This window comes from Etheostoma spectabile, unplaced genomic scaffold, assembly GCF_008692095.1.
Source record: "Etheostoma spectabile isolate EspeVRDwgs_2016 unplaced genomic scaffold, UIUC_Espe_1.0 scaffold00018635, whole genome shotgun sequence".
In the NCBI taxonomy this organism is placed as follows: Eukaryota; Metazoa; Chordata; class Actinopteri; order Perciformes; family Percidae; genus Etheostoma; species Etheostoma spectabile.
This window is the reverse complement of record NW_022604368.1, coordinates 29,106-94,439: the sequence shown is the minus strand read 5'-3', so window position 1 is coordinate 94,439 and position 65,334 is coordinate 29,106. Positions and strand designations below refer to the sequence as shown.

At 42.5% G+C, this 65,334-nt stretch overlaps 15 non-coding genes across 15 annotated transcripts; 11 read left to right on the top strand and 4 right to left on the bottom strand.

Annotated features, from left to right (window-relative positions):
* Positions 1–11,410: 11,410 nt before the first annotated feature.
* trnac-gca (transfer RNA cysteine (anticodon GCA)) lies at positions 11,411–11,482 on the bottom strand. The gene has a single exon. It is a non-coding gene; the product is annotated as a tRNA-Cys (tRNA).
* A 3,188-nt stretch (positions 11,483–14,670) lies between these two features.
* trnal-cag (transfer RNA leucine (anticodon CAG)) lies at positions 14,671–14,753 on the bottom strand. Its single transcript has one exon. It is a non-coding gene; the product is annotated as a tRNA-Leu (tRNA).
* Positions 14,754–21,045: 6,292 nt separating this feature from the next.
* trnak-uuu (transfer RNA lysine (anticodon UUU)) lies at positions 21,046–21,118 on the top strand. Its single transcript has one exon. It is a non-coding gene; the product is annotated as a tRNA-Lys (tRNA).
* A 753-nt stretch (positions 21,119–21,871) lies between these two features.
* Positions 21,872–21,944, top strand: trnav-uac (transfer RNA valine (anticodon UAC)). The gene has a single exon. It is a non-coding gene; the product is annotated as a tRNA-Val (tRNA).
* A 237-nt stretch (positions 21,945–22,181) lies between these two features.
* trnav-uac (transfer RNA valine (anticodon UAC)) lies at positions 22,182–22,254 on the top strand. Its single transcript has one exon. It is a non-coding gene; the product is annotated as a tRNA-Val (tRNA).
* A 180-nt stretch (positions 22,255–22,434) lies between these two features.
* trnav-uac (transfer RNA valine (anticodon UAC)) lies at positions 22,435–22,507 on the top strand. Its single transcript has one exon. It is a non-coding gene; the product is annotated as a tRNA-Val (tRNA).
* A 1,710-nt stretch (positions 22,508–24,217) lies between these two features.
* Positions 24,218–24,290, bottom strand: trnaa-ugc (transfer RNA alanine (anticodon UGC)). Its single transcript has one exon. It is a non-coding gene; the product is annotated as a tRNA-Ala (tRNA).
* Positions 24,291–25,818: 1,528 nt separating this feature from the next.
* On the top strand, positions 25,819–25,890 carry trnac-gca (transfer RNA cysteine (anticodon GCA)). Its single transcript has one exon. It is a non-coding gene; the product is annotated as a tRNA-Cys (tRNA).
* Positions 25,891–30,653: 4,763 nt separating this feature from the next.
* On the bottom strand, positions 30,654–30,869 carry LOC116681470 (small nucleolar RNA U3). Its single transcript, XR_004330025.1, has one exon. It is a non-coding gene; the product is annotated as a small nucleolar RNA U3 (small nucleolar RNA).
* A 1,759-nt stretch (positions 30,870–32,628) lies between these two features.
* On the top strand, positions 32,629–32,710 carry trnas-uga (transfer RNA serine (anticodon UGA)). Its single transcript has one exon. It is a non-coding gene; the product is annotated as a tRNA-Ser (tRNA).
* A 5,649-nt stretch (positions 32,711–38,359) lies between these two features.
* Positions 38,360–38,442, top strand: trnas-uga (transfer RNA serine (anticodon UGA)). The gene has a single exon. It is a non-coding gene; the product is annotated as a tRNA-Ser (tRNA).
* Positions 38,443–44,949: 6,507 nt separating this feature from the next.
* trnak-cuu (transfer RNA lysine (anticodon CUU)) lies at positions 44,950–45,022 on the top strand. Its single transcript has one exon. It is a non-coding gene; the product is annotated as a tRNA-Lys (tRNA).
* Positions 45,023–50,528: 5,506 nt separating this feature from the next.
* On the top strand, positions 50,529–50,600 carry trnaq-cug (transfer RNA glutamine (anticodon CUG)). Its single transcript has one exon. It is a non-coding gene; the product is annotated as a tRNA-Gln (tRNA).
* A 1,290-nt stretch (positions 50,601–51,890) lies between these two features.
* trnae-uuc (transfer RNA glutamic acid (anticodon UUC)) lies at positions 51,891–51,962 on the top strand. The gene has a single exon. It is a non-coding gene; the product is annotated as a tRNA-Glu (tRNA).
* Positions 51,963–53,890: 1,928 nt separating this feature from the next.
* LOC116681471 (U5 spliceosomal RNA) lies at positions 53,891–54,006 on the top strand. Its single transcript, XR_004330026.1, has one exon. It is a non-coding gene; the product is annotated as a U5 spliceosomal RNA (small nuclear RNA).
* Positions 54,007–65,334: the final 11,328 nt, after the last annotated feature.

Sequence of the window (65,334 nt, the reverse complement as noted above, 5' to 3'; positions counted from 1 at the left end):
ATTTTGTTGGAGAAATCCTTCTATAAACTGACAACTGACTCCATGAATGTAGTAACACAGCGTTTATATCTTGTGGTCAACAGATGAAATGCGTTTCCGCGGCATTACACTGCACGGACCTGATGGAGACTTGTCTAGTACAGAGGTCCCCCAAAAGGCACTTAAACAATATTGTGCTCAGGGTTATATTGGTTCCCCTTGTGGGGCCCTGATTGGTCAGCTATACTGTTGCTGGGTTACACTCTCTGCTCTGCCTCGTCCTCTTTCTTCCTTATTATTTCAGTTATCATTTACCTCACCAGACAGCTATGTTCCCTCCCTCCTTAGTTTGTATGTCCTGTTCTCTGAGTTATCAGACCGTCCTGAACTTCAGTGTCCTGTGGCCTCACCATCTCCTCCTCCCGTGCTCACTGTAGCATATCTGACTAAGAATAGCCCTGTCTGGTTCTCTCCCTCCTAGCTGTAAACCAGCTGCAAAGCATAATGTATAATATGTCCACATACACACACTCTTATTTAGTCTTTGGTTAATTCAGTATATACTTTAAGCCAGCTTTTACGTGGCCGTTCCTGAGTGCCCTGTCATCACCACCACTCAGTCATTGTATTATTTTCCCACAAATTCCCCCTTTTCGCACCTACTAGGTGCGAACACCTTTACACTAACTGCAGTGCCTCAACGTCCTCCCCGTCCTCGGGCATGGTGAGTAAGGGGGAGAAGATGGCAGCATCCCAGCGGAATAGGGAGGCGGCGCTTTTTTCTTTGGAACAAGGCAGTGGTGATGAGCCGGGATGTCATGGTCCGCAGGCAGGGCACACAGCAACACCCACAGTAACTAGAATAGCGAGAAAACAGCAATAGATGTCAAACAAGCAGTGATAAGATTCTTCCATTTGCCAAAAAAGGTTGTCATCCACCCCCTCCAATGGATTTGATACACCTGAGGCGTCATGCATCTCCTGGGAAAGGGCTCGAAGTTGGTTCAAAGCCCTGGTGACCTTCCCATCCGGGGCAGTGTTGTTAGGGATGACCGTACAGCACATCTCTCCGACCATGGAACAGACTCCTCCTTTTTCAGCCAACAGCATGTCCAGCGCCATCCTATTCTGGAGCGCCATGAGGACGTTGGGGCCGTCGGCCGGCCAGGCTTCGATGGCATCCCTAGTTGCATTGCTCAAGCGTAAAACATTATAATGCACAAAATTTATCCTATCTACATTTTTGCTGGGAGTGACGGGGAAGATGGCTGAAAGCAGTGGTATATTCTCAAATCCTGCGGCTATTTGATCTGCCAATTTGTATTCATTCGGGACACCCTAGAACTCCTATGCTGTTTATATAGGTTGGGGTTCCCCCCATGGATCAAAAGCCGGGCCTTGCATACTACGGGCCCTGCGCCTTCTCTTTACGGTCAGTTGCACAGCCTTATGGTGGGTATAGTGGACTCTACTCCCCACCAAAGATATGGCATAGCTAATCTAACCATAGCACAAACTCCTGACGTTTGATTTGGGAACTTTATCTGGGAGTACAACCTAAGACCACCACAATAGTAGAATAGTCCTATTCTAGCCACTGGGCCTAGGCTGTTTTGTTTTGTACAGTTGTGTTGCACCAGTCTGGGGTATATCACCTAGTTTGATTGTGGGCTTGCTTGATCCGGTGAGATTGAAACAGTGATATCTTGCACCCTCCCCCCTTTATGGCGGTAAAATACCCTGGTTTTTCAAAGCCTGGGGAAAGAGGGATGCTAGGTAGTACAATTGCGGGAAGCTGTCTTAGAGTGTGTGAAGTTCAACATGCATGCATATCCTGCTGGGTCCTCATTAGGAAACAACGGCCGGTTAGTGAAGATGCTGGGGAAGAGTTAGTAGGCGGTAGCTGCGCTGGATGGTCAGTGCAGGGGAGTCCATGTTCTCTGGGGAGTGGGAGAACTTCAGGCAATGTTTTCTCTGTTGTGTGAGGCCCTTTAAAGCACCACATGTCTTCAGCGTCAGTGTCAGCTTTTAGAAGGCCAGGTGTGGAGTGTGGAGCCATTTAAATGTTAGTGCACTTTTATCATAGGGCCCAGGGATCTGGCCTGCTGGCCAAATCCTACTGCGAGTGTGACATGCGGGGAAGAAAGTCCCAGAGTGTGTACCAGTCCTTCAGAGGAGTGCGTCAAGACCACAGAAGCAGCCACCCCTTCTTTACCACACATATATGCCTCTGCATAAGAGAAGTGGGTGCTGTCCTTGCATGTTTGTCTCCCAGTCATTATTTCGTGTGGGGTCAAATGTGTTTCTCGTCCTTCTGAGGACCTCATAGCCATAGAGGGCCAATGGGAGCGCTTCTACCCCATGTTAACTTGCTTCCCTGCACATGCCTTAGCTATCTTAGCCTTCAATGTCTGGTTTGCTCTTTCCACCATTCCTGTGACTGTGGATGATAAACTGATCCGAAGGCATGAGTGATTTCCCGGGCCTGTTCTACTTCTAGTAGTTTGTTGTTAAATGTGTGCCATTATCTGACCTTATTCGCCTGGTGACCCCATACCTCGGGATGATTTCAGTTTTGAGCCATTTCACCACTGTTTTTTGCGTCCTCTTTTTCCGGTGGGAATGGCTTCCTACTACCCACCTAGAGAACCTGTCTACCCTCACCAGAAGATACCTTTTTTCCCCCTACCACATTTTCCTGCGCCCATATCAGTATAATCTATACTGATATCTTGAAAACAGCTGTGGGGACTGGGTACGCTCCTTTTAGTGTGGTGTATGGTTTCTGAACATTATGCTCTCCACACACCCCTGCATTCCTGACAAAAATTTGTCACCATGTCCCTCAAATTGGGTGCCACCACAGCTCAGACAGATTCAGGAGAGTCTGTTTTCTTCCTTCATGGGTTGGTCTGTGTGCCTCAGGTAGCAACATTCTGCACATCTCGGCTGATGCTGCTATCTTTCCTTGATGAGACCTCCATATCCCATCTTTGTCTTTTGTGGCGCCGCTCCGCTGCCACTGATTCCATTCTAGGCTCCTGACTGTATCCCGCTTGATGAGTGGTACATCAGTACATGTCTGTCTCCCCCCTTTTTCTGAAATAAAATGGCATTGAGAAAGCCATTGTTTTCAGAAACATCCATATGAAATGGGAGTGAGTAGTCTGGGGAGGTGAGTGTCTCTGCCCTTGCTAGGGCACTTTTGAGGTCAGAGAAGCGGGGCCTCGGCTCTGTTGTCCATAGGAGGGGGCGGTGAGACAGCGATGAGTTCTGTTGGTATAGTCAGGATATGTGAGCGGCTGTATCCTGTGAGGCCCAGAAAAGACAGCATGTCTGCACCTGTGAGGGCTTCTGACTGTTTGGGGTTCTGTGAGACTGTCATTTGTTTAGCTTTGCTGGCTTGGGCTTGTTTAATTCTTCCAGTGTTTTCTTAAACAATTGAGTTTGTAGTCTTTTTAATTCATCTTCTTGTTGCTCTGCTCCTTTTTGGTGTTTTTGACAGGAAATGACGCACATTCTCGCCCCATGTTGCATCGGTCATTGTTTGCAGGCCTACTACTCCCTCCTAACTGTGTCTGAACTGCTGTGGGTAATCCCCCTAGTACCCCATGGCGGAACAGCGCCACGTGGCGGCGGACTGGTCCCACGGTTCCCTCATAGCACGCTGCCAAATCTTTTTTGCTCTATCTGCATAGGCATCAAATTTTCATCACTTAGTCTTTTTAAATCATGCCATGCTGCATGATCCCCAACTGTGGGATACATGCGGTGCAGCTCAGCCCAAATGCCAGGGTTACTGCTGATGCAGGCACTGATGCGGGAACAGTGGGTCCAGCTCCCCCTCTGGTGAGGGCAGCACTAGCTTCATCTGCTCCCATTACTCTACCCAATACTGCTCTGAGATCTCCCAAACCAGCTGCACTCCTGCTGTAAGACTATTGAAAGCTGTGAGGAAATGCTCAGCCCCTCCTGTCAGGGAGGGGAGTTTTGCACACAGAGAATCTAAGTCACCAAAACTGTAAGGGGTGTACATCAACAGTCCTCCTCCTCCTCCTACTGGGCGGAGTGGGCATTGTAGCCCCGCCTCTGGTGTGTGGCGCGTCTGCTCTCCCTCACTGAGCTCATTTACTATTAGACGCAGCTGCTCTTGCTGCTTTTTTATCTCTCTGAACTCTTTGTTAAGTTTTTCCCTTATTCTAGTTGATCTTCGCAGCATAACTTCGTCAGGTCCTCGTTGGTAAATTTACCTTTAAATGTGCCTGCTACAAAACGTCTTGAGGACTTTGTGATCTAGATCTGGGCCTGCGTTTATGTCGTTTTTAGTCCTTTCCCTAGAGCTGGAGCTTCTGTCTGTTTGCTCACTTTCCCTGCTGCTGTCTGACTGTTCGCTATCTTCCTTACTTCCTGAGTCTTGTGGGGTACTATGGTGAGGTGGACTGGGTCCTTTTACTGACATGTGAAAATGCTCTGGATTTTGTTGGCAAAAAGACGCTGAATATGGGGTACTAGCTTTGCTTGGGCCCTGGGACTGTAGCCGCTGGTTGTGGTGGAGCCGCTGCTTGCCCCCTGGCGCTGACTGTACCATTAATTTAGATAACATTCTAAATCCTGTACGCGGCCCTCTAATGCCGGTATCAATGGGTCCTGTGGTACGTCTATTTGTAATGCATTTGGCTGTAAATGGGCAGTTACCACTGGGGCTTGGACTGTGGGTTTTGATGCCGTTGGACCTGTATACGGCGGCGGTGGAGCGGAAATTCTTAGGTTTCTTATATCTGGATAAAAAGGGTTTGTTGGCGGGGGCGCCTCAGCGGGCAGCGGGGTTTTCTCTGCGCTAGCGTTTTATTCTGTTCAGCTTCTGTCTCAGTTTTTGGTGAACTTTTGTCATCTTGTTTTGTCAATCCCAATTGTTTCTGTATTGCATTTGTCATTTTCAACCCCACCCCACCCCATATTTCTCTTTCTGCGCTTCATACTCCTTCTGCTTTGGTTTAGTCAATTTAAACCATTTTCTTTTCTTTCCTCCTCTGCCTGCCTTTCCGCATACTCCAACTTACTTTTTTCATACTTCACTATTTCATTCACTTTCTCCGGGGACGGCGCCCCTTCTCCCTCAATCCATCCTCCTCCCTCTCCCATTCTTTCACAATCTCTTTTGCTACTTTCTCCTCTCCTTTACTGCCATACTTTTTCACTGCCCCTACTAACACTTTACCATAAGGGTCGTCATTTTACAACAAATAAGCAGTGAGAAAAAATCCAACAAGCCAAACCACAACAAAAATCACACATGCAACAACGAACAACTTTTTCATTAAGACTCCATCTAGAGCCTTTTTATGTACATCTCTATAATCTTTACAACTTAAAAAGTGACCTCTCACTCCTTCGCACAAATACACTCGCGGTGGACTCGTAATATTACAATGACAATCTGTTAACTGCAACTCTTTTTCAGGATGTTCACACAGAACCAAGGGTGGCAATCACAATCACTCATCTGAACTATCTGTCCTTAGCAGTCTCCTACCTCGTCAACCATCTGGACGTATTTTCCTCTGACTATTTGTCCCTTTTCCTCTCCTACCGCCACCCGTATTATTCAACAATTCTCTTACAACTCTCTAGTTGTTTTTCTCTGTTTAATCACATCACATGCCCCAACATTTCATCTGTTTATATCCCTTTAATTACAGCACATTCAATCAATACTTTCGCTTAAACACACTTACGACAGTTGAAATGTGATCACATCAATTTAGTTTTCAGCCAATAACAGAATTTTGATTTTAAACAGGCTTCTGCTTACCTTTTTTGTTGAGAGCTCTCAGTGATCACACCAACGAGTCGCAGTATCGCCGCTCAGCCCCTTCACGGGCTGCGGGATGTCAGTCCGGTGGCTGAGCTGAACCGGACCGTGGACACAATGCCAAGGTCCAGTTGGATTCCCCTGTCCAATTACGTTATCACGTCGGGGGTCACCAAATTTGTTGGAGAAATCCTTCTATAAACTGACAACTGACTCCATGATGTATTAACACACAGCGTTTATTCTTGTGGTCAACAGATGAAATGCGTTTCCGAGCAGTTACACGTGCACGGACCTGATGGAGACTTGTCTAGTACAGAGGTCCCCCAAAAGGCACTTAAACAATATTGTGCTCAGGTTATATTGTTCCCCTTGTGGGGCCTGATTGGTCAGCTATACTGTTGCTGGGTTACACTCTCTGCTCTGCCTCTTCCCTCTTTTTTCTTATTATTTTCAGTTATCATTTACCTCACCAGACAGCTATGTTCACTCCCTCCTTAGTTTGTATGTCCTGTTCTCTGAGTTATCAGACCGTCCTGAACTTCAGTGTCCTTGGCCTCACCATCTCCTCCTCCCGTGCTCACTGTAGCATATCTGACTAAGATAGCCCTGTCTGTTCTCTCCTCCTAGCTGTAACCCAGCTGCAAAGCATAATGTATAATATGTCACACATACACACACTCTTATTTCTTCTTGGTTAATTCAGTATATACTTTAGCCAGCTTTTACGTGGCCGTTCCTGAGTGCCCTGTTCATCACCACCTCAGTCATTGTATTATTTTCCCACACAGTCCAGTTGAACATTGTTTTGCATTGCTGCATGTTACTCAACAGTCCAACTTTACTGGTTGAAAGAAAAATAAAGATATGTTAGCCTAACGTTACAGTGATTCTGACTAATGACTAAACGCGTGGCAATGACTGAAAAAGTAGTCGGTTAAATATCACAATTTCAAGTGAATTTTCCAAGTATAACGTTAAAGATAATGGCCTTTAAGATACAAGGTAACGTAATCTACTTGTGCCAATTTTCCTGGCATTGGCCTGGCCTCCACCCCTCCTCTGCCCTAACACGCTAAATTAGCTAACGTCTATCTGGTACCGTGTTTGCTTGCGCTCTGGAGGGTGGCTCCATGTTAAGTAATGTTAGCCGAGCAGTTTCATGTCTCAGTTCACTGTAACATACAATGATGAGCCAACGGGAGATGGCATAAACTTTTTCAGTCTGTCTGGAGTAGGCAGTCAACTTAGTCAAGCTGCGTCTGAGGTCAGTAAATCAGAGCAAGGTGCCGGATTTGCGGTGCCATAGAGGTTTTGTCCGTCTGTTTGCAACAGCAGACTTAACACAATAGCATGTCATTCTCCGTATATTAAAATTGTGTCAACAACGTGTCTCCAAAAAAACAAGGAAATCACTAATTTAGGCAATGACCCTTCTTTGTGTTTGTTTTTATTATGATATGGATCCCCCTGGGTCTGAAAAAAAATGTAAAGACCGTAATTCACACGAAAAAAGGATATGTACATTTATCAATCATTTGTAAATTATTTGCCCGATAATTTTTCAACCACTTATGGGTGGAAGTGAAGTCAACCTTGTAGGCTTAAAAGACAAATAATAAAAACGTCACATCACTGGATATTAGTAATCTTTTTGTCAGGTTCTCTCTTCATTCTTATTTGCATACTACATGTTTCAGTGTTCCATCCATCTTCGATCCGCTTATCCGGTATCGGGTCGCGGGGCAGCAGCTCCAGTAGGGGACCCCAAACTTCCCCTTTCAGTGTTCCCAAACTTTAATAATTACTGCTGCAAACCACAGTTTTTATGATTTGCCATATTGTATGGTAGTAGGCTAAATGTCCTGTAAGTGTATCTGCCTAGTGTCACTGTTTGTCAGAGGCTACTGTGTTATTTAATGCAGTTTGGTAGGCCTACTTACTGGAAGTATAGTTCATTATATAGGTAGGTGTTATCATGGTGGTTGGTCATCTCACAGACTAACTACTTTTATTGGAATAGCGTCTGTTTATTCTGGTGGCACACACCAGGCTCTTAATTACATTTTATTGTTAAATCTAGTGTAATTTTAAGTTTTTGCTTGCTAGTGAACTTTTATCTTTTCATATTCTTGCAATCAGGCAGAGATGGAGGCAAAGCTCAGAGTAATACTTAGTGACCGAGTTGAGAAGTTGGTCCTTCCATCAGGAATCCCACCCACTGTGGAGGAGCTACAAACTGTTGGTAAGAAGACCTTTGGAATTTCTGAGGAGTTCAATCTTCAGTATTTGGACTCAGAATTTGAAGATTACTTTACTCTTCATACAAGTGATCAAATTAAACAAAAAGACACCATAAAGATTCTTCATACTGATCCAATTATCCTTAACTTGCTTCCACTTGATGAAAGTTTGGGCAGTTCCTTTGATCAACAGTCAACAGACTGTGACTCTGCATCTTCTGCAGAGTCTTCTGCTGGAACGTCTTCATCACAGGACACCATTATCCTGCCTAGGCGAAATACTACAGAACATGTCAAAAGCAGTTCCCCATTCCAGGGTTTGCGTACGAAAACTGAGATGTACCTTGAAGAGCCACTGAAGACAACAAAAAGAATAGAACACTCCGAGGCTTCTGAACATCTTCCACTCCAAAGGTGGAACCATGGGGTCCAGGTTGCAGGCCATCCTACTCAAGGTACCCTTAATAATTATTATGTTTGTAGATTATTTTTGTAATCAAACTGCTGGATATAATGAATTTATTCCCTTAATCTCCAGGAGGCAATGTTAGCTTGTGTTTCTCTCAGATAAAGAGAATGAAATAATAGCTAACATTTAAAAAAATTGTTAGTGTACACTCATTAGTCACTTTATTATATACATAATTATTCAGGTTTATATAATTTTTTGGACATGGTCAGAAAGGTGTACATTGTATGTTTATTGTTGAGGTCATAGCTAAAAGCATTGCTATACTGGATGGCGTTGTACTGAAGTGTGTTTGTACTTCTTTGTACTGCATATTTACATACATGTGGGGTTGGAATATTAGTAACACCTACGATTAGTCTTCTGATGATAATAATAAGCTCAACGCTAAAACTTGTGTATTATTAACACCTCTGACCATGTCAACAAACACTAAACATTATAGCCATCATAAGGAAACATTTTGGCAGAACAATTGTATTGAACTGCATTAAATTGTACAAATGCATGAATTTAAAGTGACCACTGAGTATACATTATCACTCTAACTAACTAATGGCACATATTTGAGACTTGCAAAATAGTGCTTGGACATATCTGATTCGTTCCACAAAGTGCACAGACAAGGTCTGGGAGAGTTTAATTTCTGTAGCAATTGAATGATTTGATTTACAAAATTCTGCCATTATCTCAAATTTTTCTACGTAACTGAAGTGCATCATGTGCAACAGCCATGATAGCCCCAGGTTTGAAAACAATCTGGGAGTTGTTCAATTAGAACTTTCTCCTTCAACGATACGGTCTGACATAGCCAATGTTCTTGCTTGTTCAGGACGCTGATGAAGACGGTGTGTCGACACATCTAAAATCTACAACATCAAGACTACTACGCCAGAGGGTCCTGATGACATTGGTTCTCACTGCTCCACTGAAGGCCTGCTCTTTTGTCATTGGCTTTGAATTGAATCTTGCCTATCCCAAGGAGCTCAGGTACATGCTTGAAGTCTTCCAGAAACTCCTCCTTGAGCTGGATTGTTTAAAGTTGTCACCAAAAGTGAACAGCCTCAAGAATAAGCTACTAGCTTAAGAAAAGGGACCCTGGCAGAATGAAAGGGAACAGTTAGGTCCCTGTCAAAACTGTCACGTGGTTCCCCACTCAATGTGGAGGAACTGCAAACGTTTACTTAAGGAGATCTTTGGAATTTGAAGATTACTTTACTCTTCATAAAAGTGACCAAATAAACATGAAGACACCATAAAAATTGTGTACTCTGCCCTGATTGTTCTATACTTGCTTCCACTTGATGAAAGTTTGGACATTTTCTTTTTCCACTGTTAAGTAACTGAAAAATATTGATTTTCAGTGCAAAATTTTAGAAATATCAACCAGCCATACTTATTTTACGGGACTGGCATTGTGTTTTTATTGTGTTATATTATTTTGCCATAGGCAGCTGTTACTGTACATTGTGATGCCTCTGTGTACACCAGGGATGCAAATTTGACTTGTGTTAATGAGGAATTTGAAGAAATTGTTGTGATTGTTTAAGTGAGTCATATTTTAGCAAAAAGTAAAGCAGTAAGGCTAATGGAATTACTTGACCTTATCCCAGACTCCATGTGATATTAATTATTACTTTTAGCTGTTAGAAAAAGTTAACGGCCCTGACAATTTCAATGGCACATCAAAGAAAATGTAAGATTAATTGAAATGCACTAACAAACTTAACCTTAAATCACATAAAAAAACACTGTGGATAATTGATGAAACCCCATTGAATGATTAAACCTTTATTAACAAGAATTCCAAATGCCATTACATTGTGTCCCTACTGTACACATACATGGTTTCTTCTGCCTTTTATAGCCTCTCTCCGTGTTTTATTGTTGTATTTTGGCATCTTGCACTAACAAAATGTTAGATAAACCTGTTTTGAAAGAAATTGACAATGTTTACCTGCTGTTCTTATTATGAATCATGATTTATAACCAAATTTAAGTTACCTGTGGCACCAAGAAGGCCTGATATTGAGTATATTATACATAGAAGAATTATGGCAACAAAGTGACATTCAATATAATTGAATAGATTTAAAGCAAATTTAAACCAATTAAAACTTAAATTAAACAATAATTTAGGTAAGGATAAATAAGAAACACAGTGTGAATGTGTTGAATTAGGCAACAATGTGGTAAAATATTAGTTAATGTAGTTTATTTTATATTAGTGAATACAGCTTATTTTTACCCAGATATTTAGTAAATCTAAAGCAATTTGCCACTGCAGGATAGTGCGCTAAAGCAATCTTCTTGCAGCAATATATCAAGTAAATCTAATGGTAGCAGCTTTCTGCTTGATTCTTGAGCTAACTGTATTAGCTGTAGCCTGGCTTGTAGCAGCTAATTGCTTGTTTCTTTGCTAACTATATCAGCTTTAGACCATGGTAGCAGCTATTGCATCAGCTATTTATTTGAGAATCCAACTTGCAAAATAGCAGGGTGTTCAAATACTTTTTCCTCACTGTACGAGGAAAAATGTCTTTTTAACAGGCAGAAACCTCAGACTAAAACTGGCTCATGGACAGTTCTTACACAAAAGTTGTGAGAGAGAGAGAGGAGAGAGAGAGAGAGAATGGATTGAAAAGATGACCGGTGGTAATTATGGCAGCAGTAAAGGTAGAAAGAACTATTACTAATAATAGTAGCAGTAATAGTACAGGGCGTCTAGCAGGACCATGGCAGCAGCTGCATCCACTACTCAGGTGCCACCACAATCCAAGGAAATCTGACAAGGGAGAAAGCACAAGGGTTTCTGGAAAGAAGCAACATTAGTTACATGCATGCTTTTTTCAAGTATCATCAACAACAAGAACTATCATATATATGATAGGGTACAAACATTCTTGCAGGGGGCACCCAGATTTGAACTGGGGACCTCTTGATCTGCAGTCAAATGCTCTACCACTGAGCTATACCCCCACACACTTTATGTGGAATAAGACTATGGTGCATCAAAACAATGGCTGGGCCTCCACCATGTGGTTACCTTTGTTGGTAGGTGGAGTCTGACGGGCCTGTTGGGTTTAGAAAAAATAGTAGTTTGTAGCAGTTCTTTGTAGTAGTTCATGGCATAGCAGGGCACTGTGCGGCATCACAAGGCACAGCAGGACGTAGCAGGGCACCACAGAGTGTAGCAGATGAACATGGCATCGCAAAACGTGTAGCGGGACCATGGCGACAGCTGCTACCATGATTTTGGAGCCTCCAGATCCAAGGGAACATGCTGGGGAAAAAAGAACATGAGGACTCCGGGGAGTGACTCCCAGAGCTAGGTTAGTAACAAGCATTTCTGGGAATATTCAATTCTATGCCCTTACTATAAACTTTATGATTCAACAAGGTGCTGAAAGCATTCTTTAGAAATGTTGGCCCATATTGATAGGATAGCATCTTGCAGTTAATGGAGATTTTTGGGATGCACATCCAGGGCACGAAGCTCCCGTTCCACCACATCCCAAAGATGCTCTATTGGGCTGAGATCTGGTGACTGTGGGGGCCATTTTAGTACAGTTAAGTCAGGGGTTGGCAACCTGCGGTTCCGGAGCCGCATGCGGCTCTTTGATCCCTCTGATGCGGCTCAGCTTTTAAAAAATACTTAATGAATATTTAATTAAAATGTATTTTATTTTAGTTTGTACAGCAAATTAAAGACATCATTTCAGCTGTGGCCTGTGGCCTCCTCAACTGCCTGTGATGAATCTGAAGACTAAGGTGATATTGAACAAATTGCGCTGTTCTGCCAGTATGTAAACTCAACTGGGCCACAAGTAAAAATGATCCAGTTGATACCACTTAAAGGCCAAACATGGGGGGGGGGGGGGTCTGTGAGGCTGTCTTGAATTGTTTAAGAGCAAGAGGAATAACCCCCCCCCCCGGTGTCAGTGGTACAGACGGAGCACCGGGTATGACAGGTGCGAATAACGGCTTTGTGGCTTTGCTGCAGAAGTTGCTGGACAGGAAGTTGCTGACTTTTCACTGCATCCTGCACCAAGAAGACCTGTGTGCTCAAACATTTCCTCCGGAATGCACAGAAGTCATGAATGTTGTCATTCAGATTCTGAGCAAATTAATGGCGAAAGGTTTAATTCCCCGTCAGTTCCGTTCGTTACTGGACGAGCCGGGAACAACCAGAGTGGCTGGGTCTCGTAGACATGACAGCGCACCTGAACACCTGAACACAGCTCTTCAGGGTAAAGGATGCGCTGCCCTGTGTGTCCTTTACCCTGAGGACCTGTGGAGGTTTTGCCATTTTAGCCAAGTTGACAGTGCTAGCCCTATTTTACCAAACCGTTAACCCAACGTTTTTTGTTTTTTTTCGGAGTTAAAAATGATTTGTTGCATGCAGAAATGTTATTTCATTTTCTCTGCAGTCGTTCATTGATTTCATAAATGTAACACAGTTTAGTTTGTTTATACATAGCACAAATGTGTTATATACAGTGTTATTTCATTTTAAATTTTAAAAGGGTTTTGTGGCTCCCAGTGTTTTCTTTACTGTGTGAAACTGGTCCAAATGGCTCTTTGAGTGGTAAAGGTTGCCGACCCCTGCACTAGAACCATATGGGACTGACTAGATATTAATAACAGGGATTTCAGGAATCAATTCATAGTCTGGCTGGAAACAGGCCTTCTCCTGAACATGAAAAAAGAAGCTTCTTGTCGACAGGTTGATTTCTGTTAATAACAAACACAACTATAGTCAAAAGAAAAAGAAAATATATATATGAAAAGCCGTCTTGGTTCATCTTTCCACTGTTCCTACAATCACCGATCTGGTCTGGTTGGAAACTAAAGGATCTAAACTAAAAGGATGTTCCTCTTTAACTAACAGGTCTATCTCTGCAGGGATCCATCCCATAATGTTGTCACACACTTAGAATAATAATCTGAGTCTGTCAGCAACAACAACACAACCTTTAGTGGACCCTGACTTTACCTTTAAATTAGGAGTTTAAACAGAGACACAACAGGAAGAATAAATCCATCAAATCAAGTCCCCAATAATCAGCATGTGGCCTTGTTTTATTTCAGGTAGTCAGCATGGAGCTGTTCCACATTCCCAGACATTTAAAACAAGTCAATCATTGGCGTTATTCTACGAGTCAGATGAATAAATCAGCTGTTTGCTATTTGAGCTGCTCTGTTTCCTGCTGCTCCGTCATTCTTTAGTGTCCTCTGGAAACAGGTTGCTGTCCTTTATGATTCCTTTGGATGACATCATCAGTGTCTTTGCTTTAGTCTGAAGAAACTCCAACAGATTTAAAACCACATGCAGTCACAGAAAATACAAACAGGGAATAGAAAATGTCAGACAAAGAATATGAAATGAAAAGTCCCCAAAGTAGGAAAATATAATATTAATCTACCAAACAACAATAACTGGAGAACATCCAATTAAACATGGCCGACTTCCAGTATGTCGGTAATGAAGAGAGGAATGTTTGGACATATTACAGATTCATTTTATTTTTATTTAACCTTTATTTAACCAGGAACAATCCCATTGAGCTACAATAAATCTTCTTCCAGGGAAATAAGTTTCATAATACATAAAAGACAGGAAAATGGTTCCATACTACAACACAAACAAGACATTACACTTAACTTAAGCTAATGGAGACATAAAACTTAAAAACAGGTTCCACTGCAATTTGAACTCAGATTGCTGGATTCAGAGTCTAGAGTGCTAACCATTGCACCATGGAACCTTTAGAAGTGTTGCAGGGGTATGCTAGACAGTTTCTTTCATGATATCCACATGTGTGCTATTGAAGGCACACAACAATCACAACAAAGATGAAAAAGCAAAAATTATTGGCCAACTTAAATCATTTAGTTAGTTAAGCATCCAGAGGATGTGGGAAAAAGCAAGTCAAGAACAGGTTTTGAAGGACTTGCCACAGACAGTGAATACAGCAGTAGATATGTCTACTGTGTACAAACCCATGGTAACTTTACATCTGTTGACAATAAAGATGCTCACAAAAAAGCTTAACTTGCAATTGCGTTTCTTGCGCAGATTCATGTCTTCTTAAATAAAAGTAATTTCTAAGTTCTTTATTCCCAATATCATGTCTCAGACGTTAGTTCCAGATGAAAACACTAGTTGTCAGAAGTGGGATTTGAACCCACGCCTCCAGTGGAGACTGCGACCTGAACGCAGCGCCTTGGACCGCTCGGCCATCCTGACAGCTCCAACAGGGTTTCAGTAGGACCTGTTTAAAAAATTATTAGATAGTGAATTAAACATGTCATGATATAGTGGGTTCTCAGTCATCCATGTCATAGTAAACAAGGGAAGGTTTCTCAACTGTCAGCCCACAAATATGGGCGTTCATGGAGACATGGAAGTAAGTCACCAGGGTGGCAAACTGTTATGGATCCGTCAAAGATGCGTATCACAACAGCAGATCTCTACTCGGCATGTCTGACCACAACTCTGTTCATTTGGTTCCGTCTTACAAACCGTCCCTCAAGAGAAACAAGCCAAAACAAAAGTTAGTTCCGGTTTGGTCAGAGGACTCGATGCAGTGTCTACAGGAATGCTACTGCTGCACTGACTGGGATCTATTCAAAAACAAATGTAAGGACATTGATGAGCTCAAAGAGACTGTTTCTGCATACATCCCCTTCTGTGAGGACTTAGTCATCCCTCGTAAATCCATCTCCATATGTCCAAATAATATACCATGGGTCTCCAAATCTGTCAAAAGCATAATTAATGAATGAAATATTAGCTTCATCCAAGGTAACATGACTCAATACAGAGTACTTCAAAAACAAGCTAAAAGGAACTTAAGCTTGCAAAACTTAATTATAAGGAACAAAGTTGAGAACATGCTGAGCACAGGCCACTCACGTCCTGCATGGGAGGGTGTGAAAGCAATGATGGGGATGCAGCCTAAGAAGTGTCTGTTCCCCACCAATGGCATGTCACACCTTGCCCTCTCAAATGAGCTGAACTGTTTTAATATTCATGATTTTAGTGTGGAGCTGTCAGTTTTTAACAACGTTGCCCCAACGCTTAAAAACAAGAACAGGCTGCAATATGTAGTTAACGTGTGTGGCAAGATTTCTCACAACCCTCTGACTGACTTAAGCTCTGTATATGAGACAAGGTCCCTCAAGAAGGCCCAATCAGTCCTGGCCGACCCTAGTCACCCCCTGAACAGCTGCTTCATCTTGTTGCTGTCTGGCCGCAGATTCGGTCTAAAGCCTAAATGCAGGACAAACAGACACAAAAACTCTTTTGTCCCTGCTGCTATAGGCTTCCTTAATAAGTCAACGTGAGGTGTGGACTTCCGTGTAGTACATATTTATTTTGTTTTTAGATGTATGGCTGTTGTATTGAATAACCTGTGTGTTATTTAAGTTACATGCTGCTGCACAACAAATTGCCCCCCGGGGATAATAAAGACTCCTTGAACCTTGAAGGGCAACAGGACTTGGTAAAAAGGTCCTCCGCAGAAGTTTTGTCTCTCATCCAAGAAACTTCTTTAGTTGTGTTTTTTACACAGAAAGGTTTGGACACACTGCCCACTCCCCCACCCATATCTGACAATTGAAAGCTGTGGGGAATGGGGGGTTACAAAGCTAATAGACCATTCAAGAAGCAGTTCTGATGTACTATACTGGCCCATTCAGGATGAGCACTGTATACTCTGACTGCAGCAACACAAGTTCAAATTTCAGTGATACTTAATTTTTATGGTGATTACGAGACTCAATGCAAAGTGTGTATCCCCCATGTAACTCAAGCCTATCACTTCCAGTCAATACTGTCAAATGTGGAGCTCCTTCAAGTTACATTAACAACCAGGTGACTCCTCAACATGCCAGAAGTGCCCAGCGCATCAAGCGCTGATTGCTGTTGTACATCTTCCTGCAACAGCACAACACCAGCTCCAGTGGCACTGGCATCCACCTCAAGCTGGAAAGGTCGAGCAAGGTCAGGAACAGCCAGCACAGGAGCACTACAGAGGAGAGACTTAGCAGAGGTAAAAGCATGGTTGCACTCATCATTCCACACGAAAGGAACCACAGGACTACACAACCTGGTCAGAGGAGCAACCACTACAGAGAAGTTCTTGCAGAAACAGCGATAGTAACCTGTCATGCCTAAGAAACGCCTTAGTTCACGTCTAGTGCTGGGCACTGGTAGAGAGACAACCGCAGCTACCTTAGCATCCACAGGCCGAACCTGCCCCTGGCCAACCTGCTTACCAAGGTAAGTGACAGTGGCCTTACCAAACTCACACTTGGCCAAGTTAAGGGTAAGGGAGGCGCCCGCCAACCGTTGGCAGATGCCACCACATCATCCAGATACACACTGCAGTTAGGTACATCCCCTAACACACGCTGCATCAGGCGCTGAAAAGTGGCAGGTGTGTTCTTCATGCCAAACGGCATCACAGTGTACTGCATAAAAGCATCAGGAGTGACAAAAGCAGAGAAATCAGAAGCCCGCTGTGTCAAAGGAACCTGCCAGTATCTTTTGAGAAGATCAAGCTTTGAAATACACACAGCTGGTCCAACCCTGTCAACACAATCATCCATACGGGGCAAAGGAAAGGAATCTGACACGGTAAAAGCGTTTACTTTACGAAAGTCCGTACAGAAGCGAGGACTGCCGTCGGGTTTAGGCGCCAACAAGCAGGATGAACTCCAAAGACTATAGCTGGGCTTGGCAAGACCATTCTCTACCAAGTAGCTGACTTCTTTCCTCATGGCCTCCCTTTTTTGCATGCTGTTTAATGGGAGCAGCATTACCCACGTTAAGGTCATGCTCCAGCACACCTGTGCGTGAGGGTACATCCTTTAATATACTAGTATACCTGCCGAGCAGGCCGATCACATCCTGTTTGTGAGGCACTGGGAGGTAGGACAGCTGCTGGTCAAGTTTGGACAAGAACTCAGAGTTAGCTAGCCTACCACACAGATGACTTTCACAGGGTGTCATCAAGTCTGCCTCCAACACCGGTTGAGTGCCACCAACAAGAGAAGAAACCCCTACCACAGCAACGTCTGGCGTCGTCTCTGGCCTTTTCAGGTCAGCCCCTCTGGGATGAAAAGATTTCAGCATGTTAATATGACATAAGCGGGTCTTCCGTCTACGCTCAGGCGTACGGATAACATAATCGGTATTGGAAACTTTGGCTTCCACCACATACGGACCTGAGAACCGGGTGGCAAGAGCAGAGCCTGTTGTGGGCAGCAAGACCAACACCTTATCCCCAGCGGCAAACTGTCTCTTGACTGCCTTCTTGTCGAAGCGTCTCTTAATGTTACCCTGCGATGACGAGAGTGACTCCATGGCCAAACGTGTAGCATGGTGCAGACCTTCTCTACAGCAAGATACAAAATCCAACACGTTCTTTCAACCAGAGTTATCACCCACTAATTTCTCCTTCAACACCTTCAATGGGCCACGCACATTGTGACCGAACACTAGCTCTGCGGGACTAAACCCTAGAGATTCTTGCTTTGCATTACGGACAGCAAAGAGAACAAAAGGCACACCCTCATCCCAGTCATTCCCAGTCTCATAACAGTACTTCTTCAGCATGGATTTCAAAGTCTGGTGCCAGCGCTCAAGTGCACCCTGCTACTCAGGATGATAAGCACTGGACACCGAGGGACTGGAGAGTCTCCTTGAAAATCCTGGACAAGAAATTTGTTCCCTGATCAGACTGTATGGTCTTTGGTAGACTGTAAGTTGTAAAGAACTTAATCAGTGCTTTAGTGACTGCTTTAGCGGTTATCTTGCGCAAAGGAATGGCCTCAGGGAAACGGGTAGAGATACACATCATGGTAAGCAAAAATTGATTTCCAGACTTAGCTTTGGGCAATGGGCCTACGCAGTCGACTAAAACATGCTCAAAAGGTTCACCAACAGCCGGAATAGGCCGCAGCGGCGCGGGGGGCACAGGCTGATCAGGCTTACCTACCATCTGGCAAGTACTGCAGGTTTGACAGAAGCGCACTACGTCTGCCTTCATTCCTGGCCAAAAGAACTGCCTAAAGACACGATCATAGGTTTTACTGATGCCCAAGTGACCTGACCATAGGTGCTCGTGAGCCAGCGCTAAAACATGCTGCCGACAGTCAACAGGGATTACTACCTGAAAAACCACCCCCCAATCCTCCTCAGAATCGGTCGCCACCCACCCTTTCCGTGAGAACCACCTCCGCATCAACACACCATTTTCCACAAATAAAGGCAGTTGACCATTACACTCAGTCATGTTGAACACTGACTTCCAACACTTATCCAGCGAGGGATCATTTCTCAGAGCTTTAATGAGAGCCTCCCGAGTAAGCGGCAAGGGTGCAGCAGCATTAGCCTTTTCACCAGGCTCACCTGAAGTACAGCTTACCGAACCACCAGAGGTCACACCTTCCCCAGAAAGTACAGAAGCAAACAAGGAGTCAGACAAACTGACCTCTTGAGTCTGCTTATGAGCCTGCGCTCTAGTGGTAACACTAGCTACAAACACATGAGGATGTTCTCGAGCTAGCTCATCACTTTCTGACTCAGGAATTGGAGTGTACACCACCTCAGGAACAGGATAAACTTTCCCCCCTGCAATATCATTCTATTCTCCATGATAAAGTCAACGCCTTCGATAGGGAATCGTGACCGGGCGCCTCCTGTAAAAAACCCTGTCACTAGGTCTGACTGTACATGAACCTGATACAGCGGTGCTGGCACAAAACCCATTTCAATGCCCTTCACAACTGCACACATGCTTAAGCTAGGTCCCAGCAGCAGAACATCAGACAGGATCAGTGACCGTGAACAAGCCGTGTCTCGCGGTATTGTCACTGGATGCTTTTCCTCAGATTTCCCTGAAAGAGACACTTAAACCATTAAACCATTAAAGATAAAAGGATTAAAACAGTCATCAGGCATCACAAGAGCCACAGATTCCAAGGATTGGACTCTGGGAGAAGTTTTAATCAAACCCACACCCTTCAGCTGTTTTTGATACGACCCTTGCTGCTTCCGCTTCCAAGCGTCGCAGTTAGCAATCAAATGACCGGACTTGCGACAGAAGAAGCATAGTATGTCAGACCTTGGACGCAAAGGAGCGCTGTCATAATACACTGGAAGATCTGCACCATGGGTGCTAAAAACGTTTGCTAAAAACAACCTTATGAGTAAGTGTAAACTCATCAGCTAGAATAGCAGCTTGCTGTAGGGTGGAAACTTTCTGCTCATTTTAATACACAGTAGTACGCTCAGGTACGCAGTTTTTAAACTCTTCTAGCAACATTAGCTCAAGCAAAGCAGACAGATCGGCAACCTTACACGCTGCACACCACCTGTCAAAAAGAATCCCTTTCTCTCTAGCAAAGTCTACATACGACTGGCTCTGGCTTTTCCTAAGACTGCGGAAACGCTGTCTGTAGGCCTCAGGCACCAGCTCATATGCTTGCAGGATAGCACTCTTTACTTTTTCATAAGCCAGCCCGTCCTCCACAGACATAGAGGAACAGGCCTCTTGAGCTTTACCCACTAACTTACACTGCAATAAGATAGCCCACACATCTTTAGGCCACTGTAGAGCAGCAGCAATACGCTCAAATGCACCAAAGTACGCTTCCACCTCGGACTCACGGAAAACTGGCACCAGCGAAATGTGCTTACTCACGTCAAAACTGACAGAACTGCGAGAATGCGCGCCGGCAGTGGATACGTTACGGGCAACTCCCAACCCAGCCTGTATCTCCATCTGACGCATCTTTAAGGCAGTCTCCGCCTCTGTAGTGCTCCTGTGCTTGACAGTTTCTTTCATAATATCCACATAATATTGATATGATATGATATTGAAGGCGCACAACAATCACAACGAAGATGAAAAAGCAACAATTATTGGCCAACTTAAGTAATTTAGATAGCTAAGCATTCAGAGGATGTGGGAGAAGGCAAGTCAAGAACAAGTTTTCCAAAAGTAGAATGGGAGCCAGAGCGTTCCTCTCCTGTGGAACCAGGTTCCAGTTTGGGTTCAGGAGGCAGACACCATCTCCACATGTAAGAGTAGGCTTAAGACTTTCCTCTTTGATAAATCCTATAGGTAGGGCTGGCTTGGGTGAGTCCTGAACCATCCCTTAGTTGTGCTGCTATAGGCCTAGACTACCGGTGGACTTCCCATGATGCACTAGGTACCTCTCTCCTCCTCCTTCTCTCCATCTGTATGCAACCTCATATGCCTTTGAGATACAAGAACTTCTGGTGGCCAAGAGGAAGGCCCGTCAAGAGGAAGCAGAACCAGAGGGAGAGTTGTTTTATTGTACCCACTAGCAGTTAAGTTTATTTGTCTGTAGCCATAAAATTGCATTAGGCTATCAACGTTTTGAGCAAAAAGGAATACCACAGCTCAAGTCCCTGGTAAGGCAACAGCTTGATTCTGGGATATGTATGAAGTGCTCGCTATTTTCAGTTCAGGAGATTGTTTTTTCCACAGATTTTTAATTTAGAAGCCTGGGTAGCTCAGTCGGTAGAGCATCAGACTTTTAATCTGAGGGTCCAGGGTTCAAGTCCCTGTTCAGGTGTAAAGTTGCACTTTTTGCTAGATGAGTTGTCCATTTGACTTGCCTGAACACTTCAGACACTGTCATATCATGTGTGTTCCAAGTCTTTAAAAATAATTGTGGCTGTTTTTCAAGCAGGTTTGCATTATAACAATGTTGCTGGCAAGTCTAAATGAACAATGGGCAACCTACATTCAATTCAATTCAATTTTATTTATAGTATCAATTCATAACAAGAGTTATCTCGAGACACTGTACAGACAGAGCAGGTCTAGACCACACTCCAGAATTTACAAGGACCCAACAGTTCTAGTAGTTTCCTCCAGAGCAAGCAACAGTGCGACAGTGGCGAGGAAAAACTTCCTTTTAGGCAGAAACCTCGGACAGACCCAGGCTCTTGGTAGGCGGCGTCTGACGGGCCGGTTGGGGTTAGAATGAAGAGTGGAAATAACAAAAATAGAAAAAATAGTAGTTTGTAGCAGTTCTTTGTAGTAGTTCATGGCATAGCAGGGCACTGTGGGCATTACAAGGCACAGCAGGAGAATTTTTTGAAAAATCTCATAAAGTCGTTACTACTAAGAGCTCTGGGAATACTTGGCTCAGTAGAGCTGTGACCATCCGTCAGCCTGGCTACAGTGCTGAAAAGAAACCTCACTTCACTTTGTTCACCATTGCATTGTTTTTTGAACCGGAGCTACAGTACAGCTAATTCTACAGTCTATGGTTCAGGTCACATTTATATGCAGGTTATGTAAAGAAAAAGCGTATCGTAGAGGTTCCATAGTGTAGTAGTTATCACGTCTGCTTTACACGCAGAAGGTCCTGGGTTCAATCCCCAGTGGAACCAGACTTATGGTTTGAAGTAAGAACTATGTCCTCTTACCCCCTGGCAGGCGTCCCTTGAAAAGTCTTTAAAATGGAGTGAACGACACTTGACAATCACAAAAACCTGCTCCAAAGACATATCGTCTATCTGAAACACTTTTTTAGTGCTTTTGCTTTTGTTTCACCTTTTAGAACTTGACTTCCATCCATTTTATTTACAGTATGGTTCCGATTATGTTAAAGACAACAGTTTTATAGAGGTTCCGTAGTGTAGTAGTTATCACGTCTGCTTTACACGCAGAAGGTCCTTGGTTCAATCCCCTGTGGAACCAGACTTATGCTTTAAAGTAAGAACCATGGCTTTGGTACCACCTGGCAATTGTTATTTAAAGTCTTTAGAAAGAATTGAATGCAAATAATGAAATATAAGCCCATGTCTTTTCAGAACCTCACCTCAAGCCATTATTTTTACTGTATTGTTATGATTATGTTAAAGATGACAGTATGTCAGAGGTTCCATAGTGTAGTAGTTATCACGTCTGCTTTACAAGCAGAAGGTCGTGGGTTCAATTCCCAGTGGAATCAGACTTGTGGTCTGAAGTGAGAACTATGTCCTCTTACCACCTGACTTGCTTTAAAGGTGCTCTAAAGACGTTTTGTCTCTTCTCTGAAAGACGTCTTAAGTTCTCATTCAACAACAGGGAAACCCAACTTTTTACCTTTGTGGAGTGGTTGAATGGTGTTTACTGTGAGAATGGTTGATGGTCGTTCCGACTTGGCGTTGGGCATCTCCAAGAACCATAATGACTGTCAGAACTGAAGACTTGGTTGAAGCTGCTCCAAAGACATTTCGTCTCCTATCTGAAAGACGTCTTCATGTCTTTTGCTTTTGCATTGGTTTCACTTTTCAGAACCTGAGCTAAATCCATTATTTATACAGTATGGTTCAGATCACATTTATACACCAGTCATGTTAAGGATAGCCATGTCACAGAGGTTCCATAGTGTAGTAGTTATCACATCTGCTTTACATGCAGAAGGGTGTATCAATAAACATCTATCTATCTATCTATCTATCTATCTATCTATCTATCTATCTATCTATCTATCTATCTATCTATCTATCTATCTTATTGAGATAGAGGCAGATGAAGTGTTTATGACCCATCAATGATGAAAAAAGGAAACATTTGCTGTCGGTGGTCAGATTTAAAGGAAAAGGTACTCTTTAAAAGTTTTGGGGTTCAAGCGTTAAACTAATGAGGAAGAATTTGACAAATCTAAATCAAGTCCAGGAACAAACTCTAACAGATATTACACCTGAATCTGTCAGGTCCTGACCAGGAATCAAATCCAGGCCGTGGCGGTGAGAGCACCGAATCCTAGCCACTAGACCATCAGGGAGTCTCATCTATGAGATTTATCTTTGTAGATTTGATTTTCCTTTTCACTTACTGGAATGACTCATTTTGTTTTAGGCGAGGAATGGCTCCTGGCTAGAGCTTCAGAAGGCAGGACATGACAGATTACACATCTGTCACATAGTCAGTTTGTATTCTTAAACTATTGACATTATTGTCCTATTGTCCTATTCAGTTTAATCTCAGATGGCATCTAAGGCCTTTAAGCATCGTGCCATGGGGGACCATGAATGGCTGTCCTGGATGAGGACGTTTGCCGCTACAGGGGTCTGGCCTACTGATGCTGGGAATAGACCAGCCCCTAGGCAAAGAGATGGCATGAGCTCTATCTTAAGGTACAGCTTTTTACATGTTTTTTTAACAACTATCAGCAATTAATTTATGTCATGTAACAGTCTGGTGCATTTTAATTTCGGTTAATTACAGATAGAGAAATGTCCACTCCAGCAGCGGGGGCAGATGTCTCTTTTTGGTGGAGCACAGGTCTGCACGTGTGGATTTCACACTAAGAAGGTAAAGTTAATTGGGATACTTAAATGATAGAAATATACTAAAGATGCAACCATAATGTATGTTGTTAAAATTGACTTTTATCTGTGGCTGTTGATTTCTTTGATATTTGTTTTAGATAACTAATGTGCAGACTGTTATCTTTAACATTATCAGAACCATACTGTAAATAAAATGGATGGAGGTCAGGTTCTAAGAAGTGAAACCAATGCAAAAACACTGAAGAAGTCTTTCAAATAGACGACATGTCTTTGGAGCATGTTTTTTTTGATTGTCAAGTGTCGTTCACTCCCTTTTTTAAGACTTTTCAAGGGACGCCTGTGAGACGGTAACGGGACATAGTTCTTACTTTAAACCTTAAATTTGGTTCCACTGGGGATTGAACCCAGGACCTTCTGCATGCAAAGCAGACATGACAACTACTGCACTACGGAACCTTTGTGATATATATCTTTACATAATCTGCATATAAATGTGACCTTAACCATAGACTGTAGAATTAGCTGTACTGTAGCTCCGGTTCAGAAAAGTGAAAACAATGCAATGGTGAACGAAGTGAAGTGAGGTTTCTTTTCAGCACTGTAGCCAGGCTGACGGATGGTCACAGCTCTACTGAGCCAAGTATTCCCAGAGCTCTTAGTAGTAACGACTTTATGAGATTTTTCAAAAAATTCTCCTGCTGTGCCTTGTAATGTCCACAGTGCCCTGCTATGCCATGAACTACTACAAAGATCTGCTACAAACTACTATTTTTTCTATTTTTGTTATTTCCACTCTTCATTCTAACCCCAACCGGCCCGTCAGACGCCGCCTACCAAGAGCCTGGGTCTGACCGAGGTTTCTGCCTAAAAGGAAGTTTTTCCTCGCCACTGTTGCACTGTTGCTTGCTCGGGAAGAAACTACTAGAACTGTTGGGTCCTTGTAAATTCTGGAGTGTGGTCTAGACCTACTCTATCTGTATAGGGTCTCAAGATAACTCTTGTTATGAATTGATACTATAAATAAAATTGAATTGAAAATGCATGTGCAAAACACAATCTATGATCAATACAATATAATGTCTATTGTATAAGGGCATACCTGACACATCTAAAATAATGAAGTTTTTGTAATGTCAGCTGATGATAGAGTTTTTTTTTGTCATTGTGTTATGATTGACTAAATGTTCCTGTTGGAGGAGAACATGTGTTAGTGTTCGGAATAATTATTTCATTTTGAAACATGTTTGCAGTGTTTTGTTAGACATAGTGTGTAGTGTTAGTGTATTATTGTATTGTGAAAATTAGTTTTGGAGTTCAGTTTATAATGTGTGATTTTGAGCATGAAATTTACTGTTTTGCCAGTTGTGTGTTTTGGGTGTGTTTGTGTGTTAAGAGTTTAGGAAACTTGTTAAATGTATTGAAAAATCTATCATAGCAATTGTAAAAAACTGTAATAGGGGCGGCTGTGGCTCAGTGGTAGAGCGGTTGCCTGCCAATCGGAGGGTTGGTAGTTCGATCCCCGCCCCTGTAGTCATTGTCGAAGTGTCCTTGGGCAAGACACTGAACCCCAAGTTGCCCCCGGTGCTGCGCATCGGAGTGTGAATGTGTGTGAATGTTTATCTGATGAGCAGGTGGCACCTTGTACGGCAGCCCCGGCCACAGTGTATGAATGTGTGTGAATGGTGAATGTTTCCTGTAGATGTAAAAGCGCTTTGAGCAGTTGTTAAGACTGGAAAAGCGCTATATAAATACAGCACATTTAATAGTATAGCTTACACATGCGGATGCAGTGCTAACTGTGTTAATAATTTTGGAAATGTGTTAAAAGTATTGAAAAATCTGTCATAGCAATTGTAAAAAACTGTAACTCCCTTTCATACAGTAGCTGAGATTTGGATACTTTCTCAGACTGTGAAGATAACCACATGGTGGAGGTCCAGCCATTGTTTTGCTGCACCATAAGCATATCCAACATATGGTGTGTGGGGGTATAGCTCAGTGGTAGAGCATTTGACTGCAGATCAAGAGGTCCCCAGTTCAAATCTGGGTGCCCCCTCTAAGGATGTGTGTGGGCTATCATCTTTATGATTGCTGTTGATACTTGGAAAAAGCATGCATGTAACTAATGTTGCTTCTTTCCAGAAGCCCTTGTGCTTTCTCCCCTCTCAGATTTCCTTGGATTGTGGTGGCACCTGAGTAGTGGATGCAGCTGCTGCCGTGGTCCTGCTGGACGCCCTGCACTACTACTGCTACTATTATTAGTAATAGTTCTATTACCTTTACTGCTGCCATAATTAGCACTGGTCATCTTTTCATTCCATTCTCTCTCTCTCTCTCTCTCTCTCTCTCTCTCTTTCTGTCTCTCTCTCTCTCTCTCACCCTCTCCCCCAACTGGTTGTGTCAGATGACTGCCCACCATGAGTCAGTTTTAGTCTGAGGTTTCTGCCTGTTAAAAAGACATTTTTCCTCATACAGTGAGAAAAATAAGTATTTGAACACCCTGCTATTTTGCAAGTTCTCCCACTTCTCAAATAAATAGTTTAAAAACCATACATTGTGATTTCTGGATATTATTTTTTAGATTATGTCTCTCACAGTGGACATGCACCTATGATGAGAATTTAAGACCCCTCTATGATTTCTAAGTTGGAGAACTTGCAAAATAGCAAGGTGTTCAAATACTTATTTTCCTCACTGTACTAGGTAGACAGTTATTATTACATTACCATACCAGTGTATTTGGAGGGTGGCCTGAAGTTTGACATAAATGGCCGGCCAAACACCTTCAAGCTGCTGCTGTTGACGCACTGGGTCACATGCCCAGCGTAGGTGAGCAGAGGCGATGGCCTACTGGTCACCGCTGCAGTCCCCTGATCCTGGTTCCACCTGTTCAGGTCTTCCAGGAGGTAAAGTTGAAAATTCAGCGCATGTGCACTGGTTCCTGACAAAACAATAAAATATTAATAGTCCATTAAAAAGGTCTAGCTTTCCAATCTAATGATTTTTTTTATAAAAGACCATACTGAGTGTTTATGATATACTGTAAGGGAGACACCAACCTGGAATGAACCTCTTCAGATGGCAACGAAATGATTCCAGAGACGTGGACCCTCTGGCACAGCGATACTTGGTCAGGACAACACCCCCCTTCTTGGTGGTACCCGTCTCTGTATAAAGCTGCACACCAGGCAGGTCCTGGACTTGATGTGGCGTTGCTGCGCTGACCTATTGCGCCACAGAGACTGCGCCTGTCTGATGTTTTATGAGCGGGAGCTCAATCTTTTAAGCCACAAGCATTTGCTTTATGGCTTTTTGAGGTTAAGCTGCACGTGTATGCTTAATCAAAGAGGAAAGTCTTAAGTCTACTCTTACATGTGGAGATGGTGTCTGCCTCCTGAACCCAAACTGGAACCTGGTTCCACAGGAGAGGAGCTTGATAGCTGAACGCTCTAGCTCCCATTCTACTTTTGGAGGCTCTAGGAACCACAAGTAACCCTGCATTCTGGGGGCGCAGTGCTCTGGTGGGGTAGTAAGGTACTATGAGCTCTATAAGATAAGATGGTGCCTGAACATGAAGAGCTTTGCAGATGAGAAGAAGGATTTTAAATTCTAATCTGGATTTTACAGGAAGCCAGTGCAGAGAAGCTAAAACAGGAGAAATGTGATCTCTTTTCCTGGTTCCTGTCAGAACACATGCTGCAGCATTCTGGATCAGCTGAAGAGTCTTTATGGACTTTTTTGAGCAGCCTGACAATAAAGAATTGCAGTAGTCCATCTTAAAGTAACAAATGCATGGACTAGTTTTTTGGCATCAATTTCAGACAGGATTTTCCTGAATTCCTGAATGTGATGACTACTGCACTGGGGAAACTTCGGTAGGCCTGGCCACGATTTCACGTCAGGAATATTTTTCCGTGTAGGTTATTTAGAGTTCAACTCAGCAGAGTTTAAATGTGCGAAGTCAACATGAACAAAGAAATTAGTTTCTGCCCTGTATCGAATGGGGGACCTTTCACGTGTGAGGCAAACGTGATAACCACTACACTACAGAAACTGATGAGAAATGGTGTTTTGCATGTTGGTTGGGAAATGCACCATTCATATTTTACCATAAATGTTTAAAATGCTGTTAGACATGTTAATTTTTGACACCTAGAGATTTTAAACTGGATTCAGTCACAGATGCTTTGTCATGGACTTGAGTGATAGCGAATATGTAGTAAACCTAAATCTATCTTCATGTATGTACTGTGGCATAAATGCTTGAAGCGCCACCTATCGATTGAGGTGCCAAAAATAGAGCTTGGGCATTCCTCGTTAGTATAATGGACAGTATCTCCGCCTGTCACGCGGAAGATCGTGGCTCAATTCCCAAACGTTGAGATTTTTCTACCAGCTTAGGCCTCAAGGAAGTCCCAGAAAACGCGTTGGACTATTCATGAGGGGAAAGCGGGCCTTGACAAAGGCTGTGTTCCGCATGGGAGGAGAACTCCTGACCCTAAATGTGAGCATTATCAAGCGATGGAAAGAGCACAACTCCTGGTCATGAACAACACGTCTCAAGGCGCAGCAGGAGGTGGGAAAGTGTCAAGTCTCTTGTCACCTCAGAATTCCTTTTATGCTCTTTGCAGATGATGTGGTTCTGTTGGCTTCATCAGGCAGTGATCTACAGCGCCCACTGGGGCAGATTAAAGTCCAGTGCCAAGCTGTTGGGATGAAAGTCAGCCCCTCCAAGTCTCATACATTTACATACACCAATAAATTACAAAAATAAACTGTGAATTTAAGGGACAACTAGCATGTGTGAAACCACCTGTGGGAGTGGAACATGGATGTGTAGAGATGGGATTTCAAACAATGCACCTTTTGACATTTTGACATGTCCCAGTAGGAAAAGCAAGGGTATAAATAAAAATTAATTATGGCTCAACTCAATTTACATTTTTACAGTAGACATAAGGCATTACAAAGTCAAGAAACTAGGTGCTGATAGTGAAGGGCAAATGAAGCTTTGGTGAAGCACTGAACCACTTAGAGGAATTGGTTTGAAAATGGGTTCCTTACTAGAAGCCATATTTATGGTCTCAGGTTAATATAATTTAAATTATGCTACAGACTCTTGCTTCTTTGCTCTAATTACACATTCAACTTAACTTAATTTTTAACGTCACTTACACCGCAATATTGTTTCTCTTATCATGGCAACCGCACTTTAAAATTCCTTTTGTTTGACGGCATTTTACTTACTCAGTCTACCATATTTTCATTGTCTATTTCTTGCCTGTATTTCTTGCCTTGTATTTCTTTCGTGCTTACTTGTTTGTGTGTTATTGTTTTGTTTTTTTGTTTTTTGCTGCTATGCTGCTACTTGTAACGACAGAATTTCCCCGTCGTGGGATAAATAAAGTATAATCTAATCTAATCTAATCTAAGCTTCAGTAACAGGGACCTCGCCTGGTGAAGGGCCAAGGCTGCATCCAAAAGATAAATGAAATATGGCACAAGTTGGGTGTGCTTGTGTAACTATGGCCGGGGGGTATGTGGGACAGGGACCACTCATCAATTTTTACTAAGGAACATTATTTTTTCCACTTTAATGGATTGGAAAACTCTGACTGTAGTTTGAGCATATGCACCAAACAAGAGTTCGGAATATTCTGCCTTTTGGAGACCTTGAATGGAGTCCTGTATGGGGCTCCAGTCGGGGACTCCATAGTTCTGCTGGGGGACTTCAACGCACACGTGGGCAATGATGGAGAAACTTGGAGAGGCGTGATTGGGAGGAGTGATTGTCTGTTGTTGGACTTCTGTGCTAGTCATGGATGGTCCATAACAAACACCATGTTCAAACATAGGGTGCTCATAAGTGTGCGTGGTACCAGAGCACCCTAGGCCGAAGATCAATGATCGATTTCATAATTGTTTCATCTGATCTGAGGCTGTATGTTTTGGACACTCGGGTGAAGAGAGGGGCGGAACTGTCTACTGATCACCATCTGGTGGTGAGTTGGGTCAGGGTATGGGGGAGGACTCTGGACAGACCTGGTAAGCCCAAATGGGCGGTACGGGTAAATTGGGAATGTGTGGAGGAGGCCCCAGACTTTCAACTCACACCTCCGGCGGAGCTTTTCGTGCATCCCTGTGGAGGATGGGGGCATTGAACCTGAGTGGACAATGTTCAAAGTTTCCATTGCTGAAGCTGTGGTGGCGAGCTGTGGTCTTAGGGTCTTAGGTGCCTCAAGGGGCGGTAACCCACGGACACCCTGGTGGACACCAGTGGTCATTGAAGCCGTCCGACTGAAGAAGTCCTTCCGGGATATGTTATCCCAGCGGACTCCGGAGACAGTGGCAAGGTACCGACGGGCCCAAAGGACTGCAGCCTCTGTCGTGACAGAGGTAAAGCAAGGGAGACGTTCAGAGAAGACATGGAGAAGGACTTTCGATCAGCACCAAGGTGCTTCTGGAAAACTGTTCGCCATCTCAGGAGAGGGAAGCGAGGAATCATCCAAACTGTGTACAGTAAGGATGGGACATTGTTGACCTCCATTGAGGAAGTACTAGAGCGGTGGAAGGAGCACTTTGAGGAACTCCTAAATCCAGCTGACATGGTCTCTGTGGTAGAGACAGAGGTGAAGGATAATGGGGGATTGTCGTCAATTTCCCTGATGGAGGTCGCTGAGGTAACTCTAATCTCTTTAGAGTAACATTGTCCAACATGGACAAGATAAATACTTAAGATTGGCAATAACTGTAGTTAAGTAAATAGCTTAGCATGTTTCATTATGTTTATTCACATTAGTTTTCCACACATCTACTAATACCACTCAGATCATATTCCCTTCCTCAATGCTCCATAAAGAAACAAAGAACAATCATCAATGATAGAGAGCATATGAAGTGAATCATTACTCTCTGTCAGATTCATGCTCAGAAAGGAATATCAAACCTCATCATCGTGGTCAGCGAGACCAAACACTTTACAAACACATTCCTCAAGTCAGAAACTCTAGAAATGATCCCAGAAAATATAGTCTTGGTTAGACTGAGGGGGGAAACTGCATCTCATTCACTGCAGAGTGATTGTCACTCAGGGTTCAGAGGGACAGAAGCTAATCGCTACATGCTCCAGATGATGGTAGATTCCATGCTACATAAATAAGCCAGACAGAGTTGTCCCTCATCTGGGGCCTGTTGCACGAAAGTAGAATAAAGATATCCAGGATAAGTGAAAAAGCGCAGCTTGACTTAGTGGGACCTGCTCATCGCGGCTTAAGCGGTTGCACGTTTGCCGAGCCAGGATAGACAGGTGGAGCTATGTCAAGCCAGGTGTAGATAGCTGGGATAAGTGCACGTTCACGGCTTTCTCAAATAGACCACGTTATCGATCACAGATTTACTGATGCAGAGATGAGAAGACGCATGCGCCAAATGTTTCACCCAATGAGCAGCATCTTCTAATGGAAAATAACGATTTGGGGAAGAATATGGAAAAAGGGAAATACGGCTCTTATCAAACGGAGAAAAAAAGCCCGACATAGCGGACCCGACTGAATGTGTGGGGGTTTAAAAATATCTACTTTGCCTCAAAAGTGAGCAGAGGGAACTAATGTTCCTCGGGAAATGGACCCTACGGACTTTAGGCTCAATTTCAAACCCTTATTCACAACGTGAGAACATGTTTTACAAGCATGCACAAATCTCTATAAGCTATATCTAATTCTTTGTACAATTAATGTTAATACAGAACAATCAGAAAGGGACAACAACTAGAAAAAAAAGTAAATGACTTCAATACACGCTGTGAACATATATGTAAAACAATATTCATGTTTTTTTCTTCTTCTGACAAGTGACCGCACCAAAATAAAAAGATTAAGAAGCATCGTGGTGTTCCCGGTGAGATGAATGTAAACTACACTACATACGTGCTGTATATAGACCACGTTATTAGTCCGGTGATGTGAGACTTATTGAGAAGGTTATGAAACCAATGTAAGCTATAACAAAAAACAATAGGCCCACTTATTAAGGAGTAACACAAACTGTCCTTTATTAGAGAAGGACAAGCAACAAGAAAATGAAATCATGAATGTATTGGTCTCTGACCAGTCTGCCATTAACACAGACTTAAGATGATACATGAAAACACATGAAATTCAGAGCAATGCAAGTTTAAGCTAGTTCATTCATCAGGTTTTGTGGTTCTGTTTATAGAAACTACATCCTGTTATATCGCGTGATCATACATGAATTCACGAGATCCCGTGGGTCCTTGTGACTTCAGTGGCCCGTCAGGTGGGTGTTGATGGACTGCGGATCACAGAGCAGACACGAAGCGGAGTTGATCCACAGTTGGTGGAAGTCAGGGGTAAGGCCTTCTGCACACTGCCTGTGTGGCGTGAGCATGGTATTTCTGTTGCGTGGCATTTTCTTGGTCGTTGCACACCAGAAACGTTTCTGACGTGGCGATGTTGCTGCTAGCCTTGTCTGTACATATGTGTGTTTCTCATTGACATGTGATTCAATAACTTGTTAATTGTTAATCTGGACTGGTTCGGAAATGAATCAGATCAACTAAAGGGGGTGGATTAACTACCCACATTACACCTGAAATACCCTCAAGATTTGAATGATCCTTTGGAACTGAAGTGCTTGGGAATCCCCATCAGTCATTCAGATCTGCCCAAGGTACTTGTGAGATAGCCTCTATCTTTGTCTGATTGATGGTACCAACTGTAATGGAGTCTGTCAGGCCTCAGGGGTTCTCCACTGTAAAAACAGGAAATTTTTTACAGCTGTGATGGCCGAGTGGTTAAGGCGTTGGACTTGAAATCCAATGGGGTTTCCCTGCGCAGGTTCAAACCCTGCTCACAGCGATTTCCAACTACAGAATAAATAATAATTCAGTGAGCTATAGGGGAGGATGACATTTTGAGAAATTACAGTTCATTGGTGGTGCAGATCCCTACCAGTTGGCTCCCTCTTCTTAGATCCATGATGACACAGTAATTCTTCTTTCAGTTGCATATCGCGATATAGTCAACTAATATCAAATAATCAATGTATTAATTTTCATTCCAGCAGCACTGAAGACGTTAAAATCAGGCAGTCAGTGCCCAAAGTGCCAGTGCTAGTGTTTGCTTGGCAGTTTCTTTTAATAATATCCTCATGTATTCTTGTTACCACTGCTGTCGTATTTGTTTGTCTTGCCGTGTGTATGTCTTGTGTTTTTCTTTTTTTGTATGCAAATAGCGCTGTGCCTGTGCTTGCGGATGACTGGTGAAGGCAGCCCACACCCAACTCATGATTGGCTGCAGCTGTTGAGTACGGGATATTTAAAGAAGCAAGATGGCGGAGGTCAGGGGGGAAGAGGCCAGCAGGCATTCCTCATCCTCCTCGCCTCCCAACCGGCCAGCCACACGTTGTCTTATTAAGTTGATGTTGGTTCAGTACTTTTCAGTTTCCTATGTGTAAGGGTGGACCTCTAGAAGTGTTTGGTTTTTCTCCTGTTTTTTCTCAGTTTATCAGCACGGCGCCACAGCACGAAGGCGTTGTAGGCAGACACGTCGAGGATGTTGTGGAACACGTCGAGGGGCCAGCGCGCCGTCTTCCTGCGGCAGCTGTACGTGCCCACAAGCTTGTTCCCTGTGTGCGTGTCCAAACAAGAACATGGAACATGGAACAAGATGGAAGAAAAAATGTAAAAACTACACACACACACAAAGACAATTGTACGGCAATGGCAAACAAAAAAACAAAACAAAATAACAACAAAGCAATACAACACCTCGAAAGGGCACCAGCTGCTCGTCCACCGTCATGTCGGCGCCCGGGTTGTAGAGGCGAGCCAACTGCCTGTCCACGTGTCCCACACCTCTCGTACGGCCTCATTGCGGGACCGGTACACGCCTCCAGCTGAAGAGGAAGTGATGCAGCGGCGCCTACAAGCTGAGGAGACAGGCTTAATTGCGGGTGGTGGAACATGTCTATGTCTGTGGATCCTCATGGAGGCAGCTTGATTGATTGTTATGCTCCCTTATTTGTGCAGTATTACCAAGATCTAATTTTTTATCAAACCGGGTTGGGTAAGTAACCTTTCTGGTTACTTTTTGACAAACAAAGCAAGTAAGGTTACTCAAAGAAAGTTACTGGCTGGGAATCAAAGCCATATCAACTGCTTGGAAGGAAGCTATGCTCACAACTATATCACCATTGCTGGACAATATAACATTCACTGCAAATCTAACAACACATCTGGTTATTGAGACTCAAACATAAATGCTCAGAGAAGCATCGGTGGCTTCCAGTGCCTATGAGGTATTACAAGATTGTCCACGAAGGAACATCTGCCATTTGTTATAAAGGGATGTGTGACCACCATTAAATTATGTGTTGTTTGCGTTGTGTGAAGGTACGGCGCAACCGCAGGGGAACGTTACAGTTGGTTGGTTCTCTTAACGTTTAGGGAACGTTATAACCAGGAGGGAACGTTCCCTAAACGTTAGTTTTTGGTTTGGTTCGAACTAACCTTTAGAGAACCAAATACTAACGTTCCCTAACGTTCTCTAAACGTTCCGTGTTAGTGGGGTACTTATCGCTGTCAAAAGGTATGGTGTTATGTTTGACAATGATACTCAATACAGGAAACATGACAATGCATAACATTTTTTTTTATTCTTCAAGTTTGTCTTTTTGTCGTTAATGGCCACAAGTGAACAGTTCCTTTCTGCCTTTGACCGACATATTTCGGCTTTTTTTTCCAGCCCCTGAACATGACCAGCAGAGCAGAGTGGCGCAGCGGGAGCGTGCTGGGCCCATAACCCAGAGGTCGATGGATCGAAACCATCCTCTGCTAATTGCCATGCTTCATATCAGCACTAAATATGTTTCCAGTCTGTTGATATTTAACAAAGCATCTGTTGCTGCTAGTGTCTGAAGTGAAATGTCTCTGCCGGCTGAAGAGTAAACTTAATAGTTTGTAAAGTTCATTTCATCCATAAAAGTAGAAACTACAGTGCTCATACCTGCTGTAACACCCATTAAAACTGGCGCATAAAACAATATATACATTACAATACAGTTAATAAATACTGTAAATAGAAACATGTACGTTTAAAGTGCTTGTTGTGCTGTCTACCAGTCAGATTACCACAGGAGGTAATATTGTTTGCAGCTCTTTTAAAGACTCTACCATAATACCTGCTGGAGATGCCAGGTCCTCATACATGTAAAGCATGAGCTCTACCACTGAGCTACATCCCCTGAAGATTTTCAGAGTTTTTTTACTTTTTTCTGAGATAGACTTAGACTTATCTTTATTAATCCTTTTGGGAAGACTCCCGCAATAAAAGAAGAAACCTGGGTAAAACGTGTAATGTTAATGTATATAGGGCTTCAAATCTGTAAATACAACTGCGGTGGCTGGAAATCAAACCTGGGCAAAATGCTTGCACTGCCATGACATAATTCATAGTCAAAAAGTAACATATCTGTTGCCTTTCTGCTGGACAATACAACGTTTACTGCAAATCTTGTAACACAGACTGAAAATAAATGCTAAGAAATACATTGCTGGAGACGGGTGGCTTCCAGTACCTATGAGATAACACAATAATGTTATTGAAGGAACATCTGCAGTTTGGTATATGAGTTATTGATGAATCAATGGTTTGCTACCACCCTTAAAGAGTGCCTTTTGTTGTCTCAGTCCCAGAAATAACTACAGAGTCAGTGTTCAACCACCTGTCATTTTCTTTTCACCATCAGTTGTGTTTTTTTGTTTTTTAACACACCTGCCCCACATGAGAGTTGAACTCACAACCCTCAGCTTATGAGACTGACGCACTGCCTACTGTGCCAACAAAGCTATGAAAGCATCAACAATGGTTAGGAAAATTTCTGAAAATACTAACAATTTGGTCTTTAATGCTTTGTCGTGACCCCATGAAAAGGCCAGGACAAAAGACCGTGTGCAAAGGTTGAAGGAAATGCGAGAATATGACCACAACAAAAGAAATGATAAATCAATGATGGTGGTAGTCAGTTTAGTCAGTGGTGAATGTGTATGTATGGATGAGTGTGAGGTATGGTGTCAGTGATTTATGCTGGACAGTGTAAAACTAACAAAGATGAGGGGGAGAGGTGCTGGACTGAGAGACCTCTAGGGCAATCACAGATGCACAACCAATAATAAAACACTACTGAGTGAATGCGTTCCCTCAAATGAAGACCATTGTTCAGAAAGCTTAATGAAGCTTCATTTGACCATAACTATTAACCACCTGAACCTGGTAAAAGGTATGAGGTACTCATGCATAGCTAGCCAGTGATTTACCTACTGTAAACTGTGTCTCCCCCACCTCTTTTTTTTTATTCTTGTTACGTCTCGCCAAGAAATATTATGCTTTTGGGTCATCCGTCCATCTCTACATCCAAAATTCTATTTTGATCCCCGAAGGGAAAATCTGGAAAAGAGTGATCCTTCGAGCCAGATTTGAACCAGCGATCTAAGGATTTCAGCTTTATGCATCTACAGTCCTCTGCTCTACCAACTGAGCTATCGAAGGGAGATAATATGTATACTTGCACATCCCATTCTTGTGAAAGTGATAACACAGGACCCCCTGGAGGGAATTTCTTCAGATTTTGCAAACACTATCACATGAACTCGCAGATCAATTGACGAGTATCCCACCCAGAAAAGAGATTTTAGACCTGGAATGAGCCTGGAACGTTCATTCAGATGATGAGGGAAAAAGCAAGTCAAGAACAGGTTTTAAAGGACTTGCCACAGACAGTGAACACAGCAGTAGATATGTCTACTGTGTACAAACACATGGTAACTTTACATGTGTTGACAAAGAAGATGCTCACAAATCTCTGTACTTGCCATTAAGTTCCTTGCTCATATTCATGTCCTCTTAAATACAAAGAATTGCTAAATTCTTTATTCCCAATATCATGTCTCAGACATTTGTTCCAGATTAAAACATTAGCTGTCAGAAGTGGGATTTGAGACCACGCCTCCATTGGAGACTGCGACCTGAACGCAGCGGCTTGGACCGCTCGGCCATCCTGACTGATACAACAGACATCCAGTAGGACCTGTCTCAAAAATTATAATAACGTAAATTAAACATGTCATGATCTAGTAGGTTCTCAGTCATCCATGTCATAGTTAACAAGGGAAGGTTTCTCAACTGTCAGCCCAAATATATGGGTGTTCATGGAGACATGGAAGAAAGTCACCAGGGTGGCAATGTACTTGACAATGGCAATACATTGCGCGGGATGTGAAGGCAATGTGCAATACAGGCCAAATCCTATGGTGGGAATCAAGATCCACCAATGTCTCTGTCCACAATGTCCACCTGAATCCAGAAATGTCCCTGCCACATGGGAAATAGACTGACAATTGGGTCAACATTGTGCAATTATCTTCAAAATTTCCAACTGAGTCCACAGATATACCTGCCAGGTGGGAAATAAACTGATAACTGTCTTCATGGTCTAAACGTGTCAAATATTGCCGTACAATGTCCACATTGAGTCCAGATGTGTCCGTTTTGGTTCCTGATCAATGCTTTATCCCAAAAGTGCACAACTAGGCCAAGGGCAACTGGACTTGGTAAAAGGTCCTCTGCAGAAGTTTTGTCTCTCATCCAAGAGACTTCTTTAGTTGTTTTTTACACAGAAAGGGTTGGACACAGTGCCCACTCCCCCACCCATATCTGACAGTTGAAAGCTGTGGGGAAAGAGGGGTTCCAAAGCTAATAGACCATTCAACAAGCAGTTCTGGATGCACTATACTGGCCCATTCAGGATGAACACTGTATACTCTGACTGCAGCAACACAAGTTCAAAGTTCAATGATAGCTTATTTTTATGGTGATTATGAGACTGAATACAAAGTCTGTATCCCCCATGCAACTCAAAGCCTATCACTTCCAGTCAATACTGTCAAGTTTGGAGCTCCTTCTGATTACATTAACAACCAGGTGACTCCTCAACATGCCCCCACCAACATAAGCTTACTTTAAACTAGATGTGGAAAGTTGAAAGGTTGATCTTTTTCACCTGTGCTGTGGCTTAAAACCAGGTTCCACCGAGATTTGAACTCAGATCACTGGATTCAGAGTCCAGAGTGCAAACCGTTACACCATGGAACCTTTATAAGAGTTTGCTAGGCAGTTTCTTTCATTATATTCACATGTGTGATATTAAAGGCACACAACAATCACAACAATTAAAATATCACGCCCCAATATATTCTCGGTTTTGAGGCCTCGCCCCTACTATTTACGACATGGCCAGACGTAATCCGGCTAAGAAGCAGGACTTTTCAGAGGTGGAGATTGAAACCCGGACATCTCAGTTTAATTTGCAGTAAAGTATACACTTAAATGTACCCATATTTAAATAAACACACGGTAACAAAGTTTATGCAGTGTTTTTTTATTTTACTCGTGTTTTTTTCGTGAGTCAGTGTAAATATTAGCGCAAATCAGTATTGCACTGCTTTTCAGGTTGTTGTGGCCGAGTGGTTAAGGCGATGGACTTGAAATCCATTGGGGTCTCCCCCTCGTAGGTTCGAATCCTGCCAACAACGAGAGGTGCTCTTTAATTGTGGTCACACATCTCATTATGGCAGATGTGCCTTCATGGACAATATAATATCAAATAGTTACTGGAAGCCACTGATGCATCTCTACTTTCTACTCCTTACATTTTTACAAAATTGGCTTGTTACTTTAGTTTTGTACTAAAGGTTGTCTATCAGGTGTAATTGTGAGTCCATGTCGGAGAATAGCGCGGACACCCGCCTCACGCCGCGAGCAGGCGCGCACGGCACACGGAGACAAAAGTGAAAAAAAAAGAAAAAGAAAAAGAGACTAGCTGTCTGGAGGATAACCAGCTGAGATTGTGTGCGTCTTTGAGAACTGTAAGTCATATAACTGATGATGTCAGTTCATTTAAGCCTGTTGTTGTATTGGTCTGTAGTTCTGGTACATTTAAAAGTTAGCTTGTCTGTGTTCTTCTCCTGTTACCTAGGTTACACCTGGCTGATGATTCGATATAATGGCGATTGTTGAACATCCTTGCTCATTATGATAATGTAATTAATAGTGGGTTCATTGTTATTATTTACTAGCATATATGATTCCTTGTTATTTATTTATTTTCTTACCACACACACAGCCATAGCAGAGCTACCCCCCCCCCCCATGTTTATCCTGATGCTTGATTGTAATAAAGCATCAACAGAGAGAAGTTGTATCCGTCTGTGTTTTAACAGACACACCTGGGGCCAAATTGGAAACCAGAATCAGCTTTAAATCCAGTCCTAATCTAGTCCTCAATAAATTTTAAATAATTTCACTGGAGTTAGTTATTATTTTTGCATCATCAATACCAACATGAATCTAATTGAATGGCAATATTCACGGAATTCTCACAAAATCACAACTGAATTCATATCTTGATACTTGCGTGAGAATCTTATTAACCTGGAGTCCCAGTCTCTGTCACAATAAATAGGCTATATGTTTATATATGTTTTAGGCCTATTGGCAGACAGCCATTTTAAAATGTAGGCAATGGCATATAAAGAATAAAGAGTCTTTTCTCCATGTCCACTGTAGTTTCTCAGCGTGCTCTCTAGTAACATCTGTCTGGTCCAGGTAGCTTTGTCATTGATAAGGCTACTTTTACTTTTATATTTTAAGTAAATTGCTAAGTCTGTACTTTGGTACTTTTACTTTTATATTTTAAGTATATTGCTAAGCCTTTACTTTGTTACTTTTTTACTTGAGCTAAGAAGTTAAATCAGTACTTATACTTTTACCAGAGTATTTATTAACACAATTCTCTCTACTTCTACTTGAGCAGGGGAAGTGAGTACTTTTAGCATCTCTGGATGTTAACACGTAACTTCATCCGTCTTTGCTGTTGCATTGCAATAACAAATAACTATGTTTGTGTAAAGTAATCGACAGGCTTTATGTCCGTGTTGAGTAGGGAGGGAAATGTAATGCATACTCCTACGTTTTATCTTCTTCTAATATTTATCATGGAGGAGGAAGTGATATAGCGCCCTATTAAACAAAAAGTGAGAAAAACAGCAGTGAGAGAAACAAATCAAGGGACTGAAGAGCAGGAAGAGGGAGAGCCAGAGGAGTTTGGGGAGTTTGGAGAGAGGGCGTGTGATGAAAAGGAGGGCTCTGACACAGAGAGGGATATTCCAGAGGGTGAGGAAGATGAAGAAGAGGGTGAGGAGGAGGAAGAAGAGAGTGAGGAGAAAGAAAACATAAATGGGACAGAGGGAGGAACAGCCAGAGGGACAGCAAGTGGATCCATGTGGATCAAGTACTGCACCATCAGGTTTGTGATGAAGAAGGTTCTTACTATTTTCAAAGCAGTGCAATTACAATTTCATTGTAGGTCTGCTGTGTGTCCTTAAAATGGGGCTTTCTGCTGTAAAATTCTTTTTTTTGTGTCAGTATGGCTCTGTTTCTTTTTTTTCTTGGCCTACATTTTGAAATGCATGCAGGTACACATGCATACAGTGGTACTATAACAGATTGCCACCCTGGTGACTTTCTTCCATGTCTCCATGAACGCCCATATATTTGGGCTGACAGTTGAGAAACCTTCCCTTGTTAACTATGACATGGATGACTGAGAACCTACTATATCATGACATGTTTAATTTACTATATTATAATTTTTGAGACAGGTCCTACAAAGTATTTGTTGGATCAGTCAGGTTGGCCGAGCGGTCCAAGGCGCTGCGTTCAGGTCGCAGTCTCCACTGGAGGCGTGGGTTCAAATCCCACTTCTGACATCTACTGTTTTTCTGAGACATGATATTGGGAATAAAGCAGTTCTATGTATTTAAGAGGACATGAATGTGCGCAAGAAGCTCAATGGCCACTACAGGGTTTTGTGGGCATCTTTATTGTCAACAGATGTAAAGTTACCATGTGTTTGTACACAGTAGACATATCTACTGCTGTCTTCACTGTCTGTGGCAAGTCCTTTAAAACCTGTTCTTGACTTGCTTTTTCCCACATCCTCTGAACGCTTAGCTAACTAACTGACTTAAATTGGCCAATAATTGTTGTGATTGTTGTGTGCCTTTAATATCACACATGTGGATATTATGAAAGAAACTGCCTAGCAAACCCTTGCAACACTTTGAAAGGTTCCATGGTGTAATGGTTAGCACTCTGCACTGTAAATCAAGCGATTTAAGTTCAAATCTCAATAGAACCTGTTTTTATGCCACAGTATAGGTGAAAAAGATCAACCTTTCAACTTTTCACATCTAGTTTAAAGTAAGCTAACAGGTTTAATGTCCTTGGTCATTTAGACTGTAAACAGTATGTTGGTGGGGGCATGTTGAGGAGTCACCTGGTTGTTAATGTAATCGGAAGGAGCTCCAAATTTGACAGTATTGACTGGAAGTGATAAGCTTTGAGTAACATGGGGGATACACACTTTGCATTCAGTCTCGTAATCACCACAAAAATTAGGGATCACTGAAATTTGAACTTGTGTTGCTGCAGTCAGAGTATACGGTGCTCATCCTGAATGGGTCAGTATAGTTCATCAGAATTGCTTGTTGAATGGTCTATTAGCTTTGGAACCCCCCTTTCCCCACAGCTTTCAATTGTCAGATATGGGTGGGGGAGTGGACTCTGTGTCCAACCCTTTCTGTGTAAAAAAAAACAACTAAAGAAGTCTCTTGGATGAGATTCAAAACTTAGATTAATGCATATACACATCTACTTTCTTTTATATTACTGTATATACACATCAACTTTCTATTTGATTCATCATCACAATTCATCATGACATCAACTTTCTTTTTAATAAATGCATAAACACATCAACTTTCTTTTTCATTAAAAGGACATAACAGCTGCTACTTAGCAGTTCCCAGTAAATTACTACTTCCCAGTCCCAACCCTCGCGGTAATTCTCACTTGGTGTGCCGCTTTCCAAATCCAAGGCCTCACCTATTCCCCCATTGTCACAGGGCCAATATTTTGTCCTTGCTGTTTTTCTGCCAATCAAAAGTGCAAATCTTGCTACACTTTTGTATGGCTTTATCTTGTCAAGTATTATAACAACGTTTTGATACCAGGAACCCAACGAGGTTTCACAGATCATTCAGTTTTTGCAACAACTTCTGGCGGTAAAATCTGCCAGCCATGTCTCTTCAGGTCCGTTGACAGTTTGGGCAACGGGCAGCTCCACGTGCATCGTTAATTATTTTACAATTCAGTATGCCAAATTTAAAGTGCTTCCCTCTAGACCAGTGATTTTCAACCTTTTTTGAGCCACGGCACATTTTTTACACTTACAAAATTCTGGGGCATACCACCAACCAAAATGACACTCTAACACAATACATACAATACATATAGTTAATAATATAGTTTCTAAATGTATTTATACTCACTTAGTGTGAAACCTGGGCCTGTTTCGATGAACACAAAATGGATATCCTGGTAAGAATGGTAGAAAGACACACACAAAGCTCTTCCTCAACACCTCTCAGTCTCTCTCTGTTTTTCGTTTTTATCGCAGTCAAGCTTGAGAAGCTCAGCTCACATAGATATGTGGTTGAAAACGGGAGCAATGTCAAAATAGCTTAGTTGGCCAGAATGGGGAACTCCTTGGCAACAGATAACCAAAAACTGTCCAAAGGAAGATCAGCAAAGTTTAGCTTTAAACCACGATCTTGTTTCAGTTCAATGAGTTCCTCTTGCTCCTTTAAAGTCATGTCCTCTCTAAAACACATCTCATATGTCTTGGGAGTCACACTGTGAAGAAATAATCATCATAACTTATACAGATGATGAAATACATACACTTTTTCAAAGAAAGTCCAGACGCTTTTGCCCTCATGACATTTACTTATAATAATGACATATGTATTGATATTACACCCACAGCAACGCTACACAAACATTTGTGTGTCTAAAACAGTTCTCCTATATGCGAAAATAAACATAATAAGGCAAGGCAAGGCAAGGCAGCTTTATTTGTATAGCACATTTCAGCAACAAGGCAATTCAAAGTGCTTTACACAAAATCAGTTAAACAGATAAAACACAAGTAAAAACAGTTAAAAATCACAAGCATTAAAAACCGGTAAAACACATGAATAGACAGTTAAAAACAAAGAGAAACATAAAACACAAGAATAAAATTTACAGTGCAGCATAAGAAATTTAAAGAAATGATTAGTCATTTAAAGAAAGGCAGCATCAAATAGAAAGGTCTTCAGCCTTGATTTAAAAGAACTGAGAGTAGCAGCGGATCTACAGGTTTCTGGGAGTTTATTCCAGATATGAGGAGCATAGAAACTGAAAGCTGCTTCACCCTGTTTAGTTCTGACTCTGGGGACAGAAAGCAGACCTGTCCCAGATGACCTGAGAGGTCTGGGTGGTTCATAGTGTAGTAGCAGATCAGCAATATATTTTGGACCTAAACCGTTAAGTGATTTATAAACTAGCAAGAGTACTTATAAACATTATAACTCATACAAAGCACATACTATTTACATTTATTCAAATAAGGCCCAAATACATCCCAAATCTCAAACCAGTGGGGCCATTTTCCTCTATAAAACGGTATGTATCTATCTTGTTCGGCTATACCATCTTTGATTGCATACTAGACTAGTGTGACCATAGTGTGACTGGGAAGATTGACCTATTTAGGACTCCATACTCTTTGGGTGACGTTGTCTCCCATATATGGGCATATTACTTCCTTTTCTTCCGTAAACAGAGGGCAGAACGGAGCCGGGAGCTAGTGGCATAAATAAGCAAAAACGCGATGAATTATGGACATAAAGTGGTTTGGATTTAATGCTCAACGACCCCGAAAAAGGCTGGAAGTTCCAAGCTGGATAGAAAATCACCTGTAGAGGTTAGAAAGACCCGGAAGAGACCTCTGTAACAGCTAACTTGTTAGCTTTTAGCTGCAACTTTTGGTAAGTTTCTATCTTTTATGGTTATTAAATGATTAAGCTATGAATCAGAGGTGCTGTTTTTGCTTGTAGGCGAGTCTCTCGGGTTCAGAGGGTTGGCCATTTAGACTGTAAACAGTATGTTGGTCACCTGGTTGTTAATGTAATAGGAAGGAGCTCGAAATTTGACAGTATTGACTGGAAGTGATAGGCTTTGAGTTACATGGGGGATACACACTTTGCATTCAGTCTTGTAATCACCACACAAATTAGGGATCACTGAAATTTGAACTTGTGTTTTCGAGGACAATTTTACTTTGCCATCTTTTGACACAAATGTTTCCTCATCCTCCTCTTTCCCCTCTTCTTCACTACCCTCTACTTCTTCTTTTTGTTCTTCTTCTTCGTCGTCTTCTCCTACTTGTACTTCTTTGTCTTCGTCTTCTTCTTCTTCTTCTTCGTCCCTTGCATGTCCACCCTCTTCTTCTTCTTCTTCTTCTTCTACTTCTTCTTCTTCTTGTCCTTCTTCGTCTTGAACTTAAACATCCACTTGGCCTTGGCCATCATCTTTGTCGTCGTCGTCGTATGACGACAACAAGAAGACAAATGTGTCTAAAGTGTATATTGTGTGTGTGTGTGTGTGTGTGTGTGTGTAATAAAAATAATTAGTAGGCTAATGTCAAGCCTTTAGTTTTCTTTTTTTAACCTCCCTTTCCACTCGCCTTTGCCTTTCCTGTTTTTACTACAACTACAAGCCACTGGCCAGAATCTCAGGGACTCAAAGGCAGGACGATGGGAGGGTAGCAGAACTAATACGACCGATTGAGTGTACCACGGGTCCCTGGGACCCGAAGGACAATGTCAAGGGTCCCCGTGTCCTGAAGGACAATGCCACGGGTCCTTGGGATCCGCAAGGCCAATGCCACGGGTCCTATGGACCCAAAGGACAATGTCATGGGTCCCGGGGACCCAAAGGACCACGTCAAGGGTCCTTGGGACACAAAGGACAATGCTACGGCTCCCTGGAACCCAAAGTACAACGCCACGGGTCCCGGGGACTCGGAGGACAACACTATGGGTAAAACTGCACGGGTCCCCAGGACCCGAAGGACAACAAAAGGGTTAAGAAGCGCCTGGCTAGCTCAGTCGGTAGAGCATGAGACTCTTAATTTCAGGGTCGTGGGTTCGAGCCCCACGTTGGGCGGTGGTGTTTTAAGGAGTGGGAATCCCTGAGTTCTGTACCGTATCAGGTGGCTGTATTGGGGAAGATCGTCTGTCAATCGCAAGATTAGCAGTTCCATCCCAGTGTAAAAATCCCTGTAATTTACCAGACTAAAATGTGCCTGCATTCTACGATCATGGCCTGTGCTGACCTCCTGTTCCTCAGATCAAACTATAGTCTGGTGATAATGCATGTTCAAATTCTAAAACTTCAACCTATTGTTCTAGAAGTGCAGCTTAACATTCTAGAACTGCAGCTTAAAAGAAAGATGATGTGTATTTTCATTAATTCAAAATAAAGTTGATGTGTATATGCATTAATCCAAAATAAAGTTGATGTGTATATGCATTAATCCAAAATAAAGTTAATCAAAAAGAAAGTTGATGTGTATATGCATTAGTAAGTAGACCTTGTGGCGTGTATGTGTGTGTCTGTGTGTGTTGTGGGGCTGCTAAATGTCAAGGGCTGGGAGGAGATGGATGCAGAACAAAGTGGTAGTACACTGTGTGTGTGAGTGAGAGAGAGAGACAAATATAAAAAGCTTCAAGTAGACTCTAATAATATAATCATATTGTTTCTTCCACTTATTAAAATATCTGACTTTATTGCCACTATCTGTTTCTGCTTCTTTTTGATTTTGATTTGAGCACTAAGCACCTCTCTCCTCCTTCTCTCCATCTGCATGCAATCTCATCCCATTAATGCATGTTACTAACTCAACTTCTTCCCTTTCCTGGAGTCTTGTGCTCTCTCAACCCCGTAGTCTTGAGACCGGGGTCCGGTTCTTGGCCAATGCAGTTTTCCTTTACATCTTTTCGTAATTAGCTTTTTTTGCTGACATTTGTGAAAACATAATGTGGCCATGCGGACTGATTGTTTTCACTGGTGCAATTTTGACCCAATCAAGCATTGGTGGTTCAGTGGTAGAATTCTTGTCTGCCGCGTGGGTGACCTGGGTCCGATTCCCAGCCAATGAACTTTTCCTTCACTACTATTTGGAATTAACCCCTGCACAAAAGGGGCATGTTTGTGTGAAGGCAAACAACTTATTTCTGGTCGACTAGATTTCAGTCATGCATGTTAGCTCCATTTTGTTTGTTGGTGCACTAGGCACCCCAAGAGACTGGGATCCGGGGTTGCTTGAAGACGGCTAAAATTACCTTTTTGCTGACACTTGTGAAAACATAATGTTGCCATGCAGACTGATTTTTTTCAGCGGTGCAGTTTAATGTGCGTCAAGCATTGGTGATTCAGTGGTAGAATTCTCGTCTGCCACGCGGGAGACCTGGGTCTGATTCCCGGCCAATGCAGGTTTCCTTTAGTACTATTCTGAATTAGCCCTTGCACTTAAGGGGAATGTTTGTGTGAAGGCAAACAGCAAATTTCTGGTGATGTTAACTTCTAGATTTCAGTCATGCATGTTAGCTCCGTTTTGGTTGTTGGTGCAATAGGCAGCCCAAGAGACTGTCATCCGTGTTTGATGGAAGATGGATTAAATTACCTTTATGCTGACAATTGTGAAACCGTACTGTGGCCATGCAGACTGACTTTTTTCAGTGGGGGAATGTATACCGCGTCAAGCATTGGTGGTTCAGTGGTAGAATTCTTGCCTGCCACGTGGGAGACCTGGGTCCGATTCCCGGCTAATGCAGCTTTCCTTTACTACTATTCGGAATTAGCCCCTTCACAAAAGGGGAATGTTTGTGTGAAGGCAAACAGCTCATTTCTGGTGATATTAACTTCTAGATTTCATTCATGCATGTTAGCTCCATTTTGATTGTTGGTGCACTAGGCGCCCAAGAGTCTGTGATCCGTGTTTGATGGAAGATGGATAAAATTACCTTTTTGCTGACACTTGTGAAAACATAATGTGGCCATGCAGACTGATTTTTTTCAGAGGTGCAATTCAAAGCATGTCAAATGTTGGAGGTTCAGTTGTAGAATTCTCACCTGCCACGCGGGAGACAGGACAAAATTCCCGGCCAATGCAGGGGCCTGTTGCACAAAAGCAGAATAAAGATATACAGGATAAGTGAAAAAGCGCAGCTTGACTTAGTGTGATCTGCTCATCGCGGCTTAATCGGTTGCACGTTTGCCGAGCCAGGATGAACAGGTGAAGCTATGTCAATCCAGGTGTAGATAGCTGGGATGAGTGCACGTTCACGGCTTTCTCAAATAGACCATGGGATCGATCACAGATTTACCGATGAAGAATTGAGAAGACGCATGCGCCATATGTTTCACCCAATGAGCAGCAGCTTCTAATGGAAAGTAACGAGGAGGGGAAGAATATATAATATGCAAAAAGGGAAATACGGCTCAAACGGAGAGAAAAAGCCCAACATAGTGGACCCGATTGAATGTGTATGGTTGTAAAAATATCTTCTTAGCCTATAGTCACTCCACATTTTTACAAAGTTGTAGGCTACACTGTGTTTTAATAGCTTACCATGTAAAGCACTATATAAATAAAATGGATTATTATTTAGCCTTTGCCTTAAAAGTGAGCAGAGGGAATTAATGTTCCTTGGGAAATGGACCCTAGGGACTCTAGGCTTAATTTCAAACCCTTATTCACAACATGAGAACATGTTTTACAACCATATGCACAAATCTCTATAAGCTGTGTCTAATACTAAATATCTTTATACAATTAATGTTCATACCGAACAATCAGAATGGGCCAAAAACTAGAAAAAGAAGTAAGTGACTTCAATATGTGCTGTGTGCATATATGTAAAACAATGTGTATGTTTTTTTTTTCTTCTTCTGACAAGTCACAGCATTAAAATAAAAAGATTAAGAAGCATTGTGGTGTTCCCGGTGTGATGAATGTAAACTACACTATATACAGTACGTATATAGGCCACGTCATTGGTCCAGGGATGTGAGACTAATTGAGAAGGTTATGAAACCAATGTAAGCTATAATAAAACATTAGGCCTACATATTACGGAGTAACACAAACTGTCCTTTATTAGAGAAGGACAAGCAACAAAATGAAATCATGAATGTATTGGTCTCTGACCAGTCTGCCATTAATATCATCTTGGAATATCGCTACATTAATATCGTCACACTTAATCTCCGGAGCGCGTCCTGTATAAACCTGAAGCTGAGACCACGGACGCTGCGCTGCTCATCTCTACTTTTACAGAGAGAGTGGACACTGACACAACTCGCAAGTCTGCTGGCAGGCAATAGCCACCGGCCACCGGCCACCGGGCACCAGGCACCGGGCAGCAGCCACCGGGCAGCGGGCAGCAGCCACCGGGCAGCGGGCAGCGGCGGCCACCGGCCACCGGGCAGCGGCCGCACGCCAGGCAGCCTCGACATAGTACCGTCCCACCGGGAAAAGTCCCACTCCGCATCAGGGTGCCAGTGCAACCATTCCTAACATCTAAACAGCTGTAGGGTTTAAATCAAACTCGCGAAAACAAAAGTGACAAGTAGGCTAATGCATGTTAATAAAAATAAAGCAGAGCACATGCAGAAGACAACGCAATAACTGTTAAACACGTTTATTTCGGATCAGAGCTGCAGCTGATTTGACACATGAGACTCCAGGATTAATCTTAGCCTGGTTGTTAGCCTGCTCTGGACCAGGCTAGCCGCAAAGAATAAATCTCCATGGTTACTTGGCTGGGCTTGATTCAATCTGGTTTCGTGCAACCGAGTCCAAGCTAAATTCATCCAGGATAACTTGAATATCCCGGCTTGATGCCTTATCCTAGTTTCGTGCAACAGGCCCCTGGTTGTTAATGTAATTGGAAGGAGCTCCAAATTTGACAGTATTGACTGGAAGTGATAGGCTTTGAGTTACATGGGGGATACACACTTTGCATTCAGTCTCGTAATCACCATAAAAATTAGGGATCACTGAAATTTGAATTTGTGTTTGCTGCAGTCAAAGTATACAGTGCTCATCCTGAATGGGCCAGGATAGTGCATCAGAATTGCTTGTTGAATGGTCTATTAACTTTGGAACCCCTCTTTCCCCACAGCTTTCAACTGTCAGACATGGGTGGGGGAGTGGGCACTGTGTCAAACCCTTTCTGTGTAAAAAACAACTAAAGAAGTCTCTTGGATAAGAGACAAAACTTCTGCGGAGGACCTTTTACCAAGTCCAATGTCCCTTGGCCCAGTTGTGCACTTTTGGGGTAATAGCATGGATCAAGAACCAAAACGGACACATCTGGACTCATTGTGGGAATTGTACGGCAATATATGACACATTTAGACCATGAAGACAGTTATCAGTTTATTTCCCATCTGGCAGGTTTATTTGTGGATTCAGTTGGACATTTTGAAGATAATTGCACAATGTTGACCCAATTGTCAGTCTATTTCCCATCTGGCAGGGACATTTCTGGATTCAGGTGGACATTGTGGACAGAAACATTGGTGGATCTTGATTCCCACCATAGGATTTGGTTTGTATTGCACATTCCCTTCACATCCCATGCAATTTATTGCCAATGTCAAGCACATTGCCACACTGGTGACTTTCTTCCATGTCTCCATGTCTCCATATATTTGGGCTGACAGTTGAGAAACCCTCCCTTGTTAACTATGACATGGATGACTGAGAACCTACTATATCATGACATGTTTCATTCACTATATTATAATTTTTGAGACAGGTCCTACTGAACATTTGTTGGATCAGTCAGGATGGCCGAGCGGTCCAAGGCGCTGCGTTCAGGTTGCAGTCTCCACTGGAGGCGTGAGTTCAAATCCCACTTCTGACAACTAGTGTTTTCATCTGGAACTAATGTCTGAGTTTGATATTTTTTTACACAGAAAGGTTTGGACACAGTGCATGTGTTGTCAACACATGTAAAGTTACTGACTGTGATTTAACTGAGGGATTCGGTGAAAGTTATCTTTTGTTTTGTAAAACTTTGGGTTGTGTACAAAACAGGAGAAAAGGGTTCTTTGTTGCATCCAGGTTGTTATAACAGATAAAAAGCGCAAATTGACATCATTCCATCCAGTACGGGCAAGATGGGGTTGACAGATAGATTTTAAAATCCACACAAATAAACAGTCAACATAGCTGTTTGCAGGATTTCCGTAAAATTTACGGAGATTAAACTGGGCCGTATAGTGGAGACAGGTCCTACTGATCAGCTGTTGGATCAGTCAGGATGGCCGGGCAGTCCAAGGCGCTGCCTTCGGGTCTCAGTCTCCATTGGAGGCGTGGGTTCAAATCCCACTTCTGACAATTAGTGTTTTCATCTGGAACTAATGTCTGAGACATGATATTGGGAATAAAGAACTTAGCAATTCTTTGTATTTAAGCGGAAATGAATGTGCGCAAAAAACTCAATGGTAAGTACAGTATTTTGTGAGCATCTTTATTGTCAACACATGTGAAGTTACCATGTGTTTGTACACAGTAGACATATCTACTGCTGTATTCACTGTCTGTGGCAAGTCCTTTAAAACCTGTTTTTGACTTGCAAACCCTTGCAACACTTCTAAAGGTTCCATGGTGTAATGGTTAGCACTCTGGACTCTGAATCCAGTGATCTGAGTTCAAATCTCAGTGGAACCTGATTTTAAGTTGGATGTCTGCATTAGCTTAAGTTAACTGTAATGTCTTGTTTGTGTTGTAGTATCCATAGAGATTTGTGGTGTAGTATGGAACCATTGTCCTGACTTTTATGTATTATGAAACTTATTGCCACCTGTCTTGCCAGGACTCCCTGGAAGAAGAGTTACTGTAGCTCAGTGGGATTGTACCTGGTTAAATAAAGGTTAAATACAAATAAAAATTAATCTGTAATATGTCCAAACATCCCTGTCTTCATTATTGACATACTGGAAGTCGCCCATGTTTAATTGGATGCTCTCCAGTTATTGTTGTTTGGTAGATTAACATTATATTTTCCTACTTTGGGGACTTTTCATTTCATTTCATTTTCATTTTCTATTCCCTGGTTGTATTTTTCTGTGACTGCATGTGGTTTTAAATCTGTTGGAGTTTCTTCAGACTAAAGCAAAGACACTGATGATGTCATCCAAAGGAATCATAAAGGATAGCAACCTGTTTCCAGAGGACACTAAAGAATGACGGAGCAGCAGGAAACAGAGCAGCTCAAATAGCAAACAGCTGATTTATTCATCTGACTCGTAGAATAACGCCAATGATTGACTTGACTTGTCTGGGAATGTGGAACAGCTCCATGCTAACTACCTGAAATAAAACAAGGCCATGTGCTGATTATTGGGGACTTGATTTGATGGATTTATTCTTCCTGTTGTGTCTCTGTTTAAACTCCTAATTTAAAGGTAAAGTCAGCGTCCACTAAAGGTTATTTTGTTGCTGCTGACAGACTCAGATTATTATTCTAAGTGTGTGACAACATTATGGGATGGATCCCTACAGAGATAGACCTTTTAGTTAATAGGAACATCCTTTTAGTTTAGATCCTTAAGTTTCCAACCAGACCAGAGTGGTGGTTGGAGGAACAGTGGAAAGATGAACCATGACGGCTTTTCATATATATATTTACTTTTTCAATTGACTATAGTTGTGTTTGTTATTAACAGAAATCAACCTGTCAACATTTCTATTCGTCATAAAGTTCCAACGTTAAGTTTTTCACCGCCAGTTCTAAATGGAGCTGAACACGGAGGAGGATTCCTCCCTAACGGCCACTCTGCTCTGCTCCGTGCCCCCGCTGTCCGGTAATAGTTAAAGCAGATAAAAACCTAAAGAACACTCAAAAGCTTCAATATAAAACTTACTTAAGAAGCTTTTTCATTCACGTTCAAGAGAAGGCCTGTTTCAAGCCACACTATGACTTGATTCATGAAATCCCTGTTATTAATATGTAGTCAGTCCCATATGGTCTAGCGGTTAGGATACCTGGTTTTCACCCAGGTGGCCCGGGTTCAACTCCCGGTATGGGACTAGGTATTTAGCCGGTGAAGGTCTGCAGAAAGATCTGTACAATCTCTAACATTGGCCTGTATTAAATCAGAAATGTAATTAGGTATTCTAAGAAATATGTGTTTTCTCTTGCAAATGTTTTGTTCCAATAACATTAACAAGCATACCTTTAGTTACGTTCCTTGTGTTTGTCACGATTTGGGAAAGTGATACTTGTAGGTAGTGTGCCCGAGCGGTCTAAGGCGCTGGATTAAGGCTCCAGTCTCTCTGGAGGCGTGGGTTTAAATCCCACCACTGCCAACTGATGAAAATGTTACATACATTGGTACACTCCTACGCTGCCCTCCCAAATGACACCTACCCTAACATAAAAAAACACGCAATGGATATGTGCACACTTTTTGGCAGCACGTATATCTGCGAGCAAAACCTTTTCTCGCATGAAACTCTTTAAAACTCCGAGATCAAGATTGTGTTTGAGACTGGCCGTGACTAGAATGGAACCGGACATTCATCCCAACCCAGTTTGATAAAATATTAGATCTCTGTTATGGTAGAAATAAGGGAGCATATCAAGCTGCCTCCACGAGGATGTACAGACATAGGAAGTGCATTAAGATTTGCCCGTGTCTGGTATTACTAATTCAACTGAATAGGTTTTTTTACATTTGAATCCTGCAGACACCGGAAGCCATTATTTACCGGTGCCAGCAAACCAATGACACATCACAGCATACCAAATTGCAGATGTGCCTACATGAACACTATTGTGTTATCTCATTGGTACTGGAATCCACCCGTCTCCACCAATGTATCTCTTAGCGTTTATTTTCAGTCTCAATGCCCAGATGTGTTACAAGATTTGCTGTGAACATTTTATTGTCCAGCAGAAAGGCAACAGGTGTGTTACTTTTCGACTACGCTACCATAGCAGTGCAAGCATTTTGCCCAGGTTTGACTTCCAGCCACTGCCGTTGCATTTACAGGTTTTGAAGCCATATACAACATTAACATTATATGTTTTACCCAGGTTTCTTCTTTTATTCAGTGATATTTCAATTTCCTTTCGGGAGTCATCCCAAAAGGATTAATAAAGATAAGTCTAAGTCTATCTCAGAAAAAAGGAAAAAAAAAATCTGAAATTCTTCAGGGGATGGAGCTCAGTGGTAGAGCTCATGCTTTACATGTATGAGGACCTGGCATCTCCAGCAGGTATTATGGTAGAGTCTTTAAAAGAGCTGCAAAAGATATTCCCTCCTGTGGTAATCTGACTGGTAGGGTTATAGAACGTAGAGGTAGACTAAGACCTCCTGTGACACAAACTAAGCAGTATGCTCTCTCTTTTATACCTCAGACTATCAGAAAGCACAACAAGCACTGTAGTGTAGTAATTGTATTACGCTCCAGTTTTTATGGGTGTTACGGCAGGTATGAGCACACAAGATTGAATTTTTATGGTTGAAATAAACTTAAAGCATTAAGTTTACTCTTCACCAGGTGGAGACATTAAATGTTAACAGACTTGATACTGATACAAATTATAGGAATTAGCAGAGGATGGTTTCGATCCATCGACTTCTGGGTTATGGGCCCAGCACGCTTCCGCTGCGCCACTCTGCTCTGCTGGACAATCTGTAATTCACATTTTGAGGGAAGGACCAAGGTTCCAACAGTTTACGGGTTGTAAAGACTTAGACTTCTCTTTATTGTTAAACATTTGGTAGACCTTGCAACTATATTTTATGTGAACTCAACCATTGATTGTTCACAAGACTTGTGATTGGCTGGCGTTTTTAAAAAAGGGCATCGTGAGTACAGATACAAACATCAGTAAGGAGTCTACCAAGTTGCCTCTTATCATTTTAGTTTGGACACCCAGTGAGGCTTACCGCGATGGTTTGGACTGGGTCCACTAGGGTTTTCGGCTGCTCTCGATCAGACGGCTGTACTCACTCTGGTTTCTCTCCATAATGCCAAGTCTTTCGCCTTTTACTAAAGACTTCCTTGGAGGGGAACGCCGATGAGTTGAAACTATTTTTGGTGAGCTTTGCTGTTTGGCCGAGCCTTTTGTACTTCTTTGAACTATCCTTAACAAGACTCAGAGTCTTAACAGCAGCTAAATAATAGAAGCAAGACGATTTTCATGGGCCGTGGACAGCGACTGAGACAACAGGACTCCCCCTGACTGTGACCAGGACCGATCAAAAAATTTCATTGGGAAGGGTGTGGGAAACAAATTGGCCAGACACAGTAAGGAAAGTTAGTCAGAGAGTAGGGTACTGGAGACTTATGGCGTTTTTCCACTGCTGGTAACGGCTCGCCTCGGCTCGGCCCATTCTATGTCCGTTTTCCATTGCAGATTGAGCAAAGCCTCAGCGTGGCTGGTCACCATAGCAACGCGTGATGACGTAATTTTCAGCGCGACTCACAATAGCACGTTGTATACTCGCCGCAGCCAAAAGAAATGTTTTGTTTCAAAAGAAGCTGAAGGAAGCAACAAAAATCACCGCTAAAAAAAACGGGAGTTTGGGAATTCCGACGGAGTTCAGACGTCGACATAAAAGGGTAAGTTAAGTTTCCTGGTAACGTTAGCTAACATTTGCATGTGTTCAGCGTCGCAGTCAGTATTTACTATACGCTATATAAAGTACATGAACTTTAGCAACCATGATTACACACCAAAATATGTTTGCTGTGTACTGTTTGTGTTCCTGAGCATTCACGCTTTGCAAAATCGCCGCCGCAGACCGTCTGGTGGGCGATGTCCGACCGGTGAGATCTCTGGTTCTGACCTGCTGGACTTCTATAATCTTTATGAGAGTCACGGAGAGGCTTATGACAACGAGTGGGATGTATCTGGGCCAGCAGAGCCAGGGGGGACACTGTCACAGGGTGCAGAGGAAGAAGACCAGGAAGTTTGGGAGGGTTTTATGCGCTACTTGAAAAGCTAAATAAAAACTTTTGTTATATATATTGTCTTGTTTTTTAAAGTAACAGTGTGCAATATTGGAAACGACATGAAGCCGCTAGTAGCCCGAACAGTTGATGATGGATGACTGTGGATGACCTGTAATTTTCTAATGTTAAACTCAGATAAAACTGAAGTTATTGCTCTCGGACCCAAGCACCTCCGTGACGCACTATCCACAGATATAGTTACTCTGGATGGCATCACCCTGGCCTCCAGCACCACTGTGAAGAATCTTGGAGTCATCTTTGATCAGGACTTGTCCTTTAATTCCCACTTAAAGCAAATTTCAAGGATCGCCTTTTTTCACCTACGTAATATTGCAAAAATCAGGAATATCCTGTCTAAAAATGATGCAGAAAAATTAGTCCATGCATTTGTTACTTCTAGGTTGGATTACTGCAATTCTTTATTATCAGGCTGCTCGGAAAAGTCCATAAGAACTCTTCAGCTGATCCAGAATGCTGCGGCACGTGTTCTGACGGGAACCAGGAAAAGAGATCACGTTTCTCCTGTTTTAGCTTCTCTGCATTGGCTTCCTGTAAAATTTAGAATAGAATTTAAAATCCTTCTTCTCACCTACAAAGCTCTTCATGGTCAGGCTCCATCTTATCTTAAAGAGCTAATAGTACCTTACAACCCTGCGAGAGCACTACGCTCCCAGAATGCAGGGTTACTTGTGGTTCCTAGAGTCTCTACAGAGGATGTGGGAAAAGGCAAGTCAAGAACAGGTTTTCCAAAAGTAGAATGGGAGCCAGAGCGTTCCTCTCCTGTGGAACCAGGTTCCAGTTTGGGTCCGGGAGGCAGACACCGTCTCCACATTTAAGAGTAGGCTTAAGACTTTCCTTTTTGATAAAGCTTATAGTTAGGGCATAGAATCGAATATTGTTAGGGAGTAGTAGTTAGTCACATAGTTTTCAGATTTATCTATCATATAATATAACTAAAGGGAGACTTGGCATACAGCCCGATCCGGTTGGGGAGAGTTTCTAGCCCGACCGGGCTGGAGCTCTCTTTACCTTGTCTCTCTTGGTTTTGTTGTAGTAATAGTTTTAGACAGCTTGGGACTTATTTTGATACACTAGTTAGGGCATAGAATCGAATATTGTTAGGGAGTAGTAGTTAGTCACATAGTTTTCAGATTTATCTATCATATAATCAAGAATATATTAGAACTAAAGGGAGACTTGGCATACAGCCCGATCCGGTTGGGGAGAGTTCTAGCCCGGCCGGGCTGGAGCTCTCTTTACCTCGGCTCTCTTGGTTTTGTTGTAATAGTTTTAGACAGCTGGGGACTTATTTTGATACACTAGTTAGGGCATAGAATCGAATATTGTTAGGGAGTAGTAGTTAGTCACATAGTTTTCAGATTTATCTATCATATAATCAAGAATATAATAGAACTAAAGGGAGACTTGGCATACAGCCCGATCCGGTTGGGGAGAGTTCTAGCCCGGCCGGGCTGGAGCTCTCTTTACCTTGTCTCTCTTGGTTTTGCTGTAATAATTTTAGACAGCTGGGGACTTATTTTGATACACTGAGCTCCTCTCTCCTCTATCTTTCCATCTTTTCATTTATGTGCATCCATGTCCCAGAAATGCTTGTTACAAACCTACCTCTGGGGAGTCATTCCCCGGAGTCCTTATGTTCTTTTTTCCCCAGCATGTTCCCTTGGATCAGAGAGGCTCCAAAATCAGGGTAGCAGCTGTCGCCTTGGTCCCGCTCTGTAGCTGACGCTGACAAAATGTTTATCGTTGCCATGACAACACCAGAAGTTAATATTCGCAATCTTACGATTGCTAGGAAGTTTCAGTTCTACATATTATTGTAAAACATTGTTCACTGAATTTCGGGTTCTTTATGAGTAAAGTGAGTTGTATTTTGCCCCTTTTGTATGTTCAGTACGAACAAGTTTATTTTGGTAAGCTACAAGATACAGGACCGGAAGTTGGCGGACGGTAGCGCGAACGGAGAAGAGAAAAATTGAGACTGTGAATAGCGAACTGTTAAGCTCCTGTTTCTTGTTAATTCTACTGCTGGTCTACCAGGCAAACACATTTTCACGGTGTTCCATCATACTTCTATAAGTACTTTTGTACTTCAGGCTCCAGAGTGCAGTCCTGCTTCATATCCTGCTGTGTACTTCAGGCTCCAGAGTGCAGTCCTGCTTCATATCCTGCTGTGTACTTCAGGCTCCAGAGTGCAGTCCTGCTTCATATCCTGCTGTGTACTTCAGGCTCCAGAGTGCAGTTTGGCTACATATCCTGCGTACGTCAGGCTCCAGAGTGCAGTCCTGCTTCATATCCTGCTGTGTACTTCAGGCTTCAGAATGCAGTCCTGCTTCATATCCTGCTGTGTACTTCAGGCTCCAGAGTGCAGTCCTGCTTCATATCCTGCTGTGTACTTTAGGCTCCAGAGTGCAGTCCTGCTTCATATCCTGCTGTGTACTTCAGGCTTCAGAGTGCAGTCCTGCTTCATATCCTGCTGTGTACTTCAGGCTTCAGAGTGCAGTCCTGCTTCATATCCTGCTGTGTACTTCAGGCTTCAGTATTCAGGTCAGACTGTGAAATACTAAAATTCCACCTCTGGTAATTGATGGACAGTTCCACAACAAAGTTGTAAAGAATTAATGCTTGAAAATGTTAAAGGTTATCAGAACAGTAGGTGAGTATTGATAAAGACACCAAAGTCTTGGTACAGTCAGAACTTTATTTTGTCCTTTAAATAACACATTTCAGAGTGTCAAGAGTATTGACTATACGTTTAAATATTATTGTAAATTAAGCTGAGCAAATTGCTTCATGCCAACCATAGCATTCATGTGTTAGTAAGTTAATTTGTCTTCCACCTAAGGTGTCAGTTGTTACTGAAAGGCAAAAAACAAAGAAAGATGTCAAATCAGAGTGAATCTTCGTCTCAATATGATGACGTAGCTCAAAAGAATGATTCCCCTTCAGAAGATCACACAGTCTTAAACTCTACTAATGTAATAGAGAAGGAGAAGTTAGAAGGAAGTGAAACGAGAAAATCCACTCGTGAGAAACACTTATCAGCTAAGATGCTGGACCTGAAAGAGCAAGAATTAGCTCAAAGAGAAAGAAAATTCAAGTCAGCATATGATAAATGGAAAACTCAAGTTAGGGATGCACGTACAAAATTAAAGTGATTTGTGTAACATGATGGATGTGATTGAGAAACTTGAGTCTGAACTTAAAGAGTTATATGACAGATTAAGACTCCAGACAGCACCAGACCAAGACATTTGGAGGAAAATGGATGCATGTGTAGCTGTGACTGCAGACCTATTGGGACTAATGAGAGTACGACTGACCGAGGAAGGTGGAGAGTTTGACACTGAGGCAGAAAAATCAAGGTTACGTCTGCTGCTTGACCGTGAATACGCTAAGTCCACATATGGTTCCATAGATTCCAGAGTCAGCGCACAAAGCCAACACTCCAGCCATCTTTCAGAATCACCAAGTATGGCAGCTAAAAGAGCAGAAACAGCTGCAGTGCTGGCTGCTAAGAAAGCAAAAATTAATAGGGAAGCGGCCATTGACGCACAGCGCCAACAATTGAAACAGCTTGAAAATCAAAGAGACATTGAGATCATCGAAGCAAAGCTTAGAGTGTATACTGAGGAAGAGTCAAAGGTAAAGACGGAGAAACATAGTCCTGCGTGCAGTCAAGTGGAAAATCCTGGTTCACTTACGCATCATTCAAGAGGTAAAAAGGAGCAAGTCTCAACTAATGAAGCGTCTCTAGTGCAAACGGTACAGGAGGCGATGGCACTCTCTCGACTTCCAGTGCCAGAACCCACGGTGTTTTCTGGTGACCCCCTGAAATTCCCAGAGTGGAGCACAAGCTTTTTTTTTTTTTTTTTTTTTTTTGTTTTTTTTCCCTTTATTAGATAGATTGCCAGACAGAGTGAAAGGGGGAGAGAGAGAGGGGGGGTGACATGCACCAAAGGGGCCACAGGCTAGATTCGAACCCGGGCCCGCTGCGTCGAGGAGCAAGCCTCTGCACATGGGCACCCGCTCAACCCACTGAGCTATCTGGGTGCCCAGGAGCACAAGCTTTAAAGCTCTCATAGAGAGACGATGCACAAATCCAGCAGATAGGTTGCTTTACCTACAAAAGTACATTGGTGGAGAGGCAAAGTCTGCTCTAGAGGGCAGCTTCTACAGGAAGGATGAAGAGGCCTATCAACAAGCATGGGAGAAGCTGAATGACAGATATGGTCACTCTTTGTGGTTCAACGTGCTTTCAGAGAGAAGCTTAACAGGTGGCCAAAAATTGGTGGAAAAGAGTATATGTCCAAGGGCCTCTTTCACCTTACTGGTTATTGTTGCCACACAAGCCTCAAACTCTGAGAAGCGGACTGTAATCATCTTGGTGGTGTCTAGCTTTCCATTCAGGACTTCAGCAATTAAGACATTCCTGAATATTGATGGGAACAAATAATACACAAAATTGCAGTTCCTGTGATTTGGATAGTGCACTTGGCAATATTTATATTAATTGTTGAACCCTAATATACAGTGACAACAATAAGCACGAAATGCAGAGCTGGTCATCAAGTTCCTGGATAAAAAAGCTTAATTTAGCTGATAAGTTGCAGGTGCAGCAGGAACAGATGGTAAATATGCAGGATAAAGAATACCAGTAAACAGAGCTGGACACACCTTCTCAAATTATGTAGCAAAAGAAAGTAGTAACAGTAGTGACAGATGTCTTAGCGAGATGTTTTTTTTCTTTTTCTTTTTTAAACTTACCTCACAAAGGTTTTGGTGGTGCTCCTTGGCATTGGACAGGAGGAGGCTGTGGCAGTGCTAGGTGGGCGGTGGAAAGAAAAGCGGGCCGCCTGGCCTGAGGGATGTGCCCCTGCAGATTTTTCCACAGTGGTGCCGTCGCCATGCACTTCATAATGACCTCTGGCGATGAGGTCAAAGCAGTTGAAGTCACCATCAGGTTGGGGAGAAGCAATAAAGTGTGTATAGTCCAGCCAACCAAATTTGCTTTTTGTGCTTTTATTACAAAATAATATATGTATTCACATTGTAGTCACCAACATTTTCATTAGTAACTGTTTAATAACATATTCTCAGTGATTGCTACGAAAGCTAAAGTAAAATATAACGTTACATCTAAAGCAGAGAACATCTTTTAGTTTTTAATCCGAGACGAGTGTTGCATGACAATTAATGTTAAATGAAGTAAAATAAAAAACATCACACTAGAACCCGTTCGAACACACCAATAACACACAACATCTAGCTAGATGTGCGCGCCCACGAGTATTTAAACACCATAACGTTATATTATGTCGCTTTATATAGAATACATACCTGAAAAATAACCGATATCTTCTCTGTGGTCATGTCTTCAGGCTTCAGAGTAACCCTCTTACTTCCACAAAAAAGCACAAAAATGTCCATTTCTGTTGCAAAGTTGCTACCTGCTAACGCTAGCTACAACATAAGCTGCTCCTGGTCGTGTCGGTGTCGTTGTCCCACGAGTTAAGGTCACATCCGGGTCATGCATCTTGCGTCAAATAAAAAATAAAAATTGGATGAAACGGAGTGAAACGCTCGTTATCTGTTTTTCCATTTTTCCATTTGAGCACAACATTGTAAATTGTTATTTCGTTTTGGTTTTGGAAACGAATATTGAGGAAACAAGCCATTTATTTGTTTTTTGAGTTTTGGTTTTATTTTTAAAAAAGAATGAACGAATGGTACACGGATTCAACTGTATGTCAATGGTCAAGCTTGTTGCTGTGACCAAGAATTCACCAGCAAAACAACTTATACAACATCTGTTCCCAAATTTTCTTGGATGCCAAAAATTTGAATTCAAAGTCAGAATCCAATTGACATGTAAGAACAATACAATGCACGTCCAGCTTCTACATTTCCGCATGAGTCAGCTTCCCCAATTTCTGAGTAACAGGAAAATAGCCTGATAAGCATACATGTGCAGCTCAACCTCAAAAAGCCATAATGCAAATGATTGTGGCTTAACGATCGAGCTCCCGCTCAAAGAAACGCAGACAGGATCAGTCTCTGTGGCGCAATAGGTCAGCGGAGTCGGCTGTTAACCGAAAGGATGGTGGTTCAAGTCCACCCAGGGAAGTTTGATGCTTAAATAACCTGGAGTGAGCCAACTCTGGGATTTAGCCCAAAGATAACCCAAGTGGCCTTATTCTGCAAACACTTGTGGTAGCTACCTTGCAGAAACTAACTCAAACACCTCATCATTCCAGTCCAAAGTTAACTTGTTGCAGCTTGGGCATTGTATGGAGTGTAAGAGTGCTACACTAAGGTTTCTGCCTGCTCTACAGCAGACTCGCAGTATGAATCCAAGAAAACCGCTTTGTTAAGGACATGGGCCAATTGCTTGGAACAGTTTTAATAAACTACTTTCATTATCCATGAAAATATTTCAACATTTTCAAATTTGATTTTCTTTTTTTAATGAATTGAGACATTGTTATTGCAAAAGAAACTAAATGAAGTAACGCAATTAATTTATAATGCAGATTACAGATGTTTCGAAATTCCGGAAGCAGTGGACCAGTCGTCGTCGTCGACGAAGGAGCAGAGCAAGGCGACAAATTAATTTTAAAGTATCACTTCTGAAGCATTCCATTCAGAGGATCACTTCACGTATGGGCAAGTCTATCCTGTTAGCATGGCATTTTAGTCTGTATTGTTTAGGTTTACCCTTTATGCGTGGGTTCTTCACTTCATCTACCCACTGTATGTGTTACTTACATAAGTGATTACCGCATCACGGAACTCATTTGATATTAGAGTTCACTTTGTCATTGCACGTCACTACGTACAAGGCAAGAACCTGCAGATATTACTGACATGTATTTAGCAGCTTGGAATGAATGTGCTATTGACAAAGGTAATACTTTTGTTTGATGCTTTGTCAGATGCCACTGAACCTCGCCGGGTCGTTGTACCCCTGGCTTTACAGGAAGAAGAATTTCTTCAAGTCCTGAGTGACACGTTTCCAGATTTGCACACAAGAGTTCGAGTTGTGCAGAGTCAATGGCCAAAGAATGGTCCTGCCTCTGAACCTGAACACTAAGTGCCCCAGGGAAATCCATCTCAATAATGCCTTGCGTTGGTTTAACTTATATATTCGTCCACAGGTATGCAAATGTGTGTGAGGATTTTCGGTACCATATTTAAGGTTACCATGTACCTGTAACACCATGTACAGATTTAGGCAGAAATTTCTTTCGGATCAGGTGGATCTGGATATTGTACAGTCAAAACAGTATTTAGTCAGCTACGGATTGTGCAAGTTGTCCTACTTAGAAAGGAGAAGTCTGTAATGTTCATCATAGGTATACCTGTACAGCTCTTTGGTCTTGGCAATGGTTTTTGTTTGGAGTCTGACTGTTTGAGGTTGTGGACAGGTGTTTATTTATACAGATAACGAGTTCAAACAGGTGCCATTAATACAGGTAAGAAGTGGAGGACATAACAGCTTCTTAAAGAAGAAGTTACAGGTCTGAGAGACCGAAATCTTGCTTGTTTGTGGGTGACCAAATACTTATTTTCCACCATGATTTACAAATAAATTCTTTAAAAATCCTACAATGTGATTTCCTGGATTTTTTTTTTCTCTTTCAATTTTTTCGTCCAGGCTGCAGGACTACCCGTCCAGCCTACAGCCACCACTTTTAGGCAGGCCACAGGACTTCCCGTCCAAGCTTCAGCCGCCACTTTCAGGCAGGACGCTGGACCGCCCGTCCAAGCTTCAGCTGCCACTTTCAGGCAGGACGCTGGACCGCCTGTCCAAGCTTCAGCCGCCACTGGTAGCGGTAATCATGACGATATGAGGTTTGTTTGTCTGTTAGTTTGTTTAAATATTCATGACCACTAGACATTTTTGAGAATAAGCTTTGAATGTAAATCTACAGTTTGTGTGCTGTTGGCTGACCCCAATATTTGAACTGCCTTTCCTTTCAATCATCATATTTTGTCTTCTGTTGGACATAGGGAAGACTTCTACATGGACCCCTCTGATTCAGAAGTTGAATCTCTCTCTGTTCTCTAGTCTCCAGTCAGGTGCAAAAGCCCCAATGTATGCAAACATAGAATTTATCTAAATTTCTATATCCTATATGGTCTGATTATGCATGTCTTGTCATTGTTTTGTTTTCTGTGTTCTCAGGATGTCAAATGTCTGACTAACATTTTGAAAAATGACCATCTAGAACTCAGTTGCAGCATCACCATCATTGCCAGGCGCAAAAACTCTTCAGAGTGCATGTGTTGCTCTAAGCAGGAGCTATTTTGCCTGGCATAAACTCCCACATATCGAGTTAGTTGGGGAGATGGCAGAGGACTACGGAGGTCCAAGGAGAGAGTATTTCAGGTTAATTCAAAAGTTGATGCATCCTGCTCAAAATGTCATGTGAACAGTGATACCTGTTCAGATGTGCCAGTATTTTTAAGACCATATATGAGATGATTTGTCTTTCTGTTACAGACTCCTCATGATTGAATTGCAAGAAAAGACGGGCATTTTCCAAGGAAGACCAGGGCGGCTCCTTTTCTGCTATTACCAATGGGGGTTGGCACAAAACGAGTTTTACACTGCAGAAAAGCTGGTGGCCTGGTCCGTAATCCACAATGGACCAGGTATCCGATGCCTGAAAGTATCGTCCTCCTTCTGGCTTTGGAGGATCCTTCCTTGACATTAAGAAACGGCTGCTGATTCATCTTCTCCATCCCAACAGCATAATTAAACAGCACAGTTAACAGTTCCACATCCATTTCATCCAGTGTTTTGAAATGGGGCAAAGAAATTCAATGATGCAAGCCCGCAATGACGTGCACTTGATATCCTGTTCCATTGTACATGTTCTCTAAATGCTAAGGAATGCTAAACTCTGACCTGCTCTTGAAGGATCCTTCCTTGGAAGGACTAGTCCTACCAAGTAAGGATCCTTGAGATTGAGAAACAGCATATGTCTAGCACTCTGAAAGTAATAGCGCTGTCTTGCTCTACGGATGAGAAGTTCTAAAACTACCCGGTCAGTAAATTTGTTTGCAACAATGAGACTAATCTGGTGAACTCCGCTTCAAGAGGAAGAAGGAAATCTATCCTGGAAAAGGATTAATGTCTACCTGAGAAAAAGGAATAGTCCTTACAGGTGAGATCAACTGTACGCCAAATATCTATAAGCCCCACTCTTCTGGCCCATGTGTCCAGAGCATTTGTAGCCTGATCCTGGTTCCTTGTGGCCTTCGCGTTCGACCTATCAATAGTTGGGTCCCACACAGCATTGAAATCTGCACCAACACTAAAAGAACAGTCCGTTAACTCCAGCCTTTGATTGGTGAGCGTATTATAGCAATTGCCATCAAAAACATTAGGTGCGTAAGCTGACACAAATGCAATTATTCTGCCACCAAATTCTGTTGTGGAGATCCCAATCCTGCCTGTATCATCTGACCAAGAGGACAACCCTTTAAGTGGGAGATTCCATTTGACAACAATGGCTACTCCTTTTGTTTTTGAGCTAGCTGATGAGGATGCAATTGTGATCTATTGGCTAAGAAACTAGAATATAAGACATGTTTTCAGTTATTACACACATTTGTTCATTCATAGTTTTGATGCCTTCAGTGATAATCTACAATGTAAACAGTTATGAATATAAAGAAAATGCATTGAATGAGAAGGTGGTTCCAAACTTTTGGCCTGTGCGGTATATTTAAAGCAGGTTAGAAGCAAAATACACAAGACATAAACATGAACGCACAGTTCAAGTGACTAAGCTGAGCTGAGGATGTGGCCAGCAGAGTGGTTTCTATGGTGCAGAGTTAATTAGTGGATGGGTTGCAGCTGTGAAGTTGGGAGCAGGTGAATCAGCTTGGCAGCAATCAGGAGTCGGGAGAGTGATGTGTAGCTCACTTTTATTAAGTGAGGGCTCTTCACCTGACTTCATTAAAATGGCATCTGTGAGAATAAACCTTTTCACATTCACTCTGAATGATGAAGATCCACAGGTGAATATGGCCTGGTATTATCATTTAAAGGTGCCCTGCCACATCAAACCGTTGTTACTTGCATTTGTTTTTAAATATGTGTGCGTGTCTGTGTGTGTGTGTGTGTTATGTGGTGAATGTGAAGATGAACTGCTCTGTCATCTGTCAGCTCTAGCCACTGAAAAGAAAAAAAGAGGAGAAGTCAGACCAATCACAACAGCTGGCCAGTCTAATGTCATGTTGCCTGAGCTCATTAATATTCATGAGCTGGGTGAAGGATGATGAGGTAATGAGAACTGGCCCAAATGGAGCTGAGTCTTCCTGCAGGCTTTCTATACCACGCTAGAATGGCTTGAAAAAAGGTAACCACGGTAACCAACTTACAGAGTCCATGGTAGAACTTCAT